We start from the raw sequence: 72089 nt of genomic DNA, 5'->3' as shown, positions 1-72089 counted from the left end.
CGGATATTCGCGTCGTTCTCGCACGATATTTCGACAGCGTGCCTCGCTGTCTTCTACAGGTGCTACCTGAGACTGGTCCTTGGGTCGATCGAGTCCAGCATTAATGCCTGGGAGGAGCTGGACGTTCCGTCATCGGTCCGCGCCGAGTCGAATGTTCCGTCTGTGGTCCGCGCCCACCAAACTCGGCTTCAATGGACCCCTCCTTCTCAGATCGGGTCTGACACACCTCAGATGACGACCACAACCGTCGGGGACGGCCAAAACGGGCGCAGACGGCAGTCGGAACATGCGCGACTGGAGAGGTCCATAGAAGCCGAGTCTGGCGAGCGCGGACCACAGACGGAACACTCGACTAGGTGCGGACCGATGACGGAACGCCCAGCTCCTTCCGGGCATAAATACTGGACTCGATCGACCAAAGGACCAGTTTCAGGTAGCACCTGAAGAAGACAGCGAGGCACGCTGTTGAAATACCGTGCGAGAACGACGCGAATATCCGGCTGGATTTCCGAATATCAATGATGTCAAGAAAAGCGTTGTTTCACGGGCAAAGTTTAAATTCGAAAAAAAATATCAAGAGCCTTTTTTTGTAATGTAATAAAATATAAATACTAAAATCAGGCGTGGTATATTAATTTTAGGTTTTCCACTGAAACATAAGAAACAGACTGCCTAACAGAAAAAAAGTGAGGCATCTAGAAGACATAGTCTGTTGTCAATGTAACTTCGTAAGCGCACACACCAACCGCAGTATTTAAGTAATTTGAGTTGCTGTTCTCTATGACAGCTACAGCGACGCCATATTGCATTGCTGTTGTTCGTGTTTAGTGTTATTACCATTCCTGGTAGGGTATACAAGGGTCGTAACAATGACAGATATTAGGTGCTCGCTGTAAAGGGTACGTAGAAACAGCATATTTGTGAGAGACAACGTTTCAGCATACGACTGAGTTTGAAAACATCCGGATATGACGGTGCTCCGATGTTGGACAGCATTGGAACGTAAGGGCAAGCATACTCATCGTCGACGTTCTGCTCGATCACTTCTGCGCGCTACGCGTCAGGGATCGTGGTACTGTCGAATCCTCTTATCATCTACGCCTGCCATGCGAGAAAAAGTAATTGACTGTCTACAGGATTCTGTATCATCCCGCACTTGGCCGGAGACTAGCACCAGACGTCCCACGCGCAGGCTGTCATTGACATCACAACACTAACGCCTGCGTCTGGAGTAGTGCCGTGACCGGGAAGCACTTATTACTGATGAATGAGAAGCACAGCGGTGTTGCTCATTGAGTCATGATTCGGGGAGCCATTAGGTATGACTTTGCTCACTGCTTGTAGTGACAGGGAATTCTGGTGGCACAGTCTTTCATCATGGGCATACTGCGCGGCATCCTGCGCCCATACGACAGTATCGCAGAGCCATTTTTCAACACATGGCACGTCGCTCTATAAACTGTTTGCATTATGTCGTGGTACTATAGTGGCCATATTCCCAGATCTGACCCTCACACAAAATGTGTAATACCAACTCGGTCGTCAAATGGTTCAAATGGCTCTGAGCACTATGGGAGTTAACATCTGAGGTCATCAGTCCCCTAGAACTTAGAACTACTTAAACCTAACTAACCTAAGGACATCACACACATCCATGCTCGAGGCAGGATTCGAACCTGCGACCGTAGCGGTCGCGCGGTTCCAGACTGAAGCGCCTAGAACCGCTCGGTCACAACGGCCGGCCTCGGTCGTCAACTCCATCCCAATGCCACTATCCGGGGTATACAAGAACAGTTACAATAATTGTGGGAGAGTTTGCCTCAGAAGAGGATACAATGTCCTCCCCACCTGGATCAGAGCATACATACAGGGCAGTGGGGGTCCAACGTCATACTAATAAGTGGTCTCATACTATAAAGTTCGGAGTCGAGTTTGTAATCAGTGAAATAATATCACATACCATTCAACCTGTGTAGTTTCTCCTCATTTCCTTCTCCCTTCTGGGGGTTTCACCTTTTTTTTTTTTTTTTGTTAGGTAGTGTAAATGCCGCGCCGCTACCGGAGCGTTACAATCCTTTCGATATGCAGGCGGCTTCCACGTTAGTTTCCCTAAATATTGATTTAAAAGCTGTTTTTTGCACAAGGACACGTGGGTTTCGTTCCGAATAAACCCATAGAAGATGTGGTCACAAGGAATTTATCTCGCGCTCCGACGTTCATCTGCCGTACACGAATTATGCAAAATACTCTGTATTACATGTTCCACTTCTATGTGTTCAAGCGGAATCACGATCTAAAAAAACATTACTAGCTAAGATAGAGACAAAGGAAATATACGAATAGCTAATATCAATTGAAGCATTAGAGAGTCTTTAATGAAAGTTTTTGTAGTGTAGCCATAACCAAATACTGGTGCTGTTACAAATCTAGTCCTGCCTGCACAGTCTTGCTCTGTCTGAATGACCTCTTCGTCGACAGTAATTTAAACACTAATCTCGCTGTCTGATATCGTTTCATTTCAGTCCACTCTCTCTCTCCCTCTCTTTCACACACACATACACACACACACACACGCGCGCGCGCGCGCGCGCGCGCTCGCGTCTTCTTCTTCTTTTGTTTTTGCAAAATCCAGATTATTTTATTGTGTGTTAATATCTGAGATTTATCTGCTTCTTGGTTCTAGCTCCCTCATCCATTATTCTTGATTTTAGACGTGGGGAAACTTCAGAAGATGATTTTCCAATGAAAAACCAGCCTGAGAATCAGACGACGTTTCATAATACCTGGCTGGTTAGTTAGAATCATTGTCACACAGCCTGGCTAATTCGGTTATTTAGCTGTATGTGAAATAAAGGTAGGCAAAGAAAGGCAATACAAAATTTACAGAACAATACTTTCAAGAACGTTTTCCTCCACTGACTTATCAAAGGACTTAGAATCTGGCAAACCCCTCTCAACGAGTAGCAGAAGTGGGTAAATTCCCTATTTCGGAATTCTCGCAAGCCCAAGACACAAGACACAAATTACACTGAGTACAAGTGATTTTTTTTTCTCTTGCACCTGATGAGTGTTTGTACTTCACTGCTTACGTCTGATTTCATATTTAAGTTGCTTCATGCAAACTTAGCGTAATCACCAAACAAGTACTACGTCTTGTATTCTAAATAATAAATTTAGTATTTAAAAAAGAGGTTATTACAAATGAGTGTTTGTAATGATAGCATGTAACTGCAGCATTAAATTTATATCAAGAAAAACACTTGTCTTTCTAGAATGAATATTTCACTTTACAGTGGGGTGTGTGCTGATATGAAACTTCCTGGTAGATTAAAACTGTGTGCCGGACCGAGACTCGAACTCGGTACTGCTGGAGTTAAAGCTGTGAGGACAGGGCGTGACTCGTACTTGTCTTTCGTTTCGAATATTTGACATCTACTGTTTACTTTTGTGTCTGATTTTATGATCAAGCTGCGTCATGCATAGCATAATTTCCGTATTTCGCCTCGCATTCCAAATAAATCCTTTTGTGTAGAGTCGAAAAGAGAGTGAGAAATGGCTGTAACCCGTCCTCAGTGTTGTTCAAAATGGTTCAAATGGCTCTGAGCACTATGGGACTCAACTGCTGTGGTCATAAGTCCCCTAGAACTTAGAACTACTTAAACCTAACTAATCTAAGGACATCACACACATCCACATCCGAGGCAGGATTCGAACCTGCGACCGTAGCGGTCGTGCGGTTCCAGACTGTAGAGCCTTTAACCGCTCGGCCACTCCGGCCGGCTTCAGTGTTATTCAATCTAGGCATAGAGTAAGTACGAGTAGTAAAGGAAACTAATTTGAAATTTGAAAAATCAATTGAAATTCATGGGAGAGAGACACTGAGATGAAAGTCGTGGGATACTTCTTAATATCGGATCGTTCGACCTTCGGCCCGGTGTAGTACAGCAGCTCGACGTGGCATGGACCCAACAAGTCGTTGGAAGCCCCCTGCAGAAATACTGAGCGATGCTGCTTCTACAGCGAAAGTGTTGCCGGTGCAGGATTTTGACGCTGTGAATCTCGCAATAGTGAATTCGCCAAGGATTCCCGTAATTAAATGTGCATTCATCAATCTCCAGCTACCATACCGCATTCAGAGTCTCTTAATTCCTGTTGTAAGGTATAGCCACATCGGAAACCTTTTCACATGAATCATTTGAGTACAAATGACAGCTCTGTCAAAGCACTACCCATTTATACTTTGTGTGCTCGATACTGTGGCCATCTCTATATGTGCATGTCGCTATTCCATGACTTTTGTCACTTCAGTGGATAAAATCTTAAAGGACTGTCGATGACATGGTAATTCTATGAGAGACAGCCAAAGTCTTATGGGTCATTAAAAAGAATTTAAACATCATTAAAAGTCAGGTGGAATCGGGGAATTATGTTAGGAAAAGTGTCGCTAAAACAAGAATGGAAGGTTTGATTTGGACGGCGAAATAAGTCGTGTCATAACTAAGAACTATATAAAATGCGGACTGTCATTGGCAAGAACAGCTTTTGTAACAAACAGAAATATGTTGAGAGCGAACAGAAATTTACGAAAGCTATTCTGTGATATTTGGTGTGAAGCTTTACGTGAACGTGAAATGTTGACGATAAACAGTACGAACAAGAAGAAAAAAGAAGCTTCTGAAACGTGGTCTTGCAGAAGAATGTCAAAGTTTAGGTGGGTAGATTGGGTATCTCTGATGAGTGAAATTAAGATGAAACGAACAGCTGGTGATCATTATTAAAAGAAGCCAAGCTGCGTGACCATGCAAAATTCAAAATACATATCCAACATGTTGAAATGGTTTATTAGCGACTTCTCAAAAGAATGTTTTTACGGGGAAGACATTAGGATTATGGGAAGATACTTCTTTTTTATTTAGAATGTTCTATACGAAGGACCCAATCTCGCACAGCCGAATGTTCAGAAATGTATTACATCGATTAATACATATGTATGACGTAAAGAGGTCCTTTCCAGTGTGTTACTATTTTTTGAAACTTCAGGCCCAAATCCAACGTACGTCAGCCTGAAACCATTTCACACCAACGCAATGTTTCCCTAAGCATAGGTGCTATTTCGAATATAACTGCGTTAACGACTCTTAACATATTCAGGGCTACCTTTTAGGCCATCCTCGCTAAAATCTGTTCTGCCATTTAATGCCACTGGCAGAAAGTAAAAGTCTTGAAAATCCGCATGCAGGTAGGGTAATTACTTGACAGCGGAACCGGATGCGGTTGGACAGTGTCGGCAGGAAAAGGCGGGTCGCAGAGAAAGCGGCGAGCAGCCTGCTCTCGGTTTCTACGGCGCACAATTACGGCGCGCCGCCGCTGCAGTACTTTCGCTGGGCGCGAGTGGCGCGTGGGACGGCGCGCAAGGAGGCACCTGGCGCTGGCCGCCGCTCCTGCAGCGAGCGCCTGTGTTGCTGGGCTAAGGCAATCTCAAAACTACAGTGCGCTTGTGAACACCTCATTCCTGGAGCCTCTTCTCTAACTTAACACAATGGCCTTTACTTTTATATTCCCCTCGTAAGGTTAAGACGAAACCAACATCGCTGATATGAGCAAGTGTCGACACTTCTATTGCGATACTTTAATTCGCAATTTCATAGACACGTAAGAAATATAAGAGTGTCCGTAATGGAAGTGCGGAAGATTTAACGGAAAAAATACACGGTCCAGTCACAATAATGTGACCACGATGTCAATGTGCAATAACCACTCACAGACGGCAGGTAGCAGCACTAGTTGTGGAGGGTGTATAAAATATGTCGGGGAAACGCCGAAAACAGTGCAGTCGTTGCCGTAGGCCTAACACGGAAATGGAGCGATTTATCTGTCGTCCAAAACAGCATAATAACTGGCTTTCCGGCCAAGGGTGGAATCATTTCTGAAAGGGTTAAAGTCGTAAACTAGTGCGCGAGCCGCCGGGGTTAAAGTGCACCGTGCATGACAAAATGGTGCTATCCAAAACCGCGCCGAGGCAACTGTGGTGCACGTCGAGCTATAGATGGGAGGCGTGAACGAGAGCTGTGGAGATGTGTATGAGCGAATAAACGCGCAACAGATGAGCAACTGACCAGATGAGACAAGGGGATACCAACAGCATCTCCTCAACCTCTGTTGAGCGAATGTTGCCGCGTACGGGTAACAGGCGCCTGGTTCATACAGCCATGCTGGCTGTTGTTCATCGGCAACGCGAATTCAGCAAAAATGATTCAAATGGCTCTGAGCACTATGGGACCTCTGATGTCATCAGTTTCCTAGAACAGAACTACTTAAACCTAACTAACCTAAGGACGTCACACACATCCATGCCCGAGGCAGGATTCGAACCTGCGACCGTAGCGGTCGCGCGGTTCCAGACTGTAGCGCCTAGAACCGCTCGGCCACCCCGGGCCAGCCGCGAATTCAGCAACTGGACGTCCATTGAGTGGCGAAAGGTGGTGTTTACAAATGACAGGTGGCTGTTGGCTTGTACGGCACGACGCGTCTGAAAGCAAACAATATGCTGCAACTGTCGAAAAGGTCCCAGTCCGGAGGAGGGAGCGTTATAGTCTGGAAAACGTTTTCGTAGCGGCCCCTCGGTGATCTCATCATTCTAGAAGGCACAATAGATCTCCACAAGCATGAATCTGTCCTCGGGGACATGTCCGCCCTACACGCAGTTTCTTTCTCCTTCGCAGGATGGCAGCTCCCAATAGGACAATGTAACGTGTCACACAGCTCGCAGAGTACGTGCGTGGTTCAAATACCACCAGAATGAGTTCACCGTACTCTCCTGGTCGCCAAACTCTTCGAATTTAAATCGAACAGAGTATCTGTGGGATCACCTTGGTCGGGTGGATCCTTAACCCAGATACCCACGGCACTGGAGTTAGCAAGGCTTCACATCCCTGTCGGTCTTCCTGCACGTTTGTCAGAGGTGCACGCTGCTAAAGGTGGTGTTATTCCGGCATTTGACAGGTCGTCACATTAATGTGACTGGACAGTGCAGTAATCACAAACCACCAATTTAATGAAGATTAAAATGCACTATTTATCTACACAGTATGCAGGAATCGTAAGAATAGTTATAAAAATTACGTACCATGCACGGCCTAAGAAGAACATATATGATTTCAGCAACATTTAGGCCTACCAATAGTGTTAAATAACTACGTTATTTAATTCTGGTAATCTGTCAAATTGTTTAAACGTTTGAGTACAAGATAAGATTATGTGTGACATGTATTGTCAAGGCACTCGATTATGTAGAACATTTACCCCTTCTAAAAACTCTAATTAAACAGGCAGTGCCAAAATAATATTTTCTGAATTGTCAGAAAATTTACCATCGAAGCACACCTAAGATTAATAATTAGTGCTGCAATAGAAGTAAATCAGGGAAATACTTTTTTCTTCTAAACTGTTTACCTAACTATATGAAAATATTTTACAGTATACGAATGCGAATGAGATGCGTGGCATCAGCATCAGTGATCAAAACATTGTACAACTTGAGGTTTGCTCATGATATTATCCTTATTTCTAGAATCAACACAGTGTTTACACAATGTGTGATAATTTGTCTTAACAGAGTTATCAATCAGTGGTTATGAGTAATCAATCTAATAATAATATCATGGCCGAGAGCCCTACATGGCACAAAAATTAATGGAAAGACAACGGAATAATTGAAGAACTACCTCTCTACGAGTAAGGTACTTTAATTTCATAATAAGCAAGAATAAGAAAACAGAAGAACGCTTGAAACAAATACTATTGATTCAGCTTCGTTTCTGAAAAGTATTGTTCGTCAGCAAATAACTAGCGAGCTCTGCCGATTGGTGGATATTATAATATGAATTCCCTCCCTATCCTTCCGTAATCCGAGCTTGTGCTCCGTCTCTAATGACCGTGTTGTCGACGGGACAATAAACTCAAATCTCCCTTCCTTCCAGACATGTAGAGCAGCAGAGTCACCATATACGCAGTGGCTTCTTCGCTATATGTGACAGCCTAATTTTTGTCTTCCTATAGTTACCACAGCTAACGGCCTTGCCGCAGTGGTAACACCGGTTCTCACGGGATCACTGAAGTTGCGCGTTGTCGGGCTTGGATAGCACTTGGATGGGTGACCATCCGGGTCTCCCGAGAGCTGTTGGCAAGCCTTTGTGAGACCAATTGAGGAGCTATTTGACTGACAAGTAGAGGCGCCAATCACGAAAAAGTGACAACGGCTGGGAGGACGCGGTGCTCACAACATGCCCCTCCGCATCCGCATCCCGGCTGAGGATGACATGGCGAGCGGTCGGTACCATTGGGACTTCCGAGGCGTGCTCAGACGGAGAGTTTTATATTTAGCAAAGAAATTACTTATTCTTCCACTACTTTGTAACATGTAACACGTTTTCTCTCGATTTTTTCGTGCTTTCTGATACTATATATGGTACAGCAGAAGTAGAGATTCCGTTGGTAAATAAGCGACTGCTGTCGTGCATGAACCAACTGAATGGTATATACAATTTGACTTCTTTCGAAATAGTGGCAGTAGATCAGTATAACTTCAAAATTATCACTTCGTGCTGGTGATTGAGAACACTTTCATAATTATTATAACACAGCTGGGAGACAAGATGTTGTATGAGGTGTTTCGAGCACAGTTTTCTCTTTATTCTGTACATTACCTGTTTCTTCTGCCGTTCCCATTTAGTCTCGAACGTGGTCTCGCTGAACAGTATGAAGGTAGATCATATTGATAACAGAAAACGCTAAAGATAAAAGTAATGTTTTCTCGTATCGATAGTTTTCGTAGACCACAAATACTACAAACATTCCAAATAAAGACGTGTGGTAGGACGTCTCTCACGAAAGGGGCCACTACAGAGCATTGCACGTAGACTATGGCAGAGACAGGGACGTCTCTACATCTACATCTATACTCTGCAAATCTCTAAGAAGTGGATGGCAGAGGAGTTCCATTCACGTGTGGAGCGCGGGAAGAATAGTTACTTAAAGACCTCTGTGTGGCTTGTAATTAGTCTAGGCTTCTCTTCACGTCATGTATGGCAGTTATATACGTAGGAGTTATAGTACTTCCCAGATTCACCACCTAAAGTTCATTCTTAAAACTCTGTAAATAGGATTTTAAGGAATAATTTGCGTCTCTCTTCAAGCGTCTGCTAGTTCAGTCCTTTCAGCATCTCAGTGACATTCTCCCGCGGGCTAAACAAGCCAGTGATCATTCGTACTGCGTTTCTTTGTATACGTTCAATATTCCCTGTTCATTCTACTTGGTACTGGTGCCACATATTTGAGCAATGCTGTAGGATGGGCTGTTCGAGTTTTTTTATGCAATCTCCTTTGTAGAATAATTGCATTTCGCTAGTTTTCTGCCAATGAACCGCAGGCTGCCACCTACTTTATCTAAGACTAAGTGATCCCCACACATTGTTACACCCAGGTATTTGTAGGAGTTGACTGATTCCACCAACGACTCACTGACATTGTAATAATAGGATGCTACGTTTTCTCGTTTTATGATTTAAAAAATTTTGCATTTCTGAACGTATGCCGCAAGTTCCCTTTATTGACGACCCAATATCTGTGCACCTTTATTCAGACAGTCCTTCATTACAGATAAATGCTTCATCTACGAACCTTGTTAGGTTACTATTAATATTGTCTGCGAGATCACCTTCAGCTATATATTCGGCTAACCGCCTAATAGTGTGTGGCGACGGGTACTTCTGTTACCACAAATGGATCCTCTCTTCTCTGTTCCACTCACGAATGGCGCCATGTCAAGAATGATTGCCGGCACGTATCTGTATTAGCTCTAACTTTTCGAATTTTCTTGCAGCGGTCACTTCGAGCAATTGGAGGAAGTAATATGTTGTCCGAGTCTTCCCCGGAAGTGCTCTCTCGAAATTTCAATAGTAAGGCTCTCCATGACGCACAACGCCTCTCTTGTAGCGTCCCTGAGCATCTCCGTAAAGCTCTTGCGTCAACTAAACGAACCCATGACGAAACGCGCCGCTTTTCGTTGGATCTTCTCTAGTTCTTCTATCAGTCCGACCTGGTAAGGATCGCAGACTGATAAACAGTTCACAAGAATCGGTGTAACAAGCGCCTTGTAAGTCTCTTCCTTCGTGGATGAGTTACGTTTTCTAAAGATTCTTCCTATGAATTTAGTCTGGCATCTGCGTTCCCTGCAATTTATTTTACGTGGACATTCCACTTAAGATCGCTCTGGATAGTTACTCCTAGATATTTCATGGTAGATACTGTTCTTGCACTTTATCATCAGTAGCGTATATGTATGCATAATGTTACGTTATATATGTTCATGATCGATTGCCAGAGCTGGTCCGATTCATCAGTTTTCTGCAGGTCATCATGCTTTTGTCTTGAGAGCTCGTGGTCGTCGTAAAGTAGACCAAGGTAAGGCTATCCATGTGTTGTGTAAAGGAAGCTGTAAGACTTGTTCGTGATTTGACTGTATTTTATCATAAACAAAGAACCCTTATATTACAATAACTACACATTCATCTTGCCAAAAGCAGAGAAGCGATTCTTGGTGTCGTAGCTCCCCGGGGCACACTGGGATGCTCTGTGTGAGAGACACCCATGTGCATCTCTGTGAGTCGCAGCTCGATTGCTTAGTATGCTGTAGCGCGGTTGTGTCGTTGCTATTTTATTATAGACAAACGTATCGTATAGTTTTAAGGAGCTTCCGACGCTTCCTGCTAGATCATTTATATATATTGTAAACAGTAATGGTCCTATCACACTTCCTTGCAGTCCTCCGGAAATTACGTTTACATTTGTCGATTTTGTTCCAATATGAGCGACGTGTTGAGTTCTGTCTATAAGGAAATCATGAATACAGTTCAAATCTGGTCCTACACTTGGTAACCTCGTATTTGTTTTCCACTGATCGGCTGTGTGGCACGGTGTCAAATGCCTATCTGAAGTCAAGTAACACGGCGTCAACCTGAGCGCCGTTGTCTACAGCGCTATGCATCCGATGGACGAACAGACTGAACTGAGTATCGCAACATCTCTATTTGCAAAATCCATGTTGCTTTTTATAGAGGAGTTTTCATTCTCCAAGAGTCATAATACTTAAACATAAAACGTGTCCCATAATTCTACAACAGCCTGACGTCAACAATATAGGCCTATAATTATGTGCATCTGTCCTATGAACCTTCCTCATAACGGGAATGGCCTGCAGTTTATTCCATTCGCTTGGGAAATTGCGCTGGGCCAGAGATTCGGGATTAATGCAAGATAACTAATGAGTCAGTGACGTACAGTACTCTTCGTAAAACCGAACTGGGATGCCATGTCCACCTGGATTACATTTCTGTAATCAATGCCAAGCGATGCTTGAGTTGGTATAAAGAGCGATGCCATTGTTGTTATGAATCACGCTATATCCTGTGGCAATCCGATGGGAAGATTAGGGTTAGGCGAATACCTGGATAGCGTTACCTGGCATCGTGAATAGTGCTAATAGTGAAGCACGTGAGTGTTATGGTCTGGGGGTGTTTTTCGTGGTTAGGGTGTGGTCTCTTATTGCGTTTGAGAAAACGCTAAATAAGAAAGGATATGAACACATTTTACAGATGCGAACAGTAGAGGAATAGTTCGGAGGCGACATTAGTTTTTCAACGTCTCCAAACGATTCTTCTACTGTACACAGTACACAATGCTGTAATATGTTATACGTATCGACAACGCAATGACCGGAGCTGGCCGCAGCTATCGGATGAATCACAGATGGCGGATACCAGATGGCCCTCAGATATGGTTGTTAGCTACGAATTAGTAAGGGCCCGAATAAGTATCCGCAGACCGAGGCGACAGGTTAAAGGGACATGAGAAAGAAGCTTATGCTCAGTGAACACCACATCTACTCAGTGCCGATCCTGTGTTAAAGCGAGTAAGCACTGCTATAAGTTCTGCCCTTGCTATCTTGCAAGCAGGAATTAGCCCAAAGACAAAGGGAAGGAAGAACCTAACAGAAAACCAAAGGTCAGAAAGACCTCTATAGGCACGGAGAAATCAATCTTTCTACGTGAGAAAACCACGACTAACTAATAAATTCCGGTCCTTCAAGTTAGGGATTGGCGACGTGTTACCAATCCGTCCCGGAGATAAATAAATGAACCATAGGTACGGACCTCATACAAGGGCCTCGTTTAGGACTAAGTACTGCAGAATGATCTGAGAACATGGACTACGAAATGAAAATACAACTAGCAACCTGGAACGCCAGAAGCCTGTACTCACATGTGGTAGCAAAATGTGTAGTAAGGAAAGCGGATAAATATCGAATAGACTTGCTGACTCTGCCAGAGACAAGGCGAAGAGAGACCTGGTCTATAGAAATGGAAAACTGTGTCGTGTTCCATGGAACCTCGGAAGCGAACTGTTCAGTAGGTAATTATTTTGTGCCGGAGAAATTCTGTGGGCCAGTCTTGTAGACTTAAAAAGAATCAAATGTTGAATCTCGCTTATAACAATGGACACCAACCAAACACAGACATATGTACAAATTGTCATGCACTCAACGAAGAGAGACACGTAACAAAAAAAGATATATGTTACGAGGAATTAGAGACAGCAACTGAACACTTGAAATCATCTTGAGAGACGGATGTTCATAAACGGAACTGACTCAGACAGGAAAAAAAATATATCTAGGAACTTAAGTACCCCTGGTTGGGAATACAGTGAACCAACTGACCATGTGCTGACAGAGACAAGAATAAAGAAGTGGATACAAAACTTCAAGACGGCAAGAGGTGCTGAATGTGTATCGGATCAGTTGACTGTCAGAGTAGCGATGTACCAAGCTAGTCTCATCAGCAAACAGAAATATTTTAGGGTTGCCCATAATACTAGAAGCCATATCATTTACATGAATAAGGAATAGGAGAGGCCCCAACTCTGATACCAAGGAGACTCCCTACTTGACCGTACCTCACTCAAACCCCACATCACAGCCATTCTCAACACTGTGAATAATGACCTTTTGCTGTCTGTTGCTAAAGTAAGAGGTGAACCAACTGTGAACTAACCCCTGTATTCCGTAATGGTCCAACTTCTGGAACAATATTTTGTGATCAACACACTCAAACTCCTTACTTAAATCAGAAAATATGCCTAGCTTCTGGAACCTTTTGTTTAACCCATCCAGTACCTCTCACAGAAAAGAGAATATAGCATTTTCAGTTGTTCAGTGACTTCTAAAGCCGAACTGTACATTTGATAGCAAATCGTGTGATACAAAAAGATCAATTATTGTTACATACACAGCCTTTTCATTAACTTTGGCAAACACTGATGGCAAAGAAATGGGTCTAAAATTGTCTACATTAGCCCTTTCTCCCTTTTAATAAATCGGCTTTACTACTGAATACTTTAATCCTTCAGGAAACTGACCATTCCTAAAGGAAAAATTTACAAATATGGCTACATACAGGGCTAACATGTACAGCTCAGTACATTAATATTCTGCTTGGCACTCCCTCATATCCATGAGAGTCCTTAGTCTTCAGTGATTTAATTATTGAACCAATCTCCCCCTCGTCTGTATCACAGAGCAGTATTTCAGACATCAATCTCGGAAAAGCATTTGCCAAGAATGTTAAATGATGCCCTGCATAAACTAAATTTTTATTTAATTCATCAGCAATGCTCAGAAAATTATTGTTAAATACTGTACATATATCTGATTTACCAGTAATAGAAATATTTTTACTACTAACTGACTTTATATCGTGCTGCTACCAGACACTTCCTTCACAACTGACCAAATGGTTTTAATTTTATCATGTGAATTTGCTATTCTGTTTGCATACAACATACCCTTTGCCTTCCTAATAACATTTTAAGCACCTTATAATACTGTTTGTAATAGGCTACTGTCGCTTTATTGTGACTACTAACATTTTGATATAATTTCCACTTTGGTCTGCATGATATCCTTATCACACTCGTCAGCCACCCGGGCTGCTAGTATGCCGTTTAGAACGTTCTAATGGGAAGTAACTTTCAACGAGCATGAGAAGTGTTTAAGGAAAGCTTTATATTTATCATCTATGTTATCGGCACTATAAACATCGGCCACTCTTGTTCCTTGACAAGGTTTAAAAAACTCTCCATTGCTGTTGGATTAATTTTCCTGCATAGTTTGTAATTATATGTGACATTTGTTTTAGTACAAAAGCCTTTTAGTATTAGAATTTGTGCATCATGGTGTGAAAGGCCTTCACCCTTTTACTAACACAATGCCCATCTAGTAATGAAGAATGAATAAAAATATTGTCTATGGCCGTGCTACTGTTCCCCTGCACCCTAGATGGAAAAAACACTGTCTGCACCAGATCATATGAATTTAGGAGATCAACCAATATCCTTTTTCTTGCTCCATCATATGCAAAATTTATATTGAAGTCACCACATATAACTAATTTATGGTACTTCCTACAGAGTGAATCAAGGTCCCTCTGTGGTGTCACCGCCAGACACCACACTTGCTAGGTGGTAGCCTTTAAATCGGCCGCGGTCCATTAGTATACGTCGGACCCGCGTGTCGCCACTGTCAGTAATTGCAGACCGAGCGCCACCACACGACAGGTCTAGAGAGACGTACTGGCACTCGCCCCAGTTGTGCAGCCGACTTTGCAAGGAACGGTTCACTGACAAATACGCTCTCATTTGCCGAGACGATAGTTAGCATAGCCTTCAGCTACATTTGCTACAACCTAGCAAGGCGCCATAATCCTTTGCTATATATATTGTGGTTATAACATGTATCATCAAGATTGATGTTCCACAAATGTGGATTAAAGTTAAGTATTCCAGAAGCTACGTACTTTTCTTTATAGCATTCATTACGTATCCTGTTTCAGACCTCACGCCAGCCTGCGTGAGTTTAAGCGCGTGCCTTTCGGCTTCCTCTCATTGTGTCTAGGCTGTCTTGCCTAGACACAACACCCTCTCTAGCTTGAGCAGAAATGCTCCGTAGTCGGAGTTCGGGAACTATAAACAACAACGATTAGAAGTTTAGTTTCACTAAATTCAACTGCCCCTGCACAACATACAAATATCTGTTCAGTGCAGGGCCGTGATACGTCTATGGACTCAAATGGAATACTGTTCTTTACGTAAATGACTACTCTCCCACCCGAAAGGAACTCCTTGATAAACAGCCAGCTGATCTGTATGCTGGTAAAGGAGACCTCTGACCTGTCACATTAAGGAGGCGCTGAACTGTCACATTATTTCAGTGGTGCTCCGATATACCAATAATTTCAGAGTCAACATCTATAAGCAGTTCACTAACTTTAATTCCTCTTATATTTTCATGAAATATGCTAATTCCTTCTCTACTTGGAATCATTGTGTTCTCTGAAGGTGAGCCCTTACGGAGACTTCCTTTAAGCAAGTATACCCATCAGCTGACTTCAATCCAAAAAAGGTGCATCTCTAACACCAACTACTACAGGAATTTTTCCATGAGTGATCCCACCACCACCCACTACACTTTGCCAGCCTCCCCTCCCCATACCCATTGAGGTGCAGTCCATACTTAGTGAAACCCGATCTACTGATAGACCCAACTGGCACCATTGAAATATGACCAATGCCCTCTGCCATCAGCGCCCTCACCAGCCCCGTGTTGACGCGCCTGACAGCCGCATTAAGATGAAGCCGATCATGACGCTGAAACAGTTCCATGAAATGCACATAGTGCCACCAGTTTGAGCAGCTATCTTTACTAAGTCACCTCCTACATCATATTCCCCGTCCCTATCAAGAGTGTTCCCTGTTCCACCCACGATCAGTACCAGATCCTCCTTCGTAAAATTCCTACACAACTACCCTTTGCTGTCAGTCACCTGAGACAACCCTACACTAGGCTTCACAATGCTGATGACATGGTACTTACTCCCAACACATCCTGCAGCTGCTGGCCCACACCTCTACCGCGCGAACGACCTAGCAGCAGAACCTTCTTTCTCTTAGATTTTGCAACTGACCTAGGCCTCCTGACTGCTGAAGACTGCTGCATGTTCCCTAAATCTACAGCTACATCAGGCTCCTCTCCATTCAACTCTAACAGTTGGTCAAATCTATTGCGTATACTCAAAGTGTAACTGTCTGAATACTTTCTCCTCCCAGCTGCCTTCTTGCCAACTGCCAGCTCCCATTCCCCACCACCCTTCACGCTCCTCAACTTATCTAGTTCCTCCTTTGCACGTTGTAACTGCACCTGAGGGGCACAGATCTTACGCTCCTGCTCCTCTATCAACATATTTCTACTACAGATTCTGCATTCGCAGGAGATCATCTCGCTAGAATGCCCGCTGGCTTCCTCACTGTATTCTCCACAGTGAAAATACTTTGAACAAATCCCACACCGTAACCCACTACTTACGAGGTGCATTCAAGTTCTAAGGCCTCCGATTTTTTTTCTCCGGACTGGAAAGAGATAGAAACATGCGCATTGTTTTAAAATGAGGCCACGTTCATTGTCAATACGTCCCAGAGATGGCAGCATCGTACGGCAGATGGAATTTTACCGCCAGCGGCGAGAATGAGAACTGTTTTAAATACTTAAAATGGCGACGTTTTCCTTACTTGAACAGCGTGCAATCATTCGTTTTCTGAATTTGCGTGGTGTGAAACCAATTGAAATTCATCGACAGGTGAAGGAGACATGTGGTGATGGAGTTATGGATGTGTCGAAAGTGCGTTCGTGGGTGCGACAGTTTAATGAAGGCAGAACATTGTGTGACAACAAACCCAAACAACCTCGGGCTCGCACAAGCCGGTCTGACGACATGATCGAGAAAGTGGAGAGAATTGTTTTGGGGGATAGCCGAATGACTGTTGAACAGTTCGCCTCCAGAGTTGGCATTTCTGTGGGTTCTGTGCACACAATCCTGCATGACGACCTGAAAATGCGAAAAGTGTCATCCAGGTGGGTGCCACGAATGCTGACGGACGACCGACCACATGGCTGCCCGTGTGGCATGTTGCCTAGCAATGTTGACGCGCAACGACAGCATGAATGGGACTTTCTTTTCGTCGGTTGTGACAATGGATGAGACGTGGATGCCATTTTTCAATCCAGAAACAAAGCGCCAGTCAGCTCAATGGAAACACACGGATTCACCGCCACCAAAAAAATTTCGGGTAACCGCCAGTGCTGAAAAAATGATGGTGTCCATGTTCTGGGACAGCGAGGGCGTAATCCTTACCCATTGCGTTCTAAAGGGCACTACGGTAACAGGTGCATCCTATGAAAATGTTTTGAAGAACAAATTCCTTCCTGCACTGCAAGAAAACGTCCGGGAAGGGCTGCGCGTGTGCTGTTTCACCAAGACAACACACCTGCACATCGAGCTAACGTTACGCAACAGTTTCTTCGTGATAACAACTTTGAAGTGATTCCTCATGCTCCCTACTCACCTGACCTGGCTCCTAGTGACTTTTGGCTTTTTCCAACAATGAAAGACACTCTCAGTGGCAGCACATTCACCAGCCGTGCTGCTATTGCCTCAGCGATTTTCCAGTGGTCAAAACAGACTCCTAAAGAAGCCTTCGCCGCTGCCATGGAATCATGGCGTCAGTGTTCTGAAAAATGTGTACGTCTGTAGGGCGATTGCGTCGAGAAGTAACGCCAGTTTCATCGATTTCGGGTGAGTAGTTAATCACAAAAAAAAATCGGAGGCCTTAGAACTTGAATGCACCTCGTACAAACCTAAGACAGAGCCCACACTTCTCACTAATGGTAAAATTTTACAGTTACTAAAAAAACTATACATCTACGTTACCTAAGTTCAGTTACACCAGTAGAACTATTTATAGAACTAACAATAGCGATCTCGAAATTCTCTGTCTACTAAGAAAGCAACTACTTGTATTAATACTACTACACCACAGCTAATACCAGCACCAACAAAACTTCACAAAATTATTAGCTAAAAGATACAAAAAGATACATCACTATGTGACAACTACAGCAGCATAGCGCTACTCAACATCTTGCCACCAACCAAATTTTTGTCTTAAAACAAATATGTGAGAAAATGTACGAATATGGTCGAGAATTACATCTTCTCCTGATATACTCTAAGTTCTTATAGTATCCAGAAACCGAGTGTGATTAAAACCATAACTGAATTTGGCATATCAAAGAAATTGATGAGACTTGTAGAGATATGCTCAAACGACACAGAAGCTAATGTTAAGATAGGCAATAAAATGACAGAAAGTTTTCAAGTGGATACAGGATTAAGACAAGGAGATGCATTATTACCTGTCTTTCTCAATCTGGCACTCGGGAAGGTAATGAAGAAGTTCAACAAAGAGAACTGTCAGAGTATTCGAATCAACAGTGAAAATATATTTGGCCCATGCAATTAACGTTGACCTAACAGTACGCACACAAGAAGAACTCTAACATATTGAGACCCTGAGGTCAGTGGCATCGAGATTCGAGCTGTAAATTAGTACCAAACAAACCGAACACATGACTGTAGGAAGAAAGCCCCATCACTCCGAGGATCTGACAGAGAGCTATACCATTTATAACCATCTGAAAAAATTCAATTTTCTTGGATCTACTTTTACTGAAATAATATCAACTTCAATAGAGATTAAGACAAGACTGCATGCGGAAAACAGACGCAACTAGTATTACTTGATAAATATAACAACAAATAAAACTAAGACTGTACGAAACACTAATAACGCCAGCATTATTATATCGTTGTCACATCTGGAGCTCACGGACGGGTGACCTTAAATGACTGCTTACGTTTGAGAGAAAGGTCCTCAGGAAAGTATATTGACCAGTCTGGGATCCAGCTACTGCAGAATGCAAAATGGCTCTGAGCACTATGCGACTTAACTTCTGAGGTCATCAGTCGCCTAGAACTTAGAACTAATTAAACTTAACTAACCTAAGGACATCACACACATCCATGCCCGAGGCAGGATTCGAACCTGCGACCGTAGCGGTTGCTCGGTTCCAGACTGTAGCGCCTAGAACCGCACGGCCACATCGGCCGGCCTGCAGAATGCAGAAGGTGACACAATAACATAACTAGAATAACTATTAAAGGAGCCTAATATCGTTGGTACGATGAAAACCAAAATACTCCAAAGAGCAGGACCTTTAGTGGAAATTGGAAAAACGAAATTACTCAAAATTGCTACGAGCTTGACCTCAATAGGCAACAAACGGGAGGAAAACGTAGAAACAGATAGACGGGGGATGACAAGACCCGTTGCGGCTGTGAGTCTTGGAGAACTGGAAACTGATAGCAGAAGACCGAAGTAGACTGAAAGTTTTAACTGTGTCTTCGCGCTGTGTTCCGGCCCTGATTGCATAAAGTAAGATAAGTACACTACTGGCCACTAAAATTGCTACACCAAGAAGAAATGCACATGATAAACGGGTATCCATTGGACAAATATAAAATACTACAACTGACATGTAATTACATTTTCACGCAATATGTGTGCATAGATCCTGAGAAATCAGTACCCAGAACAACCACCTCTGGCCGTAATAACGGCCTTGATACGCCTGGGCATTGAGTCAAACAGAGCTTGGATGGCGTGTACAGGTACAGCTGCCCATGCAGCTTCAACACGATACCACAGTTCATCAATAGTAGTGACTGGCGTATTGTGACGAGCCAGTTGCTCGGCCACCATTGACCAGACGTTTTCAATTGGTGAGAGATCTGGAGAATGTGCTGGCCATGGCAGCAGTCGAACATTTTCTGTTCAAATGGTTCAAATGGCGCTGAGCACTATGGGACTTAACATCTGTGGTCATCAGTCCCCTAGAACTTAGAACGACTTAAACCTAACTAGCCTAATGACATCACACACATCCATGCCCGAGGCAGGATTCGAACCTGCGACCGTAGCAGTCGCGCGGTTCCGGACTGTGCGTCTAGAATCGCTAGACCACCGCGGCCGGCGAACATTTTCTGTATCCAGAAAGGCCCGTACAGGACCTGCAACATGCGGTTGTGCATTATCCTGCTGAAATGTAGGGTTTCGAAGGGATCGAATGAAGGGTAGAGCCATGGGTCGTAACACATCTGAAATGTAACGTCCACTGTTTAAAGTGCCGTCAAGGCGAACAAGAGGTGACCGAGACGTGTAACCAATAGCACCCCATACCATCACGCCGGGTGATACGCCAGTATGGCGATGACGAATATCCAGTTCCAATGTGCGTTCACCGCAATGTCGCCAAACACGGATGCGACCATCTTGATGCTGTAAACAGAACCTGGATTCATCCGAAAAAATGACGTTTTGCCATTCGTGCACTCAGGTTCGTCGTTGAATACACCATCGCAGGCGCTCCTGTCTGTGATGCAGCGTCAAGGGCAACCACAGTCATGGTCTGCGAGCTGATAGTCCATGCTGCTGCAAACGTCGTCGAACTGTTCGTGTAGATGGTTGTTGTCTTGCAAACGTCCCCATCTGTTGACTCAGGGATCGAGACGTGGCTGCACGAGCCGTTACAGCCATGCGGATAAGATGTCTGTCGTCTCGACTGCTAGTGATACGAGACCGTTGGAATCCAGCACGGCGTTCCGTATTACCCTTCTGAACCCACCGATTCCATATTCTGCTAACAGTCATTGGATCTCGATCAACGCGAGCAGCAATGTCGCGATACGATAAACCGCAATCGCGATAGGCTACAATCCGACCTTTATCAAAGTCGGAAACGTGATGGTAGGCATTTCTCCTCCTTACACGAGGCATCACAACAATGTTTCACCAGGCAACGCCGGTCAACTGCTGTTTGTGTATGAGAAATCGGTTTGAAACTTTCCTGATGTCAGCAAGTTGTAAGAGTCGCCACCGGCGCAAACCTTGTGTGAATGCTCTGAAAAGCTAATAATTTGCGTATCACAGCATCTTCTTCTTGTCGCTTAAATTTCGCGTCTGTAGCACGTCATCTTCATGGTGTAGCAATTTTAATGGCCAGTAGTGTAAGTAAGTAAGCAAGACATTGTACGCTGTCATAAAGCAGTGCCTGTGACGCAATCGTTTTTGGACAGTAATATTACCGATATAGACATTCCTATCTAGAGCCCCAACTTGTACTCAATAGAACGCCTATGGGATGCTTCAGAACGTCGATTCCGCATCAGACCTGAGTGTCCAACATCGCTACCTTCCCTGGTTTCTGTTGTTGAGAAAGAAGGATTTGCCATTCCTCCAAAGACATTCAGACACCTCACTGAATGTGTCCCCGCTGAGTTCAAGCCGTCATAAATGCGAAGGGTGGACACACGCCATATTAATGCCCACTAACGGGTGTCCGGATACTTTGATCAGACAGTGTACGTTACGCATCTTTGCACTGGTGCGACAATTAAACTGGGGCAGTACTCCTGAGTTTTCCCTTGTAAAGGAACATTTTGAAAGGATTTCTGCTTTTGATTTGCTACCCGCAATTTCAGTTCCAGTCCCATATATGTCTGGACACTCGGTACCATTAACAGTCTTTACATACGAACAGAATTTCTTGGGGTTTTGTGAAAGATTTTTCGATAATATTCTGCTTCAGAATTGATTGAAGGCCCATGCATTGCCCGTCTTTACGTCAACATCTGTCTACAGCCCTATCCCTTGTTTTACACCTATATACGGTAATCTACTTCTCTGGAAGCTTCTTTATAGAAATTGTATGCCATGGACGTTCCTTCTCGGCGTAGATGGGAGACGGGAAACGCTACTGTTCTGAATATATTGCGCCAGTCTGGTCCAAGACTTCCGCTATACTCAGAACCAGGCGACCACCATCAGTTTTGGGGACAATGCTGCATTTTGTGAGATTCGTTGCAACTCCCACAGCAAGACTGGTGTCTAGGAATGACTCAAGTACTAGCTCAGAGCCCACACGGTAGGCATCACTTGTACCAAAGTGCGCCACAATCCGCAATTGGTTGCACCCTGTCCAACCCGTCCTATCAATAGCTGCCGGAATAGCCTCTTCAACAGCCTGAATAAGGCTCCCAGGCATACACAATAAGCGCAGTCATTTCCCTAAAGGGTATCATTAGTTTGCGACATGTCCGACCTGCTGACGACTAACTGATTCTTACACTTTCGTTTTTGGCTCCAATTGACACGGGGCACAGTACGTTTCCCAGCTGGCGAAGTGAGCCTCGCTAGCTCAGTTTCAGCTTCTTTGGAGGACAGCATCTCGAACTTGTTGGTTAGGGGGAGTGGTGTATATTCTGAATTCTCCCTGGTTGTTGTGGCCCCTGTAAAGTACGTCTAGAGCCGCCAACGACACGCCGTTCAAAGCTATGTGGAAGAATAGAGGGAGGTACTGTACTTCCTATAGAGGAGGCAGTAGGCATGGGAGAGCCTAGCACCTGAGGTACCATTCGTATCTATGCTACATGACTCTCAGTAACCCTCTCTACACACCCATTCACAGCATCTCCGAAGCGCTTGACAGTATCAGGGCGATTTTCAGTTGCCTACGAACAGCAACTAACTCATCCAGAGCCAGAGAACAGGATAATTAGTGGTGCTGCAGTGAGGTTGGTGGATATTTTACACAACGTTAATTCATAAACAGAAACGAAAAACAATATACTCAGTACCTAGGGAGATAGTAAGAGAGAAGTTGTGGGACCGTTGTGGATGAGAAGTGCGCTGGAAGGAGAAGGGTACAGACAAATCAGAAAGGCCATTGTTGCAAGAAGGGCTCCTCAAGACTCCATCAGTATGACGGAAGGTGATGTACAACCTTTGCAGAAATTCAGTATACTGGACTGAATGAGCTGTTTTATAATGGATTCATAGTTAATTTCATCAGTGAACCTTCCGTCATTCAATACATACACGAATGCTACATTTTCATTTTTACTGATCGCTCTAATCTGCTTTAAAAAATGCTTCATTTCATGCACTATGATAAACTACCACGCAGTATTCAATCTTTCACTAGCTTGCAAAAATATATCACAAATACAACACTACTAGTCAACATTCTCTCTTTCAGATAAAGCGCCGACTCCATCCAACCACTGCAGTGATCGGCGAACAGTATCTTAAGACATCTCTTTTGCACAACACACTTTTATTTTACGAGGAAAAAAGACGAATATAACACCTCGAGGATACGCGACGAAAGGCTGATCACAAATTTCTTTTGGGAAGACAGAATTCGTAATGAACATCAAAAAATCTTCCATAAGTCCTAAGAACAAGATACGGTAGACTCAAGAGAGTGAATAAATTTAAGTACTCAAGGGAAATAGTACAGCCAAACGGGCTAGAGAAAAAAGCAAACAAAAATAGAACACAGAAAATGGAAATAACTTACCATTTAACGAAGGAGATTTAAAATGAAAAATCACTGTCGGTAAAAACAAAAAGCCAACACTACAACACTGTTAAAATGGGAGTGCCTGGTTGTGAAGAAGTAATGAAGAAATCTACACGCAGACTGAAAACTATCTGATGCTCTCAGGGAAAAGAGGATATCATTTGTGCTAATTTTGTTCGAATGAACCCGGGACCCGGAAAGCCTGACTGAAAAAACATCTGACCATTACAACAAAATCCCAAACGGCAATTCACTGATTCAAGGAAGTGAAAAAGGAGTTAGCAGAAATCAACGTTACGAAAGCAGGGATTTTGGACATTACGAAACAAAATTGGGAAGTTCAGACACACTGAAAGCAAGAAGAAATACTAGAAAGGATGAAAATCAGAGAATAAAACATCAAGCTACTTCACGTGGTCCACAGATGGACGAAATCGAAGAAAGAAGCTCGAGGATAATGGTGGAAGACAGTGGTCGCTTACCATGGAATAATGTGCACTCGGCGTTAATTGTGACGAGCAATACAGATTCGTAAGAGAGGTGGCGCAATGGTAAAAAGGAAGTAATGGGGTTTGACCCCGTCACCTTGAAATACAGGGGCAGCAAAATGTTGCTGCACTCGACGGCGTCGCTGGTCTTTTACAGAACGCATAGAGTAATTATCCGCAATTTTGAAACAGGAAAGAGTTTCCGTCTTCCTAAAACTAATGTGAATATAAAATGAGTCTTGTGTTGCAAGACAAAATAGTGCTCATCTGTAATTCATTGTCAGTCGTCTCACTGATATAAAAAAGTAAAAGAAGCGCTAAAATGGTAAAATATTGGTAAGCGAGACATACACTGAAGAGCCAAAGAAATTGGCACACCTGCCTCACATCGTGCAGGGCCTCCGCGAGCACGCAGAAGTGCCGCAACACGACGTGGTATGGACTCGACTAATGTCTGAAGTAGTGATGGGAGGAATTGGTAGCATGAATCCTGCAGGGCTGTCCATAAATCCGTAAAGAGTTCGAGGACGTGGAGATCTCTTCTGAACAACACGTTGCAAGGCAACCCAGATATGCTCAATAATGTTCATGTCTGGGGAGTTTGGTGGTCAGCGGAAGCGTTTAAACTCAGAAGAGTGTCCCTGGAGCCACTCTGTAGCAATTATGGACGTGTGGGGTGCCGCAACACGACGTAGTATGGACTCGACTAATGTCTGAAGTAGTGATGGGAGGAATTGGTAGCATGAATCCTGCAGGCCTGTCCATAAATCCGTAAAGAGTACGAGGACGTGGAGATCTCTTCTGAACAACACGTTGCAAGGCAACCCAGATATGCTCAATAATGTTCATGTCTGGGGAGTCTGGTGGTCAGCGGAAGCGTTTAAACTCAGAAGAGTGTCCCTGGAGCCACTCTGTAGCAATTATGGACGTGTGGGGTGCCGCAACACGACGTAGTATGGACTCGACTAATGTCTGAAGTAGTGATGGGAGGAATTGGTAGCATGAATCCTGCAGGCCTGTCCATAAATCCGTAAAGAGTACGAGGACGTGGAGATCTCTTCTGAACAACACGTTGCAAGGCAACCCAGATATGCTCAATAATGTTCATGTCTGGGGAGTCTGGTGGTCAGCGGAAGCGTTTAAACTCAGAAGAGTGTCCCTGGAGCCACTCTGTAGCAATTATGGACGTTTGGGGTGCTGCATTGTCCTGCTGGGATTGCCCAAGCTCATTGGAATGCACACTGGACATGAATGGACGCAGGTGATCATATAGGATGCTTATGCACGTGTCACCTGTCAGAGTCTTATCTAGACGTATCAGGGATCCCATATAACTTTAACTGCGTACGTCCCACATCATACAGAGCCTCCATCAGCTTGAACAGTCCCCTGATGACATGTAGGATCGACGGATTCATGAGGTTGTCTCCAAAGCCGTACACGTCCATCCACTCGATAGAATTTGAAATGAGACTCGTCCTACCTGACAACATGTTTCCAGTCAACAACAGTACAACGTCGGTGCTGACCGCCAGTGGAGGCGTAAAGCTCATGTGTCGTGCAGTCACCAAGGGTACACGCATGGGCCTTCGGCTTCGAAAGCCCATATCGATGATGTTTCGTCGAATGGTTCGCACGCTGACACTTGTTGATGGCCCAGTACTGAAATCTGCAGCAATTTGCGGAAGGCGTGTACTTCTGGAACGTTGAACGATTCTCTTCAGTCATCGTTGGTCTTTTTCTTGCAAGATTTTTTTCAGACGAAGCGAGGTCGGAGATTTGATGTTTTCCAGATTCCTAATATTCACGGTACACTCGTGAAATGTTTATAAGGGAAAATCCGCACTTCATCGCTACCTCGGAGATGTGTTCCATCGCTCGTGCGCTGACAATAACACCACATTCAAACTCACTTAAAACTTGCCAACCTGCCATTGTAACCGATCTAACAACTGCGTCAGATGGTATCCGGACAGTTGCCATGCCGGACATTTGCCATGCCGGACATTTGCCACGATTTTACCTGTTACCTGCTCCAAGGGTTGGGTCCCTTGCCTCCGCCCCCCCCCCCCCTCCTCCTCCTCTTCCTCAACCGCCCGCTCAGTTTGCTTTCGAAGTTCCTAACGTGACTATAAGTTTGGACGCTATTACAATGAGCAAGGACAGGCCTCCTGCTCATTACAAAGCTTACGCGTATCTTGAACAGAGGGAATCTAAAGAAGGTGTTGTTACATGGATGTGCTTACGCCGAAAAGCGGATCATTGCAAGGGAAAGCTGCTTTCGAGGAACGGAGGAGTGTTGAACGTATTAGAACATCTCTGTGGACCACCTGACGATGCGGCTCTGAAAGTGGGAAAGCAAGTGGAAAGGGCGAAGAGAAGGTCTCGAGAAGAAACTACACAGTTATCGGAGATATACGCGGATTAAATGGGAAATCTACATAATAAAGTTTATGACCTTGTTACAGTGATGCCTTATTCAGAATCTATGAAGAGAACCACGCGTCGTCGATGGAGTCAAGCGCGGGGAACCAACAAGAGCCTAAGAACTCTTATGAAATTGATCTTCATGAAGATCTATTAAAAATGGAAGATGACAGTAGTTATCTTCTGGAAGACGATAGATTAGAGGAGAGAATAATGATTTTTAGTGGAAGCAGAGGAAAAGGAAGTTTAAAAACATGTTCCCATTTTTTTATGGATGGAACATTTAAGAGTTGCAGCAAGCAGTTTGCACAAGTCTACACCATACACGTAGACTTAGGAGGCCCGATTAAAGAAACAAACATTCTTCCTACTGTATTTGCACTGCTCCCTAATAAGAAGAAAAACACATATGTTTGTCTGATAAAACAGGCAGTCCCTGAGTGGTGTCCTAAACAAGTAAAGGTCGACTTTGAGGCAGCTGCGATATTCGTCAAGTTTTTCCTACAATTGAAATAAATGGATTCTATTTCCATATGAAGAAGAGTTTATGGAGAAGAATTCGAGTTCTCGGTCTAACTGAGGAGTACCGCAGAACGAGGATTTGAGACTTAACGTCAGCATGTGTGCAGCGCTGGCATTTGTAAAACCGGAGGACGTAAGCAATGGATGGATTGAGCGAGATTCATGCAGAAGCTCCTGATAACAGAAGGTTCTCTCAATTTTTTGACTACTTTGTGGATAACTGGCTAGAGAATGAGGATATCGCAATAGAAATGTGGGACTGTTACAGATAAAGGCACCGAACGACGAAAGCTGATCAAGGGTGTCACAACAAAATACATAGTATTATTGGAAACCCTCATCCTAGAATCAACTATTTGGTGGAGTGCTTGAAAAAGAAAGCAGAGCTCACAAACTGCATGTACATGAAATTGGAAATAAATCTTGAAGGTAAGAAGAGGAACAAGAAGTACTTGAATCTGGACGACAGGATAGAGAGAGACGTAAAGAATTGTGAAGAGACTGGCAACATTAGGCCTTGCTTGAAAGCCATTGCCCATATTCAGAAACTGGACTAAAATACGGTGCTCCTGCAGCAGCTTTCTGTCGTGTTTTGTGTACCATGGGGGGATCAGTTCCGTCTCTTATTAATTTATTTGGTATGAACATCTCGAGTGCTGTTGATACTTTTTCTTTGAACTTAAGCCACATGTGGTCTTCATTTACATAGTTTGGAATGATTGGAGACTATCTCAGCTGCTTTTATAAATAGATATATTTCGCGTTTAGTTTTGGTGAATTTCTTTGTTACGGAAGTGAGCCTCGCTACGACTTAGTGTTCACTAATCCTTGTATCCGTCGTGATGCTCAGGATTATTTGTGACTAAGAGGTCAAGTGTGTTTTCGTAACCAATTGCAATTTGAATGGCCTCGTCAACTAATTGTTAAAAGTAATTTTAAAAAAAGCATTTATAACAATTACGGAAGTTGTTTTCTATTTACAGTAGGGTATGAAAATGTATTTTTGTCGACATACGGAAGGTAGATTGAAGTCACTGCCGTCCGCAGCTCGTGGCCGTGCGGTAGCGTTCTCGCTTCCCGCGCCCGGGTTCCCGGGTTCGATTCCCGGTAGGGTCAGAGATTTTCTTTGCCTCGTGATGACTGGGTGTTGTGTGATGTCCTGAGGTTAGTTGGGATTAAGTAGTTCTAAGTTCTAGGGGACTGATGACCATAGATGTTAAGTCCCATAGTGCTCAGAGCCATTTGAACTTTTGAACTTTGAAGTCACTGCCATTATTGTATGAGTAGGGTACCTATTTGTGATGAGACTCAAGTTTTCTTTGAACTTTTCAGCAACTGTTTCATCTGAGACAGAGTGTCGGTAAAAGGAGCCAGTTAATAATTTATTCCGGTTGTCGAATATAACCTCTGCCCACGCTAAGTCACAGGAACTATCTGCTTCAATGTCGATTGTGAGCTTGAACACACATTACATTATTTTTCCTTAAGTTGTCCTTCTTGGTTCTGTTGTAGTCCAGATAATTACAATTACGGCTTTTCCCTCCAGAACCTAGGATGCTTTCTCTGTGACTCTGTCAATACCAGAGCTAAACAATGTAGAACAACAACGTACATTACAAGCGTAGCATTCTGTATTACTTCATTTCCTTATTTCTAACATTTTAAAACTGTACGTTGACTTTAGATGACATATCAATCATAGATGCTCTTATCTATATTTAGTAAACATGTTTTCAGTTATGTTTTGAACATTGTCCCGCTACACTTTATTTACTAATTTTTTAGGGAGTAAATTAATATGGAGTATGTCGTTCTTCTTTTCAGACATTCACATACCCATTTATTCTTTCCTTATTGTCTTTTGGGTATGCAGTTGTAGTAATTAAAGTAGGCACAAATGCAGTGATCAAAAAGAAATGATTAATGTACATTCGCATTCTCGTTACATCGTTCGTTTCTTGTTGCTCCCATGGCGATGGACTGTTTCTATCGCAATCAGTAAGCGTGAAAGGAAGCTACCGTGCAGACAGAGGGATCTATATTTATACTAGGCAGAACTAATTACATACTGACAAAATCGTCGGTATTGCTTTCGTTTCCCAAAAGTTATAAATATTTCGATTTCGGAAAAGAAGCTCTGTATTTCACCAAGATGAAGAAGGTCCCTTACGTACTGGTCATATCGAGTAAGATGTGGAGACGGCGGTTTGAAAGCGGACAGAAAAAGTACCAGGAAGGGCGTCCCTTACTTGAGGGATCGCTACTCAAGCTACCTGGCGAAGGGGCAAGTGTGGCAAATGTCCGGCGTGGCAAATGTCCGGCATTCTCGTCAGATACTTGTTGTCGTATATAGACGTTGCCGACCGCAGTGCCGTATTCTGCCTGTTTACATATCTCCGTATTCGAATACGCATGCCTATACCAGTTTCTTTGGCTCTTCAGTGTAGTATTGTTATTACTGAGTAGTAGTAGTAGTAGTAGTAGTAGTAGTAGTAGTAGCAGCAGCAGCAGTAGTACTAGTTTTTTGTTATTGTTGTATAATGTGTAAGCTGATGATGGTAGAAGTAACGGGCCTTCTACGGTTGACAGTTGCAATAATATAAGAATAAGTACTTGTGGTTTTTATTCCCGTAACAGCGTCGACAGTAGAACGTGACAAAACCAACTGTAGAAGAAGGAGAGACAGATAAAGATTGTTGTTTTCCTACGACAAGGAAAAGACACAACACTGGTCGAAGAAAGTGATGAAAACTGAATACAGATTAACGTCCTTCCACAAACCATGCACCTTGCCGCGATGGGGTAATTGCGTTCTTCAACTATGCAGGCAGCCGTACGATAGATGCAGCTACGTCGGAGAACTTTCTGTGGAGAGCACACACTAACATGTCGTTCATGAAGTGGGACGAAGCCCTTTTAGTAGCTGCAGGGAATATAGTCTGAATAACTCACTGAGCTGACTCTAACATTAGCTGACATGGATTTGTTATGTTGGTACTGCGAACGAGTGAAAACTAGAGGAAACTACAGTCGTTATGTTCCCAAGGATACGTTGCCCTGCTCTATGGTTTAACGATGATCGTATCTACTTAGGTAAAATATTCCAGAGGTAAAATTTTCCCTCAGTTGGATCTCCGGGGAAGGATTATTCAGTAAGACATTGTTGTCAGAAAAAAACCTCTGGCACTCTGAACTAATAAAGTTACGTTCCCGAACATGGAATTTTATGTTCCTTAATGGGGTACATAGGTTAGAGAACTTGAGAAGAGACCGAAGTTAGATGTAAAGTGACCTTGTGAATTGCGTTAGTGGGAAGAATAAAATTTATGGTCTGGTGAATTATCAACACAAAACCAAGTAGTGGTCATGTAGGAATGTAGGTGAACTATTACGACACTCATAGGCAACGCGTTAGCGTAGCCAAAACTTGCAGAAAGCGAAGACCCATCACAGCAATTCAAGTATAGCCTGTTAGTTTCGCAGATGAGACTAACGGGAGACTGAAACAATACAATATGGTGACAAACTTAGTAAAAGAAATTATTGAGTTCGCTAACGTAGACGAATATTTGAATGTGGTGGGGAATCGCAAATATGTAGTAGGAAAAGACGACAATGAAAAACGGGAGAAAATGGACTGGGCGAATGGAATGAAAGACCAAAGTAACTAGTAACATTTTGCAAAGAGCACAATTTAATCATTGTCCACATTTGGTTTAAGAATCATGAAATAAGGCTGTATACTGCAAGCGATCAGTAGGCACCGGAGAGTTTCAGAATGATTATATAAGAGTAATGCAGATTTATAAGCTAGATTTTAAATTGCAAAACATTTATAGGAGTACCTGCGAACTCTTACTATAACTTGTTATGAACCACAGGAACTGCAGAAAAGTACGAAATCAAGGAAATGACACCTTCACAAAATGAAAGAATCAGGAGTTGTCGAGAGTTGCAACGCGAATATTCGGCAACTATGGACTGAAACATCGAAAAAGAATATAATAGAGGAGGAATGAGTAGATATGAGAGATGAAACAGTAAAGGCTGCAGAGGATATTAAAGCCAAAAAGACAAGACCAGTAGCAGCCCTTCAATAACACATCACACATTGAATTTTCTTTTTTACTAAAGCAGGAAACAAACAAGTGAAGCAAGCTAAAGGGAGTATATACAGTCTGTCTGAAAATGAAATTGACAGGAATTGTAAAATGACAGAACAGGAATTGCAAGATGGTAAATACAAAGCTGCAGAATCATCCATGACTTCGAGAAAGATAGGTGTTGCGCATAGGAAAATTAGAGAAACCTTTGGAAAAAAACAGAAGCATCTGTATGAATACCAAGACCCGAAATGGAAATCCTGCGCTAAGTAAGGAAGGGAAGGCTGAAAGGTTGAAGGAATATACAGAAATACTATATAAAGCGAAGGAATTTGAAGATTTCTTTATTTCGTTTTCTATAACATCACTCATTCCCAATTCGTGAGGGCAGACTTCGTCTTTTCAGTCAAATTTCCCAACAGAGGAAGACAGTATTAAGGAAATGAAGATGAAGTAGATGAAAATAAAACAGGAATATAATGATACTACGAGAAAAATTTGACAGAGCACTGAACGACCGAACTCAAAACAAGGGCTCCAGAGTAGACGACATTTCTTTGGAATTACTGAAAACGTTGTACGCAGGACATATCAGACATACCAAATACAGCGAGACTTTAAGAAGTATGTAAATAATCCCAACTCCAAAGAAATCAAGTGCTGACTGGCGTGTGTATTACCAAACCATCAGTTTAATAAGGTTGCAAAAACTGTTGGAAATTATTTACAGAATAATGGAGTGATTTCTACAAACGAAGCTTGGACACGATCGAACAGGTTCCGGAAAATGTAGGAGCGACTTATTTTAGAATGTAGACTGAGAAAAGGCAAACCGACATTTATAGCATTTGTAGATTTATTGAGAGTGTGACAATGTCGGCTGGAATACACTCTTTGAAATTGTGAAGGTAGCGGGTATAAAACACAGGAGCTAAATGTTATGTACAATTTGTACGACGAAAGATTGCCGTTATATGATTCGAAGGACGTGAAAGGAAGGTTGAGAAAGGAACTTATTCCCTATGTTATTCAAAATGTACTTTGAACAAGCAGTAAGAGACATTAAAGAGAAATTTGAAGAGGAAATTAAAGTATAGGCAGAAGAAACGAAATCTTTTGGGTTTATAGACGACGTTTGAATTCTGGCAGAGATGGCTAAGGTGTTGGTTGAATAGACTGGGTATTATTTTGAAAAGAGATTATGAGATGAATGTCGACACAAATAAAACAAGAGTGTCTGGTCAAGAAAAGCCGGTTTATGGAGGGAAATAAACGAATAATTTTTCCAGCATATCGAGCGCAGATTGAAGTCACCACACACTATAATTGTGTGATTGGGGTACCTATTTGAAATGAAACTCGAGTTTTCTTTGAACTGTTCAGCAACTATATCTTCTGAGTCGGAGGTCTGTAAAACGATCCAATAAATAGTTTAGTCCGATTGTCAAGTATAACCTCTACCCACACTATTTAACAGGAACTACCTACTTCAATTTCACTACAAGATAAATCAAATTACTTCTGACAGCAATAAATACTCCACCACCAACTGTATCTAATCTATTCTTTCTAGACACTGTTAGGCTGAATGAAAAAATTTCGGCTGTACTTAACTTGTGGCCTTTGCCAGCTTTCCGTACCTATAACCACAAGTGTAAAGTACGAAGTGGCGCGCTTCAAAAACCTCCCACGAATATGTGCTTTTTGCAAGTAAAATCCAATAGAAGCAAGATTTTTTCGAACGATTAAAACTTATTTTAGACGAAGTTCCGGTATATCGGTGGACTAAATTTGAACAATCATTCTCGTTCCAGTACGGAGTTATTTAAAGGTGACTGTTTTCGACCGTAAAATTCGTACGAGGGTGATTGTTTTTGCACGTAAAATCCGAACGGTGCACATACAAATGGCGCCATTAGCTGAGCATTAATTTCAGTCCAATTAAAATCTTTTGCAAGAGGAATTAATCGATTACCACAATCTGCCTGGGCGCCAGCTCCGGTTCGTCGTTCAAACCTTGTTTAATATACTGAAACATAGTTACAATAAGATACATGTTCGAATGGCTACACAAACGGCCGCTTGTCCGGGCTAAACCAAGAACATTTTACCCCATGTTCCTAACTCAAATAGGAACCGAGCACTTTTTCGATGAGTTGTTCTCCGTCTTTACTAAGTTTCACAACTCATCGGTTAAAAATGTGTTTGCAGGATCAATACAATATGTGCTGTTTCCAAGTTGTGTTCTAGAATATTCGAGAATATCATAGAAAATTTGAAAATACTCGTTACCGTTAAAGCTCTAGAACGCTATGGAATAACCTCGAATTTTTTCCCTTGAAAAATATAATCATGTGTAAGGGACAGTGTCCAGTGATCACCAGCTTGCGACGGTGACCATTCAAACACTCATATCTCTACAAACACAACAGCTACCACCGCACAACAATTGTAGAGCACAGCAGAACAACAAAAGGGGGCACCAGACATAAAAACAAGAGATCTGCGGCCTGTAGTTTGAGAAGTATCGCCAATTTTACACACAAACACATTACTTTTTTTTTGTCTCACAAGGAGTGGAAAAAATTCATATTACGAGGGTCACACCAAAGGAAATGCAAACAATTTTTTTTAAATCCATCTTTTCCTGTTTGAAAGTTTTACAGAGTGTAGATACATCCTTTAGGAACAATATTTTCATTTCTCCACATAATTTCCATCCCTCTCAACTGCCTTACGTCATCTTGGAACCAGCGCCAGTATACCCGCTCGGTAAAATTCTGGACCAATCTCTTTGAGCCACTGTTTGGCAGCGTGCACAAGGGAGTCGTCATCATAAAACCTTGTTTCACGAAGAGAGTCTTTCAGTTTCCCAAAGAGACGATAGTCACATGGAGCCAGGTCAGGACTGTAAGGCGGCGGGTGTTTCAGTGTTGTCCATCCGAGTTTTATGATGGCTTCCATGGTTTTTTGACGGACATGTGGACGTGCATTGTCGTGCAACAGCAAAACATCCTGCTTTTGCCGATGTGGTCGAACACGACTCAGTCGAGCTTGAAGTTTCTTCAGCGTCATCACTTATGCATCAGAATTTATGGTGGTTCCACTTGGCATGATGTCCACAATCAAGAGTCCTTCGGAATCGAGAAACACCGTAGCCATAACTTTTCCAGCAGAAGGTGTGGTTTTGAACTTTTTTTTTCCCTTGGGTGAATTTGCATGATGCCACTCCATTGATTGCCTCTCCGTCTCTGGTGAAAAATGATGGAGCCATGTTTCATCACTTGTCACAATTCTTCCAAGAAATTCATCTCCACCATCCTCATACTGTTGCAAAAGTTCGCTGCATACCGTTTTTCTTGTTTCTTTGTGAGCCACTGTCAACATCCTGGGAACCCACCTGGCACAAACCTTTTTTAACACCAACACTTTCAGTATTCTGCAAACACTTCCTTCGCCTATCCCAACGTAGCGTGACAATTCGTTCACTGTGATGCGTCTGTCAGCAGTCACCAATTCGTTAACTCTCTTCACATTGTCTGAAGTGTGTGCAGTACGAGGCCTGCCGCTGTGAGGACAATCCTCAATACTGCCGTGCCCGCTTTCATCACGTAACCTGCTTGCCCACCGACTAACTGTTCTGCTATCGACCACAGCATCTCGATACACCTTTTTCAACCTATTGTGGATTTTTCCCACTGTCTCGTTTTCACAGCACAGGAATTCTATGACAGCACTTTGCTTCTGACGAACGTCAAGTGTAGCAGCCATCTGGAAGACATGCTGTGACGGCGCCACTCACGGGAACAGGTTGAACTAAGTTTGAAAACAAGCGGGAAGGATGTATCTACACACTGTAAAACTTTCACACATGCAGAATGAAAACTGTATTTTTACAAAAATAGTGTGCATTTCTGTTGGAGTGACTCTCGTATAAGCTCATTGTGGAGTGGTGACAAGAGATTGGCAACAATAAACTCTGTCATAAGGTATATCGTTTTCTTTCATGTCTATTAACCGTCGCTTGCACAAGTGATGCATTTCGTCAGTAAGAATGTTTGATTATTAACTGCTTGGTCTGCACTTCAGTCAGTGTGTCTACATGTCTTCCCACACCTCAGAAGGCGTTCAGCTATGCACCGTTTTCAAAGTCCACTGAAAATAAGTTGGATACATGCCCGATTGAATTTACGTATTAACGTTTAAAAATCATATTTTGTGATGTCGATTTCATGAAATATATAGTTAACGTGTTCTAAAAACAATAAATGCATGAAAACAAGAAACGTAGAACAAAGCTATGAAATCGAGATGGCTTTTCGTGATAACCATACCATACGAGTGCATGCATTTTCACTTGGAAACTGCTGAGTTTCCGGAGATATTTCATCACTTTCTATAGAACAGCGGCGAAGCATGACACCCCCAGTAAGGTGTTTGTTTGAAAACGGAAAGGGAAAGTATTTCCTGGCCAGTCTGCGGCGCTGTACTTCACCTGCAACCTCCCGTAGAGTCATGTATTAAGCGTCCATCGGTCCCCGCAGCTGCCGTCATCGTAGGGAAGACATAAAATATTTTGTGAGAATTCAGTAAATGACGAAGTTATTGAATCTAAGGACCTTCTCACAAGTGCGTGTTGCTGTATTGTGTTCCTCAGTCTATGATGTTGTTTCCAGTTTTGCGTTGCTGATAACGTTTAAATGTTCTCTGTTCTCAAGCTGCTACGCTCCAATAGTGGAAGTTGTGACTGATGTACACCACAGAAAGTACTGAATCACTGAAACGGAGAAAGATTTACTGCATTGTGGTCCGTCTATCCGACATAAAAAGCCATTTTTGCCGACGACATTTTGTTGCCCACAGCGGTTGGGCTGAGGGAGGCGATTCTCCCGGAGTTGTACATGTTTCATGGGTTACTTTGCACGATATATCATAGTTATGTGAAACGAGTCAGTTTCCAGGATATTAATTCAATTGATATGTAAACAAGATTGTATTTTGACCATTTACAAATGATTTCATATAACAGGAAACAACATAATAACACCAGTAAATTTTAACACCTTTGCACCAAATAAGCTACGCTAGCTGTCAGATACTTAATATCATTGGGTATGTGACCAAAGACTCTCGTAGCAGTATTGTTCACCCATTTGTGAGCTACTGTGAAGCATAATTTTTTCTGATAGTATTCTATATATGGACATTGTTATTCTTTCTGAACTTTGATGGATTGTTTGAAACAAATTTCATCAAAGAATATTTATAGTACGATGCTGTAGTCAAAACAACTGCTTCCTTAACAGTTGTTTACATGATGATCGAGGATGAAATCCATATATGTGGTACGCACTTGTGTAATAAAGACTTTCTTTCTTACAGATCAGAGGCCCCAGAATAAAATTCCATATGAATTTAATGGAAAAAGTAAATGACTTGTCTCTCTCAAACTCTCGAAAAAGCATGAACTGCAAAAGTGAATGAATTGAGCTATTTTACTTCTATGAAACTGGTTTTTTTTCCTATTTGAATTCTCAATAATACATGGAAGCGAAATGTTTTATGGTTGTTTCTTTCTTACTAAACCCTGTCCATGTTTTAAATTTATCACTTTACTTGTCATAAAAGAATAAGTTAAGTTTTATTAAAATCAAGAGAGCTACCGTTTACAGAAACCCAGACAACAATCCTTATACTCACATCAATAAAATTTCCTTATTAGTGCTCATTTATTGGGACTGATTATAATACTTGTATCATTTGCGAAAAGAATTAATTCTGCTTGAAATTTATAAAATGCAAGTAGGAGGACACTGACAATTCTAGATATTCTTGACCTTCGGAGACAATATAAGATTTCTGGCATACCATGTTACACTTGAGACAAATGGGCTTGTCACAATATAACATCTCTTATTACACTTGAGACAAATGGGCTTGTCACCCTCGTCCCCCAGGGACATCCCCTTTCCCCCTGCCCCACACACACACATGAGGTAATTGTATGTGGTACATTCAAGATCAGAATTGAACCCAGTACCGGTCACATGCTCGCCCAAGTCTTAGGGCAATTGAGAGTGAGTCACGTTCAACGAGAGCAGGCATTGCTTGTACGGGAAACAGCGACTGTTGAAATTAAGTTTATCAGGGCAGCCACAAGTCACATACTGATTGCCACTTCTCGCTATTCTGTCAATCAAGTTACTTTAAAGGTCAATATGTAACCCGATACCACGCCCATGCATCTAGAGCCATATGAAATTGGAGCAAAAACGGTTAGCCCCCCCCCTCCTCCACCCCTTTCTCTCTGAACCAATAAGAAACAAATTCCTATTTCTGTTACTAGAGCAAATGTGTGGGCCACGTTATTCGAGGGCTGTGCATCATAGTGAGAGGATCAGGTTTGTTTGATATCAGGCTATGGGTATTTGTTATAAATCATATTAATAAAAAACTAAATTTCTTACTGTCCCAGCTCCTTCAGGCATGTCATTTGAAATCGGTATGCTGTAGCTAGAGGGCCACCAGCCCCAGAGTTATCTTACGTAAAAAATGGTGGTGAATATTACCATAATTTATGAGATAAAACATTTTGACATTACATGGTGCGTATAAATTAATGATGCATATCCTACAAAATGGCTGTTAGTAATTTAAGACATAAGATACTTTGACCATACAGTGTGTACATAAATTAATGACATCACATCATTTCTGCAAAAATGTGAGAAAATGTTAGTCTCTCCATTCCTCCAGACGAATTGTGTGATAATGTGTATTTAAAAATGGTAGATAACATTATCACAATTTATGGTCCAAAATGACCACCTTCAAATTTCATACCTTAACACAATTAGCAGCAAGCTATCAGGAATTTTTTGGAATATCCTACAAAATGGTTGTTAATATTAACGTATTTTATGACCTAAGATACTTTGAAATTAGTGTGTGCGGTTGAATTACTACAATTTTATGAAATCATGGGATATTCTGCAAAATGGCGGAAAATTTTGAAAACTTTGGCCAGTAAGTTGAAGCACTCCAACATATTTATCCCAAACATTGACATCCGTTCTGAATTTGGTTCTTGTAAGTTATTAGATGTTTTGTATTTCAGATTCTGCAAAATGGTGAAAAATGTTAGTTACTCCACTCCTACTTGTACCTTCTGCAAGCTCAGTGATGAATGATTACATCCCTCCGTTACTATTTACTAGTATCTTGGAGGCTGAGAAGAGAGACCGCTGCGACCGGAAACACTCTTCCATGTCCCTACAACCCTCAAGAATCCTCATAACCCCCCTTCCTCTTTGGACCAATAAGAATTTAGCTTTTCCTGAGCAGCGTTCACGTGCTGACTTTCGATAAGCCGACGAGATGACTAAACCAGCAGTGCTCAAAAGCCATCGACGCCCACATATGAGATGCTTAAGCATCCTACGCACCCGACAGAAGGGGAATCACCGATCTGTATTGCTGTAGTTAATGGCTGAATCCTCCCCTCCACAACCCTGCCCGCACTCTGGCCACTGAACAATATAGATGCATTCCTGAAAAGCCCACATATAGTAGATAGGAGCTGCCGACAGGAAGCAGCCGTGATAACGCATCGCTCTTAAATTAATAAAGAACATTATGCAACCTACGACTGTTTTTTAAATAGTGGAAATAAATGGTTGCTATACCACCACGCCAAGACGGAATGGAATTCTTCTTATTAATATTGGGGGTGTATTCCAGCCGAAATGCAGACAGCATTTTTAAAAAAATGGAGACGATCACGATTGACAAGGCTGGGACATACGTGTAGCATTAGCGATTGTTCGTCTGTTTGTTGTTAGATAGTCACACAGCCCACGTCTGTTAAAAATCCCAACAAAGTATTGTGTCACAACGTCAGCCATCTCTACTTTATATGACATAGTCACAGACTTTTTACAATTCCTGTAAATTGTTTCGAAAACTTCCCCGCAAAATTTTTGCCGCTATGCCTATTGCCGAGGCAAATACACCGGTATCCTGCGTTAAACAATTACCGCAGTGCATTATTTAACAACAAATACTTTGCTGCTAGTACCTTTTGCATGCACACTGACGAATGATCGCTTCCCTCTATTACTATTTACAGTTTTCTCGATTCTCTCTCAGCGTTCCAAACAAAGGTTATGATCCTTTACGCTAAACCCGATAGCGACAGTATTCGTTGTTAACCTGATTGTTGCTTGTGGAAATCTAAAAATGCTGCAACACACTCCTTAGGTACTGATGGCTGACTTCATCGAAGAGTTTCTATATACTCAACGTTTTTGCCTTCTGCTGCCAAGAAAAGAACACTGTGAAGTGTTGGCTACAGTATACGTCTGTTCAGGCCGACGGATGCCTGCGTTTGTTTAAAGCGACATCATGAACCAACCAATCACATAACAAGATTTTACCAGTAATGTCAATGTGTGTTCTTATTTTAGAAGTCATAGCATGAAGTGACATCACGATCACGTGATCAGCTTATAACATGCATAGTGTGCCCAGAATGAGATTTTCACTCTGCAGCGGAGTGTGCGCTGATATGAAACTTCCTGGCAGATTAAAACTGTGTGCCGGACCGAGACTCGAACTCGGGAACTTTGCCTTTCGCGGGCAAGTGCTCTACCAACTGGGCTACCCAAGCACAACTCACACCCCGTCCTCACAGCTTTACTTCTACCAGTACCTCGTCTCCTACCTTTCAAACTTAAGCTCTCCTGCGAACCTTGCAGAACTAGGAAGGTAGGAAACGAGGTACTCATAGACGTAAAGTTGTGAGGACGGGGCGTGAGTCGTGCTCGGGTAGCTCAGTTGGTAGAGCACTTGCCCGCAAAAGGCAAAGGTCCCAAGTTAGAGTCTCGGTCCGGCACACAGTTTTAATCTGCCAGGAAGTTTCATGAATAATGTGGTTTGTAATACTTAAGATACAGTTGCCGGCATCTGCCTGTGACCTATGTTCATACCACGACACTCCCATGAAATCTTTTGTAGTCTGTACGAATGATAACTTAAAAATATATACGCACTACAATAATAGCCTTATTACCTATCTATAGGAGTTTAATGTTAGCACTGGAGTCATTATTTGGGGACGTCTAGAACCTTGGAGATGGTAATATTTGAGTATTGCACAATGCTACGGAGCGGCAACATCATTACAAATAACATTAAATTAAAATCAAATAACATTAAACAAAAATACTCCTGGATTTCCCGTGCTGTTCAAATATCGCGTTGATTAATGAAAAACGTAGCCGAAACGGTGTTGGTTGCATTTCCTTAAATAAATTGCTCATAATTCTGTCATTATTAGCCCGAATGACAAGATATCGCCCAATCTGGTCACACGGGCGTTACGCAAGTATGAAAACGGAAGGATGGGGAGGGATTTGTGGAGAGCGGAAGGGGTATGTGATAATGGCATATTTTATAGTACATTCGTTTCTAACAGATTTTCTCAGCGGTCTGCTTGAATTCTCCGAGCCACCTGCGTCTTGCATGTGTCCCCTTCCGTCCAAAATCTACACTATGAGATCAAAAGTATCCGGACACCCCCAAAATTATACGTTTTTCATATTACCACCTACTGCCAGGTACTCCATATCAGAGACCTCAGTAGTCTGAAGATATCGGGAAAGATCAGGATGGGGCGCTCCGCGGAACTCACGGACTTCGAACGTACGCGAGATTTCCACACTCCTAAACTTCCCTAGGTCTACTGTTTCCGATGTCATAGTGAAGTGGGAATGTGAAGGGACACGTACAGCACAAAATCGTACACGCCGACCTCGTCTGTCGACTGAAAATAGACCGCCGACAATTGAATGCGTAATAGGCGGACATCTATCCAGACCATCACTCAGGAATTCCCGACTGCATCAAGATCCACTGCAAGTACTATGACAGATACGCGGGAGGTGAGAAAATTTGGATTTCATGGTCGAGCGGCTGATCATAAGCCACACATCACACAGGTAAATGCCAAACGACGCATGCTTGGTGTAAGGAGCGTAAACATTGGACGATTGAACAGTGGAAAAGCGTTGTGTGGAATGACGAATCACGGTACACAATGTGACGACCCGATGGCAGGGTGTAGGTGTATCGAATACCCGGTGAATGTCATCTTCCAGCGTGTGTAGTGCCAACAGTAAAATTCGGAGGCGGTGGTGTTATGGTGTGGTCGTGTGTTTAATGGAGGGGCTTGCAGTCCTTGTTGTTTTGCGTGGATCTATCACAGCACAGGCCTACATCGATGTTTTAAGCACCTGCTTGCTTCCCACTGTTGAAGAACAATTCGGCGATAGAGACTGCATCTGTTCATAGTGCACGGCTTGTGGCTTAGTGGTTACACGACAATAACACCCCTGTAATGGACTGGCAAACACTGAGTCCTAACCTGAATCCTACCGAACATCTTTGGGATGTTTTGGAACACCGACTTCGTGCGAGGCCTCACCAACCGACATCGACACTTCTCCTCAGTGCAGCACTCCGTGAAGGATGGGCTGCCATTCCCCAACAAAACCTTCCAGCATCTGACTGAACGTATGCCTGCGAGAGTGGAAGCTGTCATCAAGGCTAAGGATGGGACAACGTCATACTGAATTCCAACATTACCGATGGAGGGCGTCACGAACTTTTAAGTCATTTTCAGCCAAGTGTCCGGATACTTTTGATCACATAGTGTATTTACGCTCTTTCGATATTAAATAGTGGAAGCCACGAATTCTCTGCGCAATTAAATTTTAAAATGTGTATGCAGTCACGCACTATCAGATGACTAAACATGTACAATTAAAGGAAAACATGCAATATCAGAATTCCATCTTCCATTGCGAAGGATTTATTTTATTTGGAACCAATGTACAACAAACAACTGTTTCCAGATCCTTCACCGAGCGGGTTAGCTCTGCGCGTTGAGGAGCTGAGCTAGCAATCTCTGTGTACGGGAGACGAGGTGGATCGAATCCAACCGCCGGTAACCTTGAAAACTGTTTTTCTGTGGTTTCCCATTTTCAATTTACGCAAATGTCTCGGTTGGTCACTTACTATAGGCCAAAGCCAATTCCTCAAAGCTAATTCCTGCCGATTTCCTATCATTCCTTAAAGATGAAACTCCTCTGCTTAAATTAAAAGAGCTGATCGATGGCGAGCTAAACATCTCGTTGGAGACACCCGGCGCGAAAAGCCATGTTTACATTGGATGGCTGCTAATGATCGTCATTTTGTATTATGAACATGTGCATAAAGATGACTCACCTGTGCACCGGCGATATATCATATCTTCATGTTTCAATGCAATAACGATGTTCTACTGTAAAATGTCTTAATATCCTTGAACAGTGAGGCCAACCGTCACAACTCTAACGTACTTCTAAATAAACATCATATAAATGTTTTTTATAAATACGATAACAGTTGCGACGGTTGGACACACTGTTTAAAGGATATTGCGAACAAGACGTATAAACGGCAACGTATATTGTATATCATAGAGGAGTTTATTTACATCGAAGCCTCTATAACCGTATTACCATGGATAAACAAAATGTCATTTATGAGGTCGCATACATTAGAAGTCCGTTTGAAATTAATACCTGAATCAATGTCAAGATCCCAAAACGTAGCTCATAGTATTTGTATATTCCGTTTTGTTTTACAAATAAATTTGGTTGCTACAGTTTCAAGCTGACAGTTGAAGTAATGATTTTAAAAGCGGTTTTGATCAGTTAAGGAAATAGAAGAATTTTAATGAAATGAAAGAAGAATAAAATTTGAGATCATTTTGAGGAACGTGGGATGCTATGACGTGCTGAAAAAATTATGACTTGGTTTCAGATAAGCCGTAAATTTAAATACAAGATTGTAGTAAGAGAAAAATAGCAATTGTAGAAAGGGGTTTGAGCCTGTTTAACTTTAGAAGTTATTCAACCCAACGGTAAGATTCTGCTGCTCTCCAGTAGTGAACCTTGTATAAGAAGATGGAGCTGTGATTTGTTAGCAAAGAGGAAATGCATTATATTCGAATGTTAATTCGTTTGCCAGTCGAGTGAAGTTATCATATTCCCAAATAAAGAAATATTTACTTGCGTATTTGGATACGGAGTTTGGAAATTTCCATTTCAAACTTCGAGGATTTGTGAGTGCATAACGTTTTGAATAGGAACCCATGCTCGGAAACGTACCGTCTCCGTGTTACAGCCGTTTGGAAACATGTTTGCTAGGTATGTTTGCAACAGGATGTTCACAGTGGGGGCTGCTTACGTCGGATTAGCTAATGTCATTTGACGTCTATCTATCTACCTCTCTGACCTGGTTCGAGCCTCATTCACGTGCCTGTGAGTGCAACATGCAGAATACACCGACATGATCCTTCTGTATGGTCAATTTAACGGTAATGGAAGAGCTGTTCGGCGCCTTTATCAGCACTTTAGTGCACGACGCCCGACTGTATCGCATACCCTTGTCAGCAAAATTACGCAACTGCCTCGAGTATGGGGTAACTTTCTCCACCGTCAGCAGGCGTGACTGTGGTGCTTGAAGGAGACGGCGCACACATTGGAAGAGACCGTACGGCATCATGTTGAAGAGAACCCGGCAACGAGTACACGAGCAGTTGCACGTGCAATGGATGTTGCTCAAAGCACCGTCTCGTATGCTATGAATGACCAGAAACTACATCCGTACCACCTTCAACACTCCATACGAACTGTTACCGACGCGTGAATCAGGCTGGAGCTAGGTCACAGAGGTAGAATAGACATCAAATGACACCATCCAATCCGCCGTAAGCACCCCCCCCCCCCTCCCCAAATCATGACTATCCTGTTGCAAACCAACCTAGAAAACATGTTTTCAAACGACTGTACACGAAAACGGTACGTTTCCACACATGGGTTCCAATTGAAAATATTATATACTTCCTCCCCTCTACAAGTCCTAGACGTTCATAACAGGAATTTCCAAACATCCTGTATATACTATTGAGAATATGTGTTGCACTATTTTAGTCAAAGCTTTGCTTTATTTTATGTACTGAATACTATATGTATGAAGACCTCGTGAATGCCAATTATGTACATAAAATGAATAAATAAATATACGTTTTTCAGCATAAAATGAAAAACATGAGCTTCCTCAGGGTCCTCTTTAAGTATTTGCACCCCCTCTGGAAAATCCTGCGTACGTCCTTCAGTGCATAAATACATTTTCGGGGACACAGGAACAGCAGATAAAATGTCGACAGAATATGAGGCGAAACGTTCCGACGGTTTGCAACTTACGTGGGAGGCGCTGTAGGCATTCAACGAGGCCATCACAACGGCGACAAATGTGCCTAAAGTGGCCACTATGGTTTTGATCCAACAGCACGCTGTTGCCACATGTGACGTGGTATCGAAAGTGCTTGACGCCATACTCGCAAGGTGGACATTAGACGACGTTTCGTTTTGCTTATAACGCAAATGCAACGCACGGAACCAATCACAAAATGTTTTTAAAGTGATAGAGAAGGACAATGCTAACTTAAGAAACAAGAGATATTGCCTGTCTCCTTACTTAAGAAACCTAACAGTTATTTCCTTTATCAGGACTGAGCAGACTTTTATTACTTTTGTACTACTGCACAGCAGCGTTAATTAACACGCAATCGATATCCTTTCAGAATCCCACACAATTAGCGTTTAATTGCTTACAATTAATTATTAGAAAGTAATGACTGATTTTTACTACCTTCGCCGAATCTAAACGTAACTTCAACATTTATCTGATCAGAGATTTACTGTAGAAACTTGATTTATCGCGGTTCACAACTCGTTTCACCAATAAATTCCTTCGTGAAACGAACATCCCAACAGGACTAACGATATGTAACATGAAAGTTTTAGGTTTTTGACTTCTTGTCTAGGTGATTTTTGTCCTAGAAATAACAAATACAATAGTTTTAATCTCTTTTTTATTACATGAGACTGTTAAGGAATTATAAACTGAAAGGTCTTCTTCACGCAGTCGTTGCTAAATACCAGTTTTGCATAATTTTAACACTGTTTGTTTCAATTATTTCGTTGTTCGAAATGGTTGCCCATGGGCAGTGAGCAGAAAAAAAAAAAAAAAAAAAAAAAAAAAAGTATTCTCCCTTTCAGTTTTAAGGGACTAGCTGGGGTACGGGACTTCGCTCAGGGAGTTGATATTAGATTGTGTGGTAGTTGGAATGAATGGATAAACTTAAACTATAAAAGGTAAAAAAAAGTTATTGAAAAGACGTTCTAACTATTTGCAATAATTGCTTATAAACAGCAATTTTCATTTTTATACCCGGCGTATTAACCGTGCTTCGCGCTCTTCATCTGTTGCGTTTCTCTTCTCTTCTTTTTGTTTTCTCCGTTTTGTTTCAGAACTGGTAAGGTCTCCTCCTCTTTTACGTTTGGCCATTGTCTAAAATATAAATTAAATCTGCTTTTTGCTACCAAATACACTAAGTACACTTTAAACACTTTATTTTCTGTTTATATTCTGTCACTGTATGGCTGACTGCTCATACGTCACTATTTCGTTTTGTTCACTCACTGTACTACTTCAGTTCCTCCCTTCGTTGCTGATAAGAATCTGACGTTCGAACCACGATGGGTCTTGACTTATATACCCCCAAACCATGAGTAGCCCCACTACTGGCTAATTCAAGAACAAACCAAGAAGTCTTCGAATGGTCCACTATGTTCCAGAATATTCCACAACATTCGAGAGTGTTCTGGAACGTTCCACACTGATCTGGGATGTTTCGGGATGTTCCCGAACATTCTGAAATCTTCTCGAATGTCCTAGACTATTCCCAACATTACAGAACACCCGGATCATCGCGGAGCATTCCGGAACATTCTGAAACGTTGTGGGACGCTCTCGAATACTCTCGAATGTTCTGGAACGTTCTCGAATACTCTCGAAAGTCCTGGAGTGTTCTAGATATTTCTAGAGGGCGAAACTTCCCAGCCCTTATATCCTCAAAAGCATGCGCTTCAGGTAAAAACGGCACCTTCTTTATGGATGTGGGACGGGAGTTTGTGACACTTGTATGGCGTGACACTTGTACGGAGTAGGAATATATTGACATTTGTAAGGTACCCGGGACACTGTAGGGAGTGGACAGGGTACGACGGCCCGTCCGCCGATGTATGTGCGACGTATTCTGGGGAACTCTACTGACCCCGCATCGTTCGTAATGTGCGTGGCGTTCTCCCAGAATTCAGTATTGCAGCTGACCCCTGGCTGGCAAGTATTGTTCAGTGTTTTAATGTTGAAATAATGGAGTTCACCGAGACCACCAAAGAGAAGCCTTTACTGTTTTACAACGGGCATCAGTATATGGTGAACTATATAAACAAACAAGAAGTAACCTACAGGCATTGTGTAAACTTTCAAAAGAATAGATGCAAAGGAACATTATTCACATACAATAAAAAATTTTTCGGGGAAGGTAGCCATGTTTGTATTCCAGATGAAGCAGCGAATGCAGTGGGAAAACACTGACACCGCAAAGAAGCAGGCAAAAGAAACAGACGCTACAGTTTCATCAGTTTATGTTGAAGAAGAAGGGCAGCTCTTCAGTCGAGGTTACGACTTACTAACTTCGTTACCATCACACAGAAGTGCGAAACAATTCTTCATCGCATTAGGCGAAAATATATGGGAACTACACAACTTCCCACCGATTCTGGAGGACTATTATTCCAAGAAAATAGTTTACTGATGAATGATAGTAGCAATTTTTTATTTGCAGATGATAACAGGTAATCGAATGACAGAATACTGGTGTTTTCCAGCGAAAAGGGGAAAGCGTGTTTATCAAACGGCGAATCATTCTTTGTGGATGGAACGTTCAAGAATTCGAGCAAGCAGTTTGGCCACTTGTGTATACCCTATGCCAACCTTAAAAGTTCTTTGAAGGAAACGAACACCATTCCAGTTGTTTACGCTGTGCTGCCAAATAAAAAGCGAGGAACATGTGAAATTCTTTTAAAGCTATTAAAACTAATGTGCTTGATAGGACCCTGTATGTCTGACCCAAAAACGTAATTTTTCTTTTATTTTGGCTCTAACAACCATATTTTAAGAACGTGTCTATTATGTAAAGATGTAGCAAGACCCAGTTTTGAAGTCCATAACTTCACTGGTTTTCGAGTTTTGTATTTTTAATATGATTTTAACGGTATTCTTGAAAACTATCTTTTGGTACTCACACCACAATTTTCACATGCCAGATTTTGTAAGTACATACACAAGACATAGTTCAACGGTTCTGTGCATTCATTTTATGACAAATATTAATAATTTATTTTTAGTGTTTATTTCAAATTCCAACCTTAAATTTTCTGTATTTATCGGGACGGAACTGTGATGATAAAATAAAAAAAAATCACATTTTCGATAATATTAGCGCATAGAAATATACAAACACATCAAGACTACTTCCTGAAGAAATTTCATTGAGATTGGTTACTATGTATGCTAAAAAAGCTGTGCTGAGAAAAAGAAATTTCTGGTAAAACAGATTTTAACATATTATCAAAAAATGAATGTTATTACAAGACACATAACCATTAAAATTCACCATAATGTTTGCCCCCTGCTTACATCAGGCTTTTTCTCGTAATTTGAAAATCAGGGTAGTCTTTTTCTTGAACTTTCCAAATAAAAATCTACTCACAATCTTCTTGAGGAGGTGCAGTGATAGGGTTATCTGATTGTAAGCCAATGTCTGTTTCCTTGGAGTTTGTTAATTGTGCTGAACAGGACTACAGCATATTCCTTAAATTTATATTTGCATAGTCAATAGGCAAACTGATTAATTTCCAACGACTGGCTGTCAATTTTTCGTTTCAGTTTCCTGCAAATCTTGCAGGAATTTTGATGGTGATAGAGATAAAAAAAAATTATCGTTGGCATCTTTCGCTGCCACAGCCCCTTACGCAATCCGTGTTTCAGACACTCCTTAGACGTACTTGTAACTCGAATATAGTCAAATCGTTTTGTGATCTAAGAATACACACTCAAAAGATGTGAAATAGCCATTATATATAATGGAGTCTCCCCTTAAAATGGAGAGTAGTTGTTGCTAAATGGATGAAAAGTAGCATGCTGGTCGCGATAGGAACTTCAAAGCGGCCAGACACATGCAGATCTTCATATCAGGACAGGATACCCAGTCTATATTTTTATTGTATGCGATGGTTTCTTGATATGATTTATGTTCTTTTCACGTGCTTCAGAACTTTGAAAACAGCCAAGAAATTCAGTTTACAACAACGTTACAATAGATTCGATGCAAAAGATTATAGACACTTGGAAGACGATCAGCGAGAAGTCGATGCGCAAAAATTAAAACAAAAAAAAGGGAAAATGCTTTTAAGCGATATGACTGAAGAAAGTATTCATCATACAGAGGCGGAAATAAACGTCTCAGTAATTTTCCAAAAACTATGAAATACGTTTTCGTTTTCAGAAAAAGAACTCAACGAATGAATCTGCAGTTAGATAAAGTTACCGTACTAATTTTCAGCCTGCAAAGGATTGCGCAGTTTCACTGATTTCGGGTTATGTTGGCAGCGTGGGAACTCGGCTGGAACTTATACACCTATAGTGTGACGTTTGTGTCATTAGTTCCATAGCAAAATTAGTCTCGTAGATTTCTATTTCTCCGTGTAAATTTTCACGACTTTGCAAGTCTGCGACTACGTGTTTAGATGTTGATATTTAGACTTACGTGTACATGCTGCTTTTTTACTCAGCGAAGACAACGAAACCCACCCATAGAAGCTCATTAGCAGATTACAGCTTAAGAGCTTGTCTTAGAATTAGCATTGCTCGAAAAGTGGTATCAGACATTGATTCTCTAGCGACAATCAAAATAAGTAATATTCATTGAGATTGTGTGTTCTTATGTTTAACGTTTAAATAAAATGGCAATGAAATGTAAATTTGCCAATTGAAATCTCGTCCTAAGACGGCAGACTTCCTAAGGCTGCAACAGTCATAAGAAATATATTGTTTCTCACTTAGCTGACCCCCGTTCTTTGCATCGTAAAAACATTGAAAGAGATGCTGAATTTCGTTGTCAGTTCTCATTATGTTGAATTTCACTGTCAGTACTCAATAATCATCATCATCAGTTATCTGCTATATTAGCAGGTCCTTTGCCTCTCCATTTTCTGCGATCCATTGCTTCTTTCTTAAGACTGCTGTATGTTGTACCGTCCATCATGTCATCCAGTACAACAGCCTTAAAAACTAATTTGCCACGAAACGTGTTAATGAACAAACTTGAAGTGATACATGTCTGCTCACTGCTGTGGTGTGAAGGTGGGACAGTTCGCACAAAGAGCTATGCTGAACTAGTAGCCTTTTTGTCAGTGGCTCGTGGTCTTGTGGTAGCGGTCCCGGGTTCGATTCTCGGCGGGGTCGGGGATTTTCTCTGCCTCGAGATGACTGAGTGTTGTGTGTCTTTCATCATCATTTCATCCTCATTCACTTACAAGTCGCCGTAGTGGCGTTAAAGAACTTGTGGCGCGGCGGCCGAACCGCCCCACGAGGGGTCTCCCGGCCACCAATGCCGTACGCTCATTATTATTACTAGACTTGTTAGTGTGCCTGTACCTGTGAAAAGGCGGTTAGCCCGGCAAGAGCCCCAGGCTCCGTGCACGTGTAACGCTGTACAAGTATTCCAACCCCAGAGGGTTACCACAACATTGAACTCACTTTATCGTGCCAGGACTTGTTTCTGAGTTTTAGCGGCACGCACATTGTACATTTACTTTTATAATATATACTGATTATAAAATTTACTTTCTATCGTTCTTACAGCGATTCCATCTAGAATCTTTGGGTGCAAAACTCCTTGCCTGTAAAATTTTTTTTAACCTGATTCAGAGAATTAACTAAGAGCCGGACACACCTTTAAGAACCAAGCTGTACTTTTGTGCACAATGGAATGGATAACGCGAAGAATTTACGGCGCTAGCTAAGAATCCTAAAGTGGAGAATTGCAAAGGAATAAATCTGATATGAATGAAAGGTATTAACGGAAACAAGCTATGGAAATTTTGGAAATTTGTGGTAAGGATTGTGGTACCAAACCGCTGAGGTCATCGGTCCCTAGGCTTACGCACTATTTAACTTAAACTAATTTACGCTAAGGACAACACACATACCCATGCCCGAGGGAGGATTCGAACATCCGACGGGGGGAGCCACGCAAACCATGTCAAGTCGTATGCAGAGGTGGATTATGCGGTCAGAGGAATACTAGGAAAGAAGGATCACAGGATAGTGTTGGACACATGGGCGCATGTGGATATTGTTGGACACAGGGGCGCATGTATCATTTGCCAGTGGGGATCTGGTGGAACACAAGCAATGGCTAGGAAGTGCCGAGATAGGAAATACTGAGATACTTCCAACTGACTCTGGAAGAATTTATGGATCTGCAGCTGAAGAATGGGACCGTTGAGGAGAGTAATAGCCGATGAGTGGAAGCCAGAATTGTCTTCATGTCCAATAAGACAGTTGATGGATCATGCAAGTATAGATTTTGTCGCGACTGTCGACATCTGAATGCTAAGATTATAACAGGTGCCTACCCTTGGCAAAAATAACGGAAACCTTGGGCCATTGAAATATTTTTCAACGATGGAATTAACCTAGGCAGTATTAAGGCATTTTCAATAATGTGCATTACCAAGAGGGTGGGCTACTTGGTGCCCACCCTAAAAAAATTAAAAAAACAAAATTTGTTAATTGTTGTTAAATTATATTGACAACATACCTTTTAAAGAGGTACTGAAGTGTAAGTAGGGTCCAGAACGTGAAAATACCTTTCAGCACACACTTACCAATATCAACGCTCCTTCAGTTTCGTGTACTACAACTTTACGGACTCAAAAAAATATAAAAATGCCAATGTCGTTAATTCAAATTAGATTTAAAAGAGATATTGACGTGTAAGTAAGGCTCTGAACCTGCAACTATTGAATTCGGCATTCATCGGAGAAAGTTAAATCTACTATTAAGTCTTAAATACTTTGTTTAAGTTCAACTGAAAAATTTCAAACATGTATAGAAACTAGTAGAAGAATTTATTAAAAACATTAATTTTTTTCAAAAGTCTAAGACATAAAGTAACTAACTAGATTACGATATTTTGAAAAGGTGGGCATTCCCCCTAGGGATTTGAGGTATAAGGAGTGGCTACCACCATCTAGAAGTCGCTCTGGGAGATCGACCAAAAACAGCGTTAGATCGACCAATAATAGCATTTTCACCACTGAGGGGCCATTATCAGTATAGGAGGATGCCTTTCGGATTAAAGAACGCACCAGCGATGTTTCAGAGATTGTTGGAAGGAGTTCTCAGAAGACTGAAACTACAGCAAAGCCTTTACTATCTGGATGATATAATCATGCGAGCGATATGCAACAGATCATAGAAAGATTGAGGGAAGTTTTCCTAAGGTTTAGGGCAGCGAATTTTACACAATGTGTAATTTTGTGTTGGAATAGATGGCATACCTTGGTCACATAATTATGAAGATTCGTAAAGGGATCTGTGGATGCTGCCAGAATAGAAAATTTCAGAAATTTGTTTTATCAGAGGATTGCCAATGTGCGTTTCAAAAACTGAAAGAAGCTTTGATATCAATTCAACCTCAATGTTTCCAGAGTTCAGCAAAGAATTCGTTCTGTCACGCGATGTGCCCAGTCACGCACTTGGTTGTGTGCTGTCTCAAGAAATAGAGGACGTAGAGCATTTGGTAGCCTAGGTGCATCAATGCAAATGTACTCAGCAAAGAGGAATTACTTCACGACAGTCCTGTCTGTAGAACCACCTACTTCAATGTTATCGCTATGGGAAAAGTTTCAAATGATAGCGGATCATGCAGCGTTGAAGTGGTTGCTGTGACTGGAGGACCCGTCGAGTAGGCTGAATGACGGGCAGTACGACTGTGTTAGCTAGAATTTGTGGTCACACGTAAATCTACAAAGAAACATGGGAATGCAAAAGGCTTAAGTAGGAAAGTAACAATGTTGCAAATAGATGGTAATGACCTTAACGAAAGGCAAACAGCACAGACGACTGATAACGAGGTAAGCAGTGTAGTTTGCAGGATGGGTTGCTGTGCAGAGAAACGAAGTTGGGACCACAAATAGTAGCACCAGCAAATCTGAGGAATAGAGTGCTACAAGAGACACAGGATCAAATGTTAGTGAGTCACGAAGGATGTAGGTCTACCCACAGAAGAGTAGCGGCGAGGTATTGGTGGAAAAATGGGAAGATGGACATGAACCAGTATGTGCGGAACTGCATACATTGAGCGAACAGAGTTAATTTGTGTCAAAAGGGAGTACCACTGCAGAGATTACATGAAGCATTAGTACCCTCTGAATTCCTTGGTATTGATGTTTTAGGTTCCTTCAACAAAACACCTGCAGGGAATAAATACGTACTCATGATTATATATCATATTTTGAGATATTTGTAAATGGTCGCAATGCCAGACAGCAACAGTGACAAAAGCGCTAATAAACAATTGGATACTAAAATCTGCGGTACCTGAAACGATAATACTAGACCAGGGAACCAACTTTATGTCAGATTTGTCCAAAGAATTGTGTAAGCTGTTATGAGTGTAGGAATTGAGGATGAGTTCTCTGCAACATCAACGGAAAGAGTTAATGGAAACATAGGGAAGATGCTAGGACGCTATGTGGACCCATACCATACTTATTGGAACGTCTATTTGAGGTATATGGTTTCAGGGTGCAACTCGAAGAAGCAAACAAGTACAGAGTTGTCATATGACATAATATATGGTCGTAAAATGCCATCGCTATTTGACGTGTTGAAAACCAAGAAGGGGAAGACAGGAGAATCGGTTAAGGACTTTCCTAGGGTAGTAAGAGAAATATGGAACAGTGTGCGCAAGCGAATACATCGGAAAAGCAAGAGGAATCAGTGATCCATGCAGCAAGAATGCCACAATCCAAGGTCGACCAATGGGTAGGGTTATCGGTTTATTACACCTTAAAGGGAAATATGAAGAATTTTTTACGAAGTATCAAGCGCAATATCAAGTTATGGGAACTACGTCACCAGTGAACGTCAAGATTCAGTTGCCGACGAGAAAGACAATTATGCACGTGGGATGATTGAAACTTTGTCGAGGGAGCCAAGAGGTTGTCCCAAGATATGGAGGAGCAGACCGGAAATGGAAAGTGAATGATGATGTATCTCACAACCGAACAAGAAGTCAGGAAGCAAATACAAAAATTAAAACATAACTCAGGAGACTTAGATGAGATGCGAATCTCTGTTGTGAAGACGTGCAGACAAATTCGATAAACACACGTGATAAATTAGTTGTTTCAGGTATTTATCAAGAACATATAGGGCAAGTACGGTTTGTATTCCTAATCAAGAGAGGTATTGAGGAAAATATTGAAACTACAAATCAGTTTCCCTAGTATCTTCATTCTCAAAAATAATAGAATCAGTCATGAAAGACATCTCAATGAATTACCTGGATAAATAAATCTTCTTAAAGAGTAGTTTGGCTTCCAAAGTAGCAGAAGTACATTACCTTCCATAGCAGAATTTACAAAAATGGTACTTGAAGTCCTCGACAAGGTTAAAGTTCTCGACTAGGATGACAGTGTTGGGACATATTTCCAAACGCGTGCAAGGCTTTTGACAATGTTGACCATAAGATATTATTAAACAAATTAGAAACACTCGGTAGAAGAGACCCCAAAAATATTAACACAAGTTTTCCTCATGGGGGTATATTGGGACCAATTCTTTTCTTAATATACTTTCCAGAGTTACAAGATGTTGAGAAAAAAATTTGTTTGCTGAGGCTGGCAACATCATAGTCTCTAATAGAACACCAAAACTCCTAGATGAAAAAGTAAATGAACGACTCAAAGATGCGTACATTGAAACCAAAGAAAACAAATACTATGGCTTTCACTCTGACGAGGGAATATAGCTCTGTCAACTCAGTCATAAATAATAAATTTGTAGACTGTGTTAACAACACATAATTATTACAAATTAGTATTAATTATCTATTAACTTAAAAAGCCAGTCAAAGGATACCTCTTAATATTGCATACTATAGAGTAAAGTTTACTAAGAAAATTCAAAGCAGGTGTTCATAATAAAAAGACAGTCCTTCTTGACGCATAACACGAACATCTCACCTTCAACAGTTTACACATCATGTGGGGATGCTGGCTCAGCTTTTCAGACAGGCAGAAAAGATGACAACGAGTTGTAACAAAGGCGTGGTTGCACGCAGTCTACAGACTAAATGAACAGTGAATAATTTTTAATATAATTAAACTGCTTTAGATATTCGCAAATGGAAGAGAACCGTATGTTAGGTATAACTGACGGAGGTAGGGCATTTATTCAGAGGACCTGGACAGCATAGCCGGTAGTTTTTACTAGTAATTTCAAATTTAATTTCTCAAAAATTCTAATAGATATTGGAATCCAACTTTAAGCAAAAATTAATATATTGTTACCTCTATGTGAAAAAAATTTAAAAACTGTGGAATAAATAGTGGAGTGAATACTTATTTTTATCTTAAATACTGAATTACGTGTAATTTTTATTTTAGGTACAAAACCTATTTTATTGTTTTAATTATTAACTTGTTTATCATTTTATTGTTTCGTCTGTTTTAAAGAAATGCCTTTAAGAAGTCAATGTTTTCTCCTAATAATTTAAGAACATATGACATGCTCAAGCTTAAAATATTTAATACATTGTTGAATAATGTGGTTCACCGTGTAGCCAAGTACTATATTACTACTAAGCAAAATTTTGTTTTTGTAGCTTTAATTTGGTTGAGATAATGATACCCAAGTATCAGAAAACGTTGATTATGAGAAACTGAAACTAAAGATTTGCTTATAATTTTTTTCTCAGTGATAATATGTCAAAATATTCCAGCTCCATGATCTTGACTCTGAGTGTCCTTTTCATTTTCTTCAGTTTTCTATCTTTTCTTCTGTATTCTATCCTCCTCCGTCATGCTTTCAGCAGCGTTTCAGCTTCAGCTACATGTTGCCTGTTCACTCGTAGCAGCTGACTTTTCATTATGTTCCCAATTCTGATGCCTGGTCTGCTCATGGTTTTTAATCTGCTTGTTACTGCATCATCAAAACATGTTATGGCATCCAGTACACCAACATGAAAAGCTGACATGCCAACAAAAACAGTTTTTGGGAAGTGTTCCCAAAGACAACCAGTGAAGCATTCATTTTTTATTTTGCCATGCCAACATTTTTCCAGAATATTTATATTGGCTTTAGCCCTACCATAACAATTTCTGGCATGGGTTATGCGTGTGTACGTCTTTGTCCATTTGCTTCACAGCTATTATGCTTACACCATGAAGTGTTTCCTTTTCTGCAGAGGCCATACTGCGGATGCTCATCAGTGGATATTCTCTGAAACAGATTTGCCTAAATTGCCTTTCTCAGCTCACTGGCATTTTCGCTGTTTCATCTGTTTGCTAGACCACAATCTTCTGTGAGGTTTTTTTTTTATTTCTGATTTGGTGAGTCTGCCTTGTCCACCAATTGCTTTTCCATCAGAGACCTATTTCTTGCTGTAACATCCTTGCAGGATTTCATAACTCTTGCCCCCATTCTCTTCTGTACATGTCCTATTCATGCTGTTTAAAAAAAAAAATTCAGTTTTACCATATGCTTTAGCAGCCAAGCCAGTTAACGTATCGCACGCAATGTCTAACAATTGATCTACTAAAACAGAGACTCCCCCTCACTTTCCGTACCGAAGTCTTCAAAGCTTTTGTTACATTTGTGTTCACTTGCCACACTGGCACAACCTTGGTATTGTTTTGTCCAGCACTTCGCATGTATCTGTAGAGGTAATTGAGACAACTCCATTCAGCGATGCATGGCCCTCTTCTGTCGGAAACTATCCAATGCAGCAACAATATGAACAGATTCACGAATATCTACAGTTTCTTTCGCTGCCTTCTGCATAGAATCTCCAGTGACTACTGTTAGGGCATTATGCAAACGTTTGTAATACGACTCAGATGTGGCAAGTGGCGATGGGAGATCTATCACAGCACAGAATATCTGGGTTGCTTTTCTTCCATTCCCAGTACACCTCATGCCATAAGCAAGGCGAATATTCACCTCTCTATATTTTGTACATGTTACAGGAGATGTCATTGTACAATTCGTTACCTGACAATTTTGCTGGATGGGACTCTTCTCTTACTTATGTCCTCACTAAATGTAAGGGATTTTTCAGTTACATTATTTACAATTAGCAACAGACAAAAGCAATTCTGAAAGTTTGAACTTACTAATTAAAATGTAAGTTATTTTCAGTATTTACAAACCCATCTTGTTCATTTTCGGAAGGATGTTTCAATTTGTGTTTCGAAGCGCCGACTGGCGAACTTTTAGGCCTAAACTCACTTCGCTGTGGCGTAATAATATCTTCATTTTTCAATTTCTAACAACAAGATAATTCTGACTACCATGTACGATGTAAAATGGTTGAAATACGCAGTCATAACAAAAAGTTTATAGCATGAACGCAAGCGACAAACATAACTAAACTCAAGTAATCTACTTGTATAGACAGAAAGCTCGATTGCAATAAATCCCCGCTCAGAGTACAGTCGATTTGTTCTTCAAGGATATTACACAGACGAGCTATTAAGAAAATACCGGCGCCTATATTAAACAACGAGACATTATAGGCATGGTTTTGTGCTTGACAGTACTGTGACAGCTAGGCGTTACCTCGCCGCATCTACTAAAGAAAGGCATTTAAACACTAAAATAGGTACTACAAACAAAGAATATTTTTGTAGAATTAGAGAATTTTATCAAATAAAAAGATTCCAGGTTTTGGGGCCCTCGTGACGACCAGGTCCCCTTAAGACACTGGCCTTAGATTCGGGTGGATGGAGGCTCATTCTCTTTCTGGTCATCATGATTTAGATTTTTTGTGGTATTCATTATTCACTTCAGATAAATGGCGGGATTGTTCCCTAAACAAAGCCACAGTGGGCCACCTGTTCTGTCCTCTCCTTATTAAACAATTGTCCGTAAACATATGTGTAAGGTTTGTCGGAAGAAGATGCCATAGTTAAGCAGTTTTCTTCCACAGCGATTCAACCAAAAAGTTTGACCTCCCTTTGAGTTAAAGCTTGATTCTGCATTTAACTAACTTAAAATATAAACAGTAAATATTTGAATAAATGATAGATAGTAGTGATACTGAAAGCGCTCTACGGCTGGTATCTTCCACTGATGACTGGGTAAGATGCCACCTGTACTGGGGGGAAGATGCAACGGTGAGAAAGAAACAGAATTTGTGTATCAGTTGAGTATAACCAACAAAAATAATTTATTTTGATTATGAAAAATACAAACAAGAATAGCCTGGCAGTCAGCGTTATTAATTTAAGGCCTTCGTTTGCTTTTCAGTATTAACTTATTTAGGTTTTACAGATACTACAATAGTCACTACCATTTCCATAGTCCAGTTGCATCCACTTCTTACAGGAAATTCATTGGGTCCATCACACTTGGGTCCTTTTTGTCATAAAAAGAGCACTTACAGGCAAGACAAAAATATAGCTGCTGTCATTCTCTCAATTTGTGTCACTCAGATGTAAAGATTCCTCATTGCTTCAAGATGAACTGTTTGCTGTCCTCAACTGCTTCCTTCGCCGAATCCGTTCTTTTGTGCTTTGTCTCTCATCTGTATTCTTTTTGACTGCTCGTTAGGATCCTTAAACTGTACATTTTCCTCTTGGTCTGCCTAGATGTTGAAGTTTTAGGAACAGGGCTTAGATCATCAAAAGAGTAATTATTAGATTGTTCTCCACAACTTCTGGATGGTCCTGCAGCACATCTGAACTATCCTGCATTACACATAAAAGTAGCTAGCTCTGCTTTGGTGTGTAGCGCTGGAGCATGCGTAGGTGCTGAAACATGACTCGTGGTTGGTACAGTAGGATTACTAGCTTGTTCTACATCGCGTGTTGGTATTACATTTCCTGCTTTTTTGAAATTGTCAACTGTACCGCCAGTTGCTCTGTCGTATATTTCAAATGCGTAGTCTGGGGTTTTTGATGGGTCATGTGAATATATCCACAGAACTAAAATACAGAAGTGCCATCATCGACAGTTGCAGCACAATACTGTGCAAATTTAGCAGCTGTCCAAACTGCAAACGAAAAACTTTGTGGCCTGGATGTTTGTGAACCCAATGGTTGGTAGCCTGTTGCAAAAATTTTTTACTAGCTTGAAGCAGATTAGACGTCAGGGTTGCAAGTATTACGTAGTATGGCTAGGAAGGTTGAGGAGAATAATGTGGTTCTCAGCTGCAAAGTCAAGAAGATTGACATCAGAAGAGTGTGACCTGAATCCGTCCCAAATTAGCAATACTTTGTCAGATTCATTCCACCAGGAGCTGCAAATTCAAATGATGAATGAAATGATTGTTCAACCAGTTCATAAACACATCGTATTCACATAAGCAGACCTATGATCCATTTCGACGTGGGAGCCTTTGAGCATACAGTCTTCGTATTCGGGTTTCTTCCTGTTCGCTTCAAATATGCAAAATTGTGGAAGGAATTCCCATTCGGCATTGCAGCAAGCAGTTAGGGATATGGTTGCGCGTTTTTCTTCTGACGTTACATGATGGACACCTTTGAAATCTTTCACTGCTAGACTTCCCAGGTTCATTGCTCAGATGAAGTCCACACTTCTCCATGTCACAAATTTTCTCAGGCTACTGACACAACTTGTTTTCCTTGCAAGTATGCAATAACAAGGGAAAATAGTTCTCTAACTTTTATTGACACATTCCGAGCCCTCTTGCAGTGGGTATACCAGGCCATTCCCTCCAACAACAGAGGGATGTCTTTGCAAGAATAGATTCAATCAGTCATTGCCTGCCAGCTTACTTCACTTACTGAATCGACTAGATATTTCATTTTTCTCCGCAAATGGATAAGCCAACCGCCGAATTGATTTTGGCGAAGGTGGATATTCAGCATCTTGCAGGCGCTACCCTACTAAATTACAGGATCACATTATTAACGTCGATATGCAGCAGGATTTTGAAACATACATTGTGTTGGAACATTATAAATTACCCCGAAGAGAAACTATTGGCACACAGTAAAAACGGGTATAGAAAACATCATTCTTCCGAAACACAACTAGTTCTCTGCTCACACGAACTGCTGAATGCTATCAACAACGGATTTCAAACTGATTCCGTGTTTCTGGATTTCCAGAAGGTTTTTGACACTGTATATCACAAGCGGCTTCAAATCAATTTGCGTTATTATGAAATACTGACTCAATTACGCGTCTAGATTCGTGATTTCCTGTCGGGTCACAATTCGTATTGATTGACGGAAAATCAGGTAAAATATAAGTGATTTCTGGCGTCCCCCAAGGTAGTGTTTTAGGCCCTCTGAGTTCCTTATATTTATAAACGATTTAGGAGACAATCTGAGTAACGAAAATTTGGCAACTGTCCCTAAATAATGAAAAGTGTGAGGTCATCTATATAAGTGCTAAAAGGAATCCGTTAAACTTCGGCTACACGATAAATCAGTCAAATCTAAAGGCCGTAAATTCAACTATATACCTAGGAAGTGCAGTTACGAGCAACTTAAACTGGAAAGAACACAGAAAATGTTGTGGGAAAGGCGAACCAAAGACTGCGTTTTATTGGCACAACACTTAGATGCTCCAATAGATATAGTAAAGAGACTGCCTACACTACACTTATTCGTCCTCTTCTACAGTACTGCTGTGCAGTTTGGGATCCGCATGGTATACGATTAATGGAACACACCGAGAAAGTTCAAAGAAGGCAGTGCCTTTTGTACTATCAAGAAATAGGGGAGAGAGTGTCACGGACATGCACAGGATTTGGGTGAAAATCATTAAAACAAAGTAGTTTTTCGTTGCGGCGGGATCTTTTCACGAAATTTAAACCACGAATTTTTTCTTCCGAATGAGAAAATATTTTGCTGACGCCGACCTGCATACGGAGAAACGATCATCATAACAAAATAAAGGAAATATATATATATATATATATATATATATATATATATATATATATATATATATACAAGAGAATAGTGCTACAAGGTCCATTTACATGAGAATATCAATGTACCCTGAGAATAAAATGGTCACCGGAATACATTTACGTTTGATTACAATATAAAAAGGGAGCGCCATGTCACATTTGACCTCATGCAGTGACACTGTACTGAAGTTATCTGCGTTCATCATTTGCATGATACACCTTAATGATGTAAAATGAGTTACCTAAAAACTATTTATCAGAATGTTGATGTATCGCTGCTGATTACCCATTTACGGATGCGTAAATACAACAGGATAGAGTATTTCAGCTTAATAATAGATGTGGGCACGCAATCCTTTACGCTAACTGTCTAACCTACGCAAGGTGTCAAAAATAAACATTTTCAGTTTGATTTAAAGACAACTCCATTTATCAGATATCGTGCATCACTGGACAACAATGACTATCGCAGCACAGTTCACCGTCTCATGACATAGAGTCAATTTTAACTAATAGTGAAAAATGTATTTTTGTTAATTTCGTAGTCATGGACCAAATTATTGCTTTGGAGCCAAGTGTTGATTTATTGAATTATTTGTTTCCGTCATTCAGCAGTTTACACTAACTACATAAGCGTAATTGTTTACCAAACAGAATATTTTAAGATTAAATTTTTGTCTATTTGTAAGCTGTCTCTGGATAGAAAGAGAACGAGATAAAATGGTTCAAATGGTTCTAAGCAGAGTGTGACTTAACATCTGAGGTCATTAGTCCCCTAGACTTAGAACTACTTAAACCTAACTGACCTAAGGACATCACACACACACACGCCCGAGGCAGAATTCGAACCTGCGACCGTAGCAGCAGCGCGGTTCCGGACTGAAGCCTCTAGAACCGCTCGGCCACAGCGACCGGCTAGGGAACGACATAATGGACACTACTAGTCAGATAAGAAAGTTTAACTAATGCATACCAGCAAGTCAGACTTAAAAGTCTGAGACTACCAAAGTGATCCTAGCGTTAAAAATATAGAAATAGTAAGACACGACTGGCCTTGAGCCATTATAATCCGAGAAAGTAAGCCCTGCTCGTGTATGTAAGGCCTTCCAACTCAGCCTTAGGGACAGTGTCAAGCTTTGGAGCAGAACGATGCAAGCAAAATAAAAAATAAATTTAAAAAAATGAAACCGAAGCTTAGTTCATCCTCATCAATGAACAAAGATAAAGTAGTGAAGCGCTGTAACACACTTTTTTAGTAGCTATGGAGTGGCATATTATTACAGAGTTCAGTACCTTCAGAAGCGCTGAACAGTTGAAAAACGGTTGTCTCAAAGCAACATTGTCAACAAATGTTTATAAACGTGGAGAAATAACATCTAATTTTAAGGATACATGTCAAGTACGTATAAAATACAACTGTTCAAAAGTAACAAGAAAACTCACATGTGGCTGTAAAAATGAATAAATAGGCGCGTCACAAACCTTATACTTTAGGCAGTGAAACGTAACGTAAAGAGTAACAAGTTAAAGCTGTGTTGAAATGCCGGACATTTATTCGAAATTAAAACTGTTTCCATACAACAGCGAAAAACTGTTTAGATAATGTAAATGAAAGTGAACAACATATGCAGCAGACAATAAAATAAACGAGCACGGCACGCAGTAAGAAGAAAACAAGGTGAGTAACTAACAATGGATTCAAAACAAAAATATTACGTTTAATGGTTCTTTTGTCGCTCTTTGGCATACGAATTTCAAATGTAAGACCTGTCTGAGAGGTACAGCGGAATGATGGCATCGAAAGAACCGCCTCTTCCCTCCTTCCTCATGCCAACAAAAACCTAAAAGCCTTGTAATTACAAGCCACGTGACACAAAAACTAAGTGACGAAAAAATTGAAAGTGAATGCAGGAGGGAACAGTGGCGGGGGTACCGGGAGAAGGGGAAAGGGAGGGGGGTGCGGAAAAGGAGCCGGTGAGAAGAATGTAGAAGAGGGGGAAAATGGGAAGGGAGTGACGTGTTGGGGCGGAGACTGTGGCACGCAACAGACATAATAAGATTTTAAGTACTCAAGTACCCCAGAATGAGATCTTCACGTTCGCACGGGCATTCTACCGATTGAGTACTTCAGGCTCATTATTCTCAGTAAAATTTTCTTTTTTTCGATATAGCACATGAAATGCTCACATTGTGACTAAACAGTTTGCCATATAGAATCAAGGAACTGTAAGAATATTTACATGAAAAAAAATTGCCTTTATGAAATATATGTTTTCTGTGACGATGAAGTCAGTGCAGGTAGATCTATCTCCAGAATCGTCACCCAATTACGTTACGCACTATTACATGAAAATCAGCCTTATAAACTCTACACTAAAATTGCCTGGCGAGCTAGCAGAGCAGGAAGTTAATACGCTACAGCTATGGGTTTGACATACCATTGTGTGAGAAACGCGCTTTTGCCCTTCTCTGTCCGAATCATACGCTCTGAGAAAAAACCTCACTGATCCGCAAGACCGCCATAGTAACATTTCTGCATTTACAGTAACACTCGTCAGTGTAACTTTCGTTAACATTTGAAGGAAGCTCCTGGCAGAAGGCTAGAGGCAACGAAGAGATTCTAGTGCGATATTCACTTAAATCTGCAGAGCGGGAATGAGGTACGACAAAGAGTGAAGCGTTGGGCAACGACCTACCTTCGTGGACCACTGTAGCTGCGAGGTCCTGAGGGCGGCGTGTGGCAAACACTGCAAAGCCGACGCGCGCACTGCGGTAAATGGCACCTGTCGCTAACCCGCGGCTGGGAAATGGCCAAAAAGAGATGGACCGGTGCGGTTAATCCTTGCGTTTGGTTATCGGCGGAGACGGTGTTCAGCAGGGAATAGGCAGGGTATAGGTGAAGGTGTTCAGCGGCAAAGAAGGAGCAGGTGGAGACGTAAAGACGTGTGGATCTCAAAGGAGGGGGAGGCTTTCTTCGTTTTTTTGGTTTTTTTTCACCCCGCGTCCCTTTCTCCGTGAGTCGGGCCATAGCGCGTGCCGCCTGCCGCGGGCCGTGGCAGCCGTGGACTGCCGGTGCGCTGCAAAGGGGAGGGGTCTGCTGACGTCAGGGGGCGACGTCACGGCCGCGCCGCTTCGCCATTGGTCGAGGGTCCCTGTACCTACCCCTCTTCCCCGTTGTGAGCGAGTAAACTATCCAGCCAGAGCTCCACTACGTGCCAACGTGGCGGTCTATTTTTATTTTTTTCAGTTCCCTCGTCTCCCGCTCTTTACAACATCCCACTCCTTTTGTAAAATACAAAATAAATAAAAGCTCACATCCGACTCAATTCGTTAGTGCCGGCAGGAGACCACCCCTTTTCAGGTGGTTAGTTAGCCGTGCAATTTTAATTACTCCCATCGAGCGATTGGCCTCCCTTCTACACATCCCTTAAAAATTAAACGCTCGTTCACTGATGACAGGCTCTCCCGGATCGAATGGGAGAATAGATGTGAAGGGTAAGAGTCAGAAAAGGTAAAATAACGCGTAGAACACTGCACGTGCAGGCATTTGGCTGGCAATGCTATGAGTGGTGGGACTTCATACATCCAGTGTGTGCGCGCTTAATGTACGAGTCTCAACATTCATGACAGGTCGGCTGAGATTAGAATGATGATCATATTCTTTGACCAGTAGTCGCTCCTGCGGCAGCTCACTTTGGGTTACAGCATGAATTATGTATACACATTCGACAATATCTGTTCCCGCTTTATAATCAAGTTTATTGTTTACGTAGTCGATTGTCACATTTGGTCGTGCAACGTGATTCAGACGGTGAAGCTGGACAGTACAGGTGTCTAAGAAAAAACTAATCCACTCACAACTAGATAAAAAAAAAGGAAGTGCTCGTCCACGTGTCACTTGCTAGGCAGAGAAATAAGCTTCGAGTGCCTGGGATAACGTAAATCTTCTATATACATATGTGCTACAAGAGAGTCATCTACGAGCATAAAGAGTAAGACTTGCATAAGCTCTCTTTTATTGTTTTAAAAAGATAGCGAGTGTTGCGAAACCGACTTAAACGACCTCGATGTATAGCTCTACCAAAGACAAAGCGATGTACCGTTACATAAAAACAAAAGGAACTGCATGTGAAAGCCCCCACGTGAGAGCGCGATCCGAAACACATATCGCCACTCAAAAACAAAATCAGTAAATGACTTTCACTCACTGCGTTTGTACCTCAGAAGGAATATTTTCACGTTTCGCTTGAAGAAGCCAGTAATATATGTTAAGATATTAATAAAATAACCAGAGAAAGAAAAGTTAACGTAGCTACATTTTGTTTTTGTGATATTACTTCACTGAGTCTGCGCCACATTTTACGAGTTTTCACCCCACGTACATCTCCCCTTCATTTCACTGGAATATGAACACCATCACGCTAACCGTGTTTTGTGTGTTTTGTACTGTAACTGTTTATGTGTTGCACTTAGACTAAAAGTATTTGGCCGTGTACAAACTTCCACTTTGGGGCCTGTTATAGAACAGGAATAGCATTGTTTACAGGGTCGTAGATTACAGTCTTTATTTTTAATGAGAAGTACAAAGTAACTAAACATTAAACATTGCCTCATCTAAGCACCGTCCACTGGCGGTGTGCTACGTTCTGATTGAAATTACTTTGTGACTGACATTCAGCGAATAGACTGGTAGGGGTTAGCCGCCTGCCAGTCGTAGCTGTTTCTCGAGCGCCACGTGCTAGTTCTGTTCGCTACTTTGTGGGTACGCGTAGCGCCTTCAGAACTGTGGCTGGCTGCATGCTGGCAACATAGCCCCCACGCCACTACAGTCTATAAAGCACAAGTAATTTTAATCGCAGTATATATATATATATATATATATATATATATATATATATATATATATATAAGGACACCAAATGTTTTTGATTTTTGATTATTCCTATGAACAAAATCTTGGGCTCATCTGGATCAAATACATTTGTGAACTTATAAAAATCTAAAAATCTGTGTGGCACTCAGCATTGAAAGCTGTGAGGGCATGAGCTGCTCTGTCATTACCTACACGCAGGAAAAAGCGAAACTTGATTTGTCGTGATAGTTTTACTTTACTAAGTATCACATAGAAAATAGCTGCTACAGCAATCGTAACTGTTGTCTATGTTCAGTTAGGTCAGTGATCCATCTTCAAATGAAACTTCACAGCAAAAACGTAGGGACCATACGTGTCTGAAAGGTTTTTAATTTTTTTTCTTTGTCCGAGTCTGGAAATCAGTACGGTAGTTTACTGAAATGTATGTACATACAAATTTGAAACAGCAGGACTGAAAAACAATAACAATTCAGTCGTCTCCATTTAGATCATCAGTGTACGAAGCAATCAATGATAGAAATGAATATCTCATGTAGTTCCAAACCAGTTCCGAAAGCTTCGAACACCATCCGGTGGCAAAACGTTCTTCACATACTAGTCTACGTGAATAAAAATGACATACTGTAATATCTTTCTGGGTTTCCGAGTGTAGATAGTCGTGACCCTGTTAGACGAGCACTTTTCAAAGAGGGCTGAGACAGAGTGCAGGGAGCGCTAACTACATGTGGGAGTACATGTGGGCGGCGCGGCACCCAGATCCTCAGTGATGAACACGTGGCTGTTTTTTATCGCCGGGCTTTCGCCAACAGCCTCGGGAACCTTTTGAGAATGCCATGAATGAGCTCTTTACTATACGGTAGGCATGTTGCTGTCTCAAAGAAGTGTCATTGTCCTCTAAGTTGTTTGCAGTACAGTAAGAAAAACTAGCACGATTCTGTCTATGTCTTAATAGCTCGTTAATAAATTTAAACAACTTAAGTTAAGAAAAGAGCATCTATAAAAAATATTCAAACTCTAGTACGGCATTGTCAATACATTTTTCTGTCACTGCATGTTAGAACGATTTCGTACAACAAACTGAAAAGCACGAGGCGTGAACGTTCTATTCTTTTCAAGTTACTGTGTTTTCATCTTGGAAAGCATCATCAAACGACAGCTGATCGCCGTTGTCAAGGAAGGTAGCATGCCAGTGAATTTGAATGAATACCAGAACCTATGGAAACCAAGTACTTTATTGCACGTGAAGAGATAGACACGTGAGACTAAATAGGTTATAAGTTCAAATCCATGTTACGTCTAAACTGGAAATTATAACCAAGGATTTGTCTGCTGTTGCGAGCACAAAAATCGGGAAAGGTTTCCATAAACATGGAGAATATCACACAAATGCCGAAGATATGTACACTTGTTAAAACATTGAAATATTTGGCAAATATTGAAAATTTAAAATCCATAAAAAAACCAATTCAACTATCAAAGTATTCTAGTGTATTCAGTTACAGTGATGAAAACTCACAAGAATGGCCAATAGATGCTAATTAAGATCTAATAAAAATTGACGTACAAATAAATTCAAATTCAAGATGGAAGAATTTTAGGAACCCTAATGTAAAAAATAAAAGATGATAACAGAATGGGAGTTAAAGAAGTAAATAAACGTTAATGTCCTCCTCATTTGGAAACAACGAAGAAAAAAATTAAAAGAAAGGATGAGTGAGACAAGCCATATGAGAAGTGCGAAAAAAATAATTAAGGAAACTAGATGAAACTGATTTGTGTAGCAGGTCGGCATACCCCTCCCCTTGCTGAAAACTTAGATTTCAGTTATGGCAATTTTATGCTCCTGGTATTTTGCTTTGTCAGATGTAAATATTGTATATTTTATATCGCCTCCGACAGCGATGGCCAGTTGCTGTCAGATGATGGTCTTATAAATCGAAATCTGGTTACTAAAAATATAGCTACAGCAGAATATTCACGTTTCGCATGTTTTTCGTTCACCAGTAGACTCCAAACTATAAGCTACCAGCTGTGTCATTGAGCAGTCACAGAGTGAGGCTCTCTGCATTATTCAGAAGTGGCCATATTCACCCAAATAAGAATACGAACTTTAGAAAGATATGCAGATGAGGATAGGAAATCATTTTGAGAATAGCAAGAAACAAAGGAAGTTGTTGAATAAAGGAAGGAAAAACATCTGTTATAGTCCATACGCGCACACACTACAAATACAAGCCATATACATTCGTGTGGATACAGTTGAGGTGGTAGTGAACCTGTTCTGTTGCTGTAATCTCATCTGGAAGTTTCCAAGATAATTCATTAGAATATGAAAATTTATATCACTGAACTATTCAGTGGTAGAAAACAGTGTAACAATATAGGAACCCTTTTTCCCAATCACAAATATGAAATATAAAACTTCCCGCCGGACTTCAGCTATGAATATCCGTATAAATACGGGGCACGAAGTTAGGATGTGAAGTAACAAACGTCCACCGATGTTTCGTGACGACAGTGTAGTATCCATTGTTCGTAGTACGATTTGCATCAATCTAAGGGAAATGTTGTGCAGGCGTCGCAAAGTATACGCCGTAGGAAAACTTTAGCAGCGATAAAGTGATGGAAAGTTCACATTCTACAACAGGCTGAATGTTATCAAACGTGCATTACACATTAACATACATTTTATTTAATAATGAGGCAGTTTACTCTTTAGTATAAGAATTAAAATACCTAACATTAGCATAGAAACGAAATAAGAGGGAAAAGTAAATCTCAGTTCGGCTGCTAACTCCGTAATTCAATACATCACACATACATTATTTAAAATTAGTAATGAAGACACTGTGACGCAAATTTTAAACCTCTTGTGAGACTACATGTAACCTACATTTTGGCTTTTTACTGCTTTCGTTGTAAGGAATAGACATTCCCTTCGGCTTATATTAATGAAAGAGAGATTTCTCTACCATAATACAGGAAAATTATATCAAGTTTTAAGGGAAGTTCTAAGATATTGTTCTCAATGTTAAATAATCCTTCAACTTTCCTCAATCGTGCGACAATCAGCTGTGGCGGAAGAAAAGCATCGTCAGATAAATTGCACGACACTGTTATGACGGATCGTCAGCGAATGCGACGTATGTTTGAAATGGAAGTACGTATCGGGACTGATAACCCTGTAGTTTGGTCCCTTTGTACCCCAAACGAACCAACCAACCAAGTACATATCATACAATAAGTAACCAAGTACATATTATACAAGAAGTCAACGCTTCGTGCATAGACGTCCATACCCACATGGGCTAATGCACTGTCTGCACATTAGACGATTGCAGTCTTCATATGGTAACACTGACAGGCAGAATAAAGTTTACACAACAGCAAAGAGATAAAAACGTTATTTGTAAATAAGAGACAGGGAACAGGAATGCTAAGACAGAAAAAGCCCTATACTTTCTAGTTGTTATGAAAGAATACCACTAAGATTTTGGGTCAAGTGAAATTTTATGAGCACTAAAGATCAAAATGTTGAGAACCCTGAAACGTTAATTCATGCTGAAGCACTAAATACGTATCTGAAATACACTTTTAACTAACAAATAACACTATTTCGCCAGCATAAATGTATAAATTGAAGAATGGACGAAGTAAATCGCGTCGACCGATTTTTCATTTCATCACAAAACTCTAGATAGAATTATTGATAAAGAAAAGTCTTTCACATAATCAGTAGTTAACACACAACCATTTAACCGTGTAACACTAAAAAATTGCCCCTTCTATTCTTCAGTCATAAACTTTCTTCTCACCTATGCCCTTCGATTGTAATAATTGACGTTTGTACACCACATGAATCATTCTTTTTCATTTTCAGCAACTTACTAAAGTTTTCGATGTCGTCTCCTCAATTGCACTTCATACACTCCTGGAAATTGAAATAAGAACACCGTGAATTCATTGTCCCAGGAAGGGGAAACTTTATTGACACATTCCTGGGGTCAGATACATCACATGATCACACTGACAGAACCACAGGCACATAGACACAGGCAACAGAGCATGCACAATGTCGGCACTAGTACAGTGTATATCCGCCTTTCGCAGCAATGCAGGCTGCTATTCTCCCATGGAGACGATCGTAGAGATGCTGGATGTAGTCCTGTGGAACGGCTTGCCATGCCATTTCCACCTGGCGCCTCAGTTGGACCAGCGTTCGTGCTGGACGTGCAGACCGCGTGAGACGACGCTTCATCCAGTCCCAAACATGCTCAATGGGGGACAGATCCGGAGATCTTGCTGGCCAGGGTAGTTGACTTACACCTTCTAGAGCACGTTGGGTGGCACGGGATACATGCGGACGTGCATTGTCCTGTTGGAACAGCAAGTTCCCTTGCCGGTCTAGGAATGGTAGAACGATGGGTTCGATGACGGTTTGGATGTACCGTGCACTATTCAGTGTCCCCTCGACGATCACCAGTGGTGTAGGAGATCGCTCCCCACACCATGATGCCGGGTGTTGGCCCTGTGTGCCTCGGTCGTATGCAGTCCTGATTGTGGCGCTCACCTGCACGGCGCCAAACACGCATACGACCATCATTGGCACCAAGGCAGAAGCAACTCTCATCGCTGAAGACGACACGTCTCCATTCGTCCCTCCATTCACGCCTGTCGCGACACCACTGGAGGCGGGCTGCACGATGTTGGGGCGTGAGCGGAGGACGGCCTAACGGTGTGCGGGACCGTAGCCCAGCTTCATGGAGACGGTTGCGAATGGTCCTCGCCGATACCCCGGGAGCAACAGTGTCCCTAATTTGCTGGGAAGTGGCGGTGCGGTCCCCTACGGCACTGCGTAGGATCCTACGGTCTTGGCGTGCATCCGTGCGTCGCTGCGGTCCGGTCCCAGGTCGACGGGCACGTGCACCTTCCGCCGACCACTGGCGACAACATCGATGTACTGTGGAGACCTCACGCCCCACGTGTTGAACAATTCGGCGGTTCGTCCACCCGGCCTCCCGCATGCCCACTATACGCCCTCGCTCAAAGTCCGTCAACTGCACATACGGTTCACGTCCACGCTGTCGCGGCATGCTACCAGTGTTAAAGACTGCGATGGAGCTCCGTATGCCACGGCAAACTGGCTGACACTGACGGCGGCGGTGCACAAATGCTGCGCAGCTAGCGCCATTCGACAGCCAACACCGCGGTTCCTGGTGTGTCCGTTGTGCCGTGCGTGTGATCATTGCTTGTACAGCCCTCTCGCAGTGTCCGGATCAAGTATGGTGGGTCTGACACACCGGTGTCAATGTGTTCTTTTTTCCATTTCCAGGAGTGTATATTCTAAAAAACAGGTAGTGTGTTTATCAAACATTGTTTGTGACAGTAAATGTATCTCAGTTACCAATACAAATAACATTTTGTGTTGTGTTTCTGTACTATGAAACCTACATGCACTATGCACTATCCTACTGGATTCATTTTCTTTGTTACAACACTTACAACGCCATTCCCAACATATAACACAGGATGTTATACAGTAGATTTGCTTTGTAGACGGAAACCATTTGTTCCTTATGTAGAAGTTTATAGTCACTGAAGTCACTAATAGACGCGCATTTCTGTAGTAAGATATTTCTTATTGCAAATTTTTGTCTGTGTAGTTATTTCGATACTTTCGGCGGTGTTGGCGGCATTACTCGACTCCATAAATCAAACTCCAATATACAAAATCAGTACGAGACTGGTGCGAGTATTTTAGGAGATACTAGTACAGACTCCATCGAAATGTCAGCCGTGATTGGAATGGGTTTTATTCCACACTGTTTCTGCGATGGAGTTGTTTGAAAGTTAAGCAGCTAAATCCGCAATTTTTGAACTGACCGCAGTAAAATCACGTTTTCCGTCACATTTTCGAAGATGTTACGCAAAATTCGAGATTCTACATACTCAAAAATCTCACCTTACTCTTTTCTACAAGTAAGGTATTTCAAATATCAACGTGGTTTCTAATATTATACGTTTCCAGCTCGATCTTAATTTATATTCATTGTTCTGCTGTCAGTTGCTATTTCTGTTACCAACAGCAAGGTTGCAGAAAGCTGTTCCGTTTTGCACAAACCTTGATACAATATCCTTCTTTCACCTGCCTGATTTTTTATCCGAGGTAGCAAAACTCGTCCACTCCTAGAAGCGTCTCAGTTTAGCACTTAGCCATTCAGCATATCCACCTGCCGCGCGTACTACGACCTGAGATTTTTTATGTTTATCTGCATATTACAACCATCAGCTAGCACATGTTTCATTTCGTTAAGCTCCCGACTCAGTTCCTGTTCAGTTTCCGTGACTATCGCTATGTTATTAGTAAATCGCCTGAGTTTGAGTACTTGTGACAAGCCTAGAATCTTTGTTCTGTGTTCTTCCTGCAGAAGGTTCGGTCTAATGAAGTACTCGTTGTATTGCAGATAACTGCAGGGTGGATACTTGACATCCCTCTCCACCTCTTTTACATACCTTAAATGAATGACAGCTGTTTTGCAGCTCAAGGTTTTTTCGACGTAATAAATGCTGCAAAGGCGCTCAGGCCTTGCATACTTTCAGACACAGCATTCAGCGTAGACGTTGACAGCATCGGCAGCAGTTTTTTTTTTTTTTTTAATGAAACGCGGTAAACAAAACTGTCAGTTCATCTTATGCCTCCATGATCGACTTATAAATCTGTCGTCATCTCAAAGGTTAGCTTCAACAACTATTAGGCCTGGCCCAATTGCAGATGATATGCCCTTGCCATAGGTAAAAGTGACAGGAAATATTCTACAATCGACCGGAGACGGATGACAATCTTGTAGGTTAACTCTAATGCCAAATAATACTCATCTTTCAGATCTGTAAGAAACACAAGAAGTGCTTCGCTCTCAATCATAAAATATAGATTAATGCTTCAAAAGACTGTAAGTCTGTGGCTGTCACAAAAGGCGTCCAGTAAATCATCCAGCGTGAAGTTAACCATCTTCAGTTGTAATTAGAATGTTTAATACAGTTTGATTTAATA

This window comes from Schistocerca serialis, chromosome 9, assembly GCF_023864345.2.
Source record: "Schistocerca serialis cubense isolate TAMUIC-IGC-003099 chromosome 9, iqSchSeri2.2, whole genome shotgun sequence".
Lineage (NCBI taxonomy): Eukaryota > Metazoa > Arthropoda > Insecta > Orthoptera > Acrididae > Schistocerca > Schistocerca serialis.
Note: the sequence above shows the minus strand (reverse complement) of the source record.